Source organism: Eucalyptus grandis, chromosome 6 (assembly GCF_016545825.1).
Source record: "Eucalyptus grandis isolate ANBG69807.140 chromosome 6, ASM1654582v1, whole genome shotgun sequence".
Classification (NCBI taxonomy): domain Eukaryota; kingdom Viridiplantae; phylum Streptophyta; class Magnoliopsida; order Myrtales; family Myrtaceae; genus Eucalyptus; species Eucalyptus grandis.
This window is the reverse complement of record NC_052617.1, coordinates 908,400-971,874: the sequence shown is the minus strand read 5'-3', so window position 1 is coordinate 971,874 and position 63,475 is coordinate 908,400. Positions and strand designations below refer to the sequence as shown.

The following is a 63,475-nucleotide window of genomic DNA, read 5'->3' as shown; positions in this document are numbered from 1 at the left end:
CAAAGTTGTCATATCATATCGAAAATTTACGCAATTTTGGGATTGATGTGACCACAATTTTTGGATCTATCCTATTTAGGGTCATTTTCCAGGAAAAATTTTCCTAAAAGTCATTTTGAAAAGGAAAATGACTCTATTTTCCGTGTTCACTTTACCAAAACCTAAAATTTAGTGGAAAATATTTTCCACCGTTCGTTAACTCATTTAATTGTTTGGGAAAAATTATTAAAAATTGAATTTTAATATTTTTAATTGACCAAAAAATTAATTTTATTTTTTTTATATTTAAAAACGAATTTTTAATTATTTATATTTTTAAAAATCGAAACTTTAATTAATTATTTTTTTCTTTCTTTTTCTTTTCCTTCTTCTTTCCTCCTCCTTCTTCCTCCTCCTTCCACCGCCGCGCCGCCGCCTCCTTCTTGCTGACGATGGCCCGGCGCGGTGGCCGACCAAACCAGGTCGGCGAGAGCTCTACCTCGCCTTCCTAGGGGGAGGCCGGCGTGGTTGCTAGTCGCTGGCTTGTGGCCGATCGCCGGCCACCGCCAAAGAATAAGATGAAAAGGAAAGAAAAAAATGAAAAGAAAAGAAATTAAAAACTTGATTTAAAAAAGAAAAGAAAAAGAAAGCATAAAATTAAAACGAAAATGTATTAATAAAAAGAAGTAAGAGGGAAGAAGTCATGGAAAACGTTTTCCTCACTTTAAAGGTTGTTTTTTCCAATGATGGAAAACATTTTCCTTGACTAGTTCATTTTCCGTTAAACGAACATCGGAAAATCCGGAAAATATTTTCCGGAAATCATTTTCCGCGAAACGAACGGGCCCCGAGTCGAAAATATTTTCCACCGTTCGTTAACTCATTTAATTGTTTGGGAAAAATTATTAAAAATTGAATTTTAATATTTTTAATTGACCAAAAAATTAATTTTTTTATATTTAAAAACGAGTTTTTAATTATTTATATTTTTAAAAATCGAAAATTTTATTATTTATTATTTTTCTTTCGTTTTCTTTTCCTTCCTCCTTCCTCCTTCCTCCTCCTTCTTCCTCCTCCTTCCCTGCCGCCTCCTTCTTGCCTAACAATGGCCGCCGGTGGCCGACCAAACCAGTGGCCGGATCTCGGCGAGCTCGAGGCTCGGCTGATCTCGCCCAAGCTTGCCGCGAGCTTCGCTGGGCTCTGGCGAGCCGCAAGCTCACCAGATCTGGCGGCGGAGCTTGGGCTCGCCTAGATCAGGAGCCCAAGCTTCGCCGCTAGATTCGGCAAGCTCACGGTTTGCCGAGCCCGGCGGCTCGCAGCAAGCTCGGGCGAGGCTCGAGCCCCACCTAGCTCATCGGATGCGGCGAGCCGCGAGCTCGCCCAGTCGGCGAGCTCTACCTCGCCTTCCTAGGGGGAGGCCGGTGTGGTTGCCGATCCGCCGGCTTGTGGCCGCCGCCGGCCACCGCCAAAGAATAAGATGAAAAAGAAAAAAAAAAAAAAAGAAAGCATAAAATTAAAACGAAAATGTATTCATAAAAAGAAGTAAGAGGGAAGAAGTCATGGAAAACGTTTTCCTCACTTTAAAGGTTGTTTTTTCCAATGATGGAAAATATTTTCCTTGACTAGTTTATTTTCCGTTAAACGAACATCGAAAAATCGGGAAAATATTTTCCCGGAAATCATTTTCCGCGAAACGAACGGACCCTTAGTCTCTTTTTTCTAGTCCCCACGCGTCCTTTCCTTTCAATTAACTAAACGTTACATTTGGGTTGCAGTCAAGGTCGATGCAACTGCAATTTTTGGGTCTATCATCTTTTTCTCTTTAGGTGGACCCCACGCGATTTTCTTGCACCCCACCGAACATTTGCAGCTGTGTTATCTTCTTAATTGGTCCCACGACGGATCAACAAAAAATTTCCATTCCCAACTTGGTAGATTCGGTCTCAAGAGTTAATAAACAAAAAGTGTGTTATGAAAGTTGTCATATCATATCTAAAATTTATGCAATTTTGGGATTGATGTGACCACAATTTTTGGATCTATCCTATTTAGGGTCATTTTCCAGGAAAATATTTTCCTAAAAGTCATTTTCTAGGAAAATGACTTTTTTCCTCCGGTGATTAGCCAAAACCTAAAATTTGAGTGGAAAATATTTTCCACCGTTCGTTAACTCATTTAATTTTTGGGAAAAATTATTAAAAATTGAATTTTAATATTTTTAATTGACCAAAAATTTATTTTATTTTTTTATATTTAAAAAGTGAATTTTTGGTTATTTACATTTTTAAAAATCTAATTTTTATTATTTATTATTTTTCTTTCTTTTCTTTTCCTTCCTCTTTCCTCCTCCTTCCGCCGCCACCGCCGCCGCCTCCCTTCTTGCCCGACGATGGCGATGATGGCCAATTGCCCCGGCCGACCAACTAAACCAGTGGCGGATCCGGTGAGCTCGAGGCTCGGCCGATCTCGCTCGAGCTTGCCGCGAGCTTCGCCGGGATCGCGGCGAAAGCTCGGGCTCGCCGGATCGTGGCGGAGCTCGGGCTCGCTGGATCGGAGCCGTGGCCGCCCAAATCCGGCAAGCTCGCGGCGAGCTCGGGCGAGGCTCGAGCCCCACCTAGCTCATCGAATTTGGCGAGCCGCGAGCTCCGCCAGCCGGCAAGGTCGCGGTCACGGCTTGCGGCCGGTCGCCGGGCATCGCCAAAGAATAATATGAAAAGGAAAGAAACAAAAGAAAAGAAAAGAAATTAAAAACTTGATTTAAAAAAGAAAAAGAAAAAGAAAGCATAAAATTAAAATGAAAATGTATTAATAAAAAGAAGTAATAGGGAAGAAGTCATGGAAAACGTTTTCCTCACTTTAAAGGTTGTTTTTTCCAATGATGGAAAACACTTTCTTGACTAGTTCATTTTCCGTTAAACGAACATCGGAAAATCCGGAAAATATTTTCCGGAAATCATTTTCCGCGAAACGAACGGACCCCGGAAAGTCTCTTTTTCTAGTCCCCACGCGTCCTTTCCTTTCAATTAACCAAACGTTACATTTGGGTTACAGTCAAGGCCGATGCCACTGCAATTTTTGGGTCTATCATCTTTTTCTCTTTAGGTGGACCCCACGCGTTTTTCTTGCACCCCACCGAACATTTGCACCTGTGTTATCTTCTTAATTGGTCAATTCCATTCCCACGACGGATCAACAAAAAATTTCCATTCCCAACTTGGCAGATTCGGTCTCAAGAGAAAATGAACAAAAAGCGCCACACCACCCCCCCCGGCCCCCAAAAAAAAAAACCCCGTGCCCATCTTCTCTCCTTTATTGTTTTTCAATCTTTTTCCAATATGGCGGTGTGGTGCTGCATTAACATTGTTTGTCAAACATAAGAGAAAACGTTAGTCATATTAAGAGAGGAAATCATAATCAACATTACAATAAAAAACCAAAAGTAATTGTACACAGCCGTTCTATTTGCACAAAAGTCGAAATCTTGCCCTCATTCGTTGTTGTGTTGATGGGAGGAAATCAAAATTATGGCAAGCGCGAGTAGAATTGACCCAATAAGAAGATAAAGCTGGTGCAAAAGTTAGGTTATATGAAAGAAGAGACGCATGGGTTCTTGCAAATGTTGGGTGTCGACCTCCACGACACAGCAATCTCAAAGTTGTCGGGAGTTCACTTCAATCAACCTCCACATCAATAAGCCTATTCATGCACAATGGTGGTTTTGGAGGCAAAAAAATGGGAACACTCTCTCTTGCTTGGGCTAAGTGGCCATGTTACATCGAATTCCTCGTTGCATTCCATGGAAATTAAAGCGGTAGCATTTCATTCCTTATGCATATATTGATTACAAAATATTTATATTAAACTATTACTCCCGACAAGTAGCTTATGATCAAATCTCTAGTACTTTGACTTGTTTACATTTGGAATATTTCCATATTGATTACAAAACTCATGTGGTTAACCTAATCATGTTGCGTGGTTTTATAGTTTGAAATTTACAATTAACAGGATGGTAATGATAGGAGTCCTTGTGCCATTTACGTATTTGAGTTCTTGAATTTTTATTTCGTTCATTTAAGAATTAAAACTTGCATTAATTTTTTTTTTTTGAGAGATTCGGTTCGCTCCATCAATTTCTAGGGGACAGAAACCATAGCTGCCTTCTTTAATTTCCTATAGACATAATAACATATTGCATGAGAATATGTCTAAATGATCATGAATTCCCATGTGCAAAAGAGAAACATAATTTATTAAATATCCTTTTTTGCTAATATGAGTGATTGAAACATGTGATATCATTCATTAAATTCTCTCTTTGTTTTCATTGTCACAAAGATGTATGATCCCAGAATTAATTACTTTAATAAGTCTTCCAACTCTAATTTTTATGTGTATTCTTACATATAAAGGCAATTATGAATTTATTTTCTCATTGATCAAAATAAGGATCCTCAAATAATATCGTTTAAAATTTACTTCCAAAAGATATTTGTATGAATTGATATCTATAACATATTTTGAAATTGAAAAAAAAAAAACGGACTAAGCAAGGTGCAATATCAATTTTTTAGAGAAACAAAAAGATTGAGAATGTTTTAATTGTTAAATCCTAATATTCTCTTATTTCTCTTATTCTTTGGATTAGAATTTTCATTTCTACACAAGAAAGCTATTACAAGTTTTCATTATTTGAGGGCATTTGGGTTTTCGTTCGGGAACTGCTCTCAATACGAGACCAAAGGCATTTTTATTTTCATGTTCAAATGGAAATGAAAACAAAAAAACGAGAAAATTTTCTCTAAACAATGCAGGGGCGACCAGCTTTTTTGACCCATAGGCTTTTGGTTTTTCCTCTTTCTTTCTACAGTCCCCTCATTGTGGACTCCACACGTCTTTCACACGCCACCCAACATTTGCACGCGCTAGTCACTGGTCGACTGACTTTTAGAATGAGATGCCGTTGGCCTTGCTATATGAGTTCGCGCATGAAGTAGATCACGAGACACCACCAAACCGTTGTTACCCAACAAAAGCATCGACTCTGCAGCCTCCTCTCCAGCTCTCCTTAACCCCTGCTTTTGCCTTTCGGAAATGGCAGAAGCTGTGCTCTTCAACCTCGCCACCGAAATACTGAAACTCGCCGGTTCCATCACCTATTCGAAAAGCGGACTTGTATGTGGTGTGAGGGATGAACTAGACAATCTTAAGGACACGGTCGAGACCATCCGAGATGTGCTATTGGATGCCGAGAAGAAACGATGGCACAGCAATCAGGTCGAGAACTGGCTCAGGAAGCTCAAGGACGTGCTGTACGACGTACAAGACTTGCTGGACGATGTCGCAACCGAAGATCTAAGGCGGGAGGTCACTCCCGGCAACAAGATATGGAAAGCGGTACGCATTTTCTTCTCTAAATCGAATCAGCTTGCATACCGCCTCAAAGTGGCTAATGAAATTCAAGAACTTTGGAGGAGACTAGATAAGATTAAGAAAGATAGGGAGTTCCATTCATATGAGCATCAGAGAGAGGAATCAATGGCCATTGCTAGAGGAAAGAAAGAAATTTTATTACCCGACACAAAAATAATTGGTAGGGAAGAGGACAAGAAAAAGATCAAACAACTTTTGTTTGCTTCCTCCCCTAGCCAGAGCGTGTCATTTGTTGCCATAGTTGGTAAAGGAGGTCTTGGAAAAACCGCACTCGCACGACTTGTGTACAACGATGGGGAAGTAAAAGAACATTTTGAGCCTAAGACGTGGGTGTGTGTCTGATGTCTTTGATGTGAATTTGATTATCAAAGAAATTCTTAAATCAACAAACTCTCCAGATCTTGAGAATCAGCCTCTAGACCGATTGCCGAGTCTTCTTCATGAGACTCTAGATGGGAAGAAATACTTGCTTGTTTTGGATGACTTGTGGAATATAGATCGGGATAAATGGGTTATGCTTGGAGATTGGCTAGAGGGTGGTTTGCAGGGAAGCAAGATACTTATGACCACTCGCAATCGTAGAGTTGCAGAGATCACAAGTGCGAAATCAGTTATATATGAACCACATGGCTTATCTGATGATAAGTCATGGGACTTATTTAGGAAAATGGCTTTTGGAGATGGGGTAGAATTGTTAGACCCAAAACTGGAGGAGATGGGTCGAGATATAGTTAAAAAATGCATCGGAGTTCCCCTTGCCATTAGAACTATAGGAGGCCTTTTGTGCGGCAAAAACAAAGATGAATGGCTTCGTTACAAAGTGCATGAACTTCCAGAAATACCAGAAATTGATGCGGATGGAGGAATTATGCAAGTCCTCAAGTTCAGTTATGATCATCTCCCGTCATGCTTGAAAAATTGTTTTGCCTATTGCTCATTGTTTCCGAAAGATTATGTCTATGAGAAAGATACAATGATCCATCTTTGGATAGCACAAGGCTTTATTGAGTCATGCAACGGGGAGGATAACCTTGAAAAGGTCGCTAACAATTACTTGTCAGAACTACTATGTGGGTCATTCCTCGATGCTGAATTAATACTCAAATATAGCTATGATCGCGAGGTTGAACGATTCAAGATGCATGATCTCATGCATGATCTTGCCCAGAAAGTTGCTGGAGGTGAATGCAAAATTGTTAATTTTAAAGGAGGAGATAATGATAGAGGAATTCGACATGTGTCGCTTATTTCAAAGACTTTCTCTGAAGAGAAAGTGCTATCCCTACTCAAAACATCCAAATTGCGGACGTTTCTCTCTTTAAAAGGTGAATTCTCTGTACGTAACTATCACAAAGTGTTCTCTAGTTGTGGACATTGTCGGGCATTATATTTGGACCGTACAAATATCCCTCTCCCTCCTTCCTCCTTAGGAAAGTTGAAGAAGTTGAGATTTCTTCATATTTTTGAGAATCCTATTCATAGTTTGCCAGATTCAATCACTAATTTGGTGAACTTGGAGACCCTTAAACTCTCGCTTTGTAGGTGCCTTCAAACATTTCCTAGAGATTTGAGGAAATTGGTCAAACTTAGACAACTCTTAATTGATCAATGTAACTCACTAAGCCAGATACCACCCCTGAGTGAACTCCCTTCCCTAAGAAGGTTGAGTCTCGACTTCTTGGATGCATTAAAGTTCGTTCAACAGACAAGTGACCCAAAGCCATCTAATACCACACTCCCCTTCTTTCAATCTCTTGAGAGACTGAACCTCTCCCGCTGCAAAGAGCTAAAAGGTTGGTGGGGAAGAATGCGAGAAATGGGAGCACATCAAAAACATCGGTTAGACATCTCACTATCATCCTTCCCAAAACTTCAGTTTGTGCAAATATACGATTGTCCCCACTTGAATTCTATACCATCATTCCCCCAGGTGGAATGCTTGAAGATAGATAGCACAAAAATGTTGGAACAACAATTGATGGCCAATCCAAATTGCCCATCAAAAGGAACAATGGAAGCCACATTCATTCCTTTCCCTGAACTAAAATATCTACATCTTGATAATGCTGATATGAATCTAGAGCCCTTCATGCTTAAGACTCTATTCCGATCGGCCAATAACCTCAAGTATATGAGCATTTGCGATTTTGACCTAAGGAGTCTCTCTCGTGAGATGTTGGACCTTTCCTTGCTCAAGGAACTCAACATTTGGAATTGTCAAGGACTCGATTTATCACGCCAAGAAGATGAGCATGGCACCCAATGGCGATTCCTTACAAATCTCCGTGTTCTTACCATCATAGGCTGTTCAAATTTGGTGGCATTACCCGAGGGAATTCAACATGTGACAACTCTGCAATCTCTCTACATTTCACATTGTTGGAGGCTAAGGCATTTGCCAGAATGGATTGGAAATCTTTCTTTGCTCGAAGAGCTTGAATTATCTTATTGTCAAAGATTGAAGCATATACCATATGAGATATGCAATCTCACACGTTTGAAAAAATTGATAATCTGTTATTGTCCCTTATTAGATCGAAGGTGCCTAGCTGATGTGCACATCCCAATCAATAATTGGGAGAATGGTAATTAATACGTGCCCAACCCACTCATTGCTTCGGACGATGACTCGTCCGATTGGGATTAGCATTAGAGGTACGTGGAAAGACTTATATCACCTATCAACAGTGTTCCTTTTTCAACTATTTTACCTTCTTTATTATTTAACTAATTTCTCTCCTCTACACTGTACGTTCGCAGGTCGCATTGCAAATATTTATGAAAAAGAAGGATAGCGTCTCTCCACTCACGCTCCAGCTCGCCACCATCTTCCGTCGTCATGTCGCGCGTGTAGAACAAACGCCTCCTTTGCCTCCTCGTCTTGCTCGTACAACCTCCTCACTCCCCTCCCTCCCCTCCCCTCCCCTCCTTCAATCTCCTCCATCACTGCCGCCTGAAGCTGAGATTCTCGGATCCGCCGCTTGATTTGGAGCTGCCTGCCTTCGGATGTCTCCTACGGTCGGATGACAAAATTCTAGGGATTTCGGTGATCGTGACGTCGACGAGGCCTTTGACGCCGGCTTTCGAGTCGTCGCCCGCTCTGTCGTAGCTTTCTGCTCGCCGGAGTCGGAGGCCAAATCGATGGTAGGCATTGTTCCTCTCTCTCTACTGCAATTCAATTTTCACTGTGAATGTGTAATGAGTTTGGATTTTGAGTCGAATGATATGGAGACATTTGGATTATGATTTGAGTGTTAGGGAGACATTACAATGTCAATGCATGATATGAGCATCTTTTTTATAGCTGATTGATTGGTTGAGAGAAGAGAAGTGAAGAGAACGATGACATCCATTGCGAGGTTCCGCTTGACTTTAGAATTATGAGGTTCATAAAAAATGGAAGGAAAAAGTCATAGCTTATGAGCTACCCCTAGCTGAGAAAAATGACAATGCTGTTTGATAATGGCTGATTCTTCGGGGGATTGGGCGGCTAGTACACAAAGGTTTGCAATTTATGAAAACGAAATCTGTTAGGACAGAATTGAACAATGATAGATGACCGGACGATTCAATGTTGTCTTAGCCCTTGACTGCTTCGCAATTACAGAAATCTATATGTAGAGGAATCTTTGGTTTGTAGCCCTCTCTTTGTCATCACTTTAGGAGAGTTTCTGGACTTCTCAGGTAAACATAACTATTATCTACGAGCTGGGTCCATATGATCTAGTAAGCATATAGAAATCTCAAGGTTCATCTGAGTGAAACAGACAATAGGTTGGTGAATCTTGGACAACCTTGATTGATGCCGAGGCTTGCTATAGTTTTATAAATCATTTAAAATTGGACCCTTTTAAAACTAAGGTACTGATCTCTGTGAGCAGCTAATTTAACAATTATATGCCTCTGGACATGAGAAGTTGAACTGCGAAAAGATGTGGTTCTGATGTTACTGATTAGAGGAAAAACCCTTCTTGCTTTCTTTCTGAATTCCATGCGTTGAAAAGTCGTGTTAGGATGGGGACTTGCCTTTGCATTGTTTCATAAGGTGCGACCATCCTCTCAAGCGATACTCGAGATATTGTGATGCATTAGAAAACTGAACTAGAGCTGTTGTAAAAAGTATGGTGGAGGCCTAAGGCTTCTGATAAGTGCTCAAACAGACAAGAGTCCAGTCTCATCACATGCTTTGAGTACTCCAGCATTTCTCTGCTAGAGATGTTGCGATGCATTAGAAAACTGAACTAGAGCTATTGTAAAAGTATGGTTGGACGGATTCCTAGAGAGTACAACAAAGGGTGTTGATATTTTATATCAACTCAGGTGCAAAAGTTTGCTACTGCTACCACTAGAATGTGAATAAATTCAACCGTCAAGGAACATCTTTTTTTTTTTTTTTTCCATTTGAAAGGAACGGAACGACCACCTTCGAGGTTCCCATCAGTGAAAATGATCAGTCATTGAGGATCATCTTACTAATCCGTATCATTATTAAGACTAGATGCAAGATTATATGCTATGACAGGTAGTGGAATTTAGGTGAGAAACTTTGTACAGATTCATCGGTGGCAGTTGTCTTCGCTGGCTGAACGAATTAACTGGGCACTTTCATTTCATGAGTGTTCAACATCTATTCTGGCCGATTCAATGGAAAAGTAAGCGAATAACTCAAGTTTCTTACGCTTACTAGTTTAGCCCTTGATTTGTTGAAGAAAATAGAAAAGGCCATCAAGTATCATGCCGTGAAAACCATTTACTCTACAATTGTATGAACTACTGCATTTTTTTTGCGAATTGTCTTTTATCATTGCACTTCGTGAACTTTCTCTTGAGTTTTCCCTTTTCGAAAGGTGAAAAATACGCAACGGAAAGTCATGAAGCAAAATATGATGTTCCTCCAATCAGCAGCGACTGAGTTATGAAGTCCCATATTGCTGTTTTTTATGACCCTCTTTGTAAATTTTGTTTTCTTAGCATCCGTCTCCTGCTCGAAGAACTTGCGCAATCCGTTGATCGCCTCCTCCAAGAGGCTCTCAGGGACCCGATGGTTGCGCAATATTTTGCAACTAGGTCGTTGTGGTGGGGTGGGGCTCATAAATGTTTGCTTAACCATCACGTCATGTGTCCGACAATTGCATAGAATAGACTTCGACGATCACGCCACGTGTTTGAATCCTGTGCATTCTCGTTTTTATATGAACAAGCATGATTGATTAAACTATAGGATATGTAACTAGTTGTAAATGGTTGCTTAACTATGGAAACATTGTATTTAATATAATGAAGCATGATGACATATAAAAAACAGATAAATTAGTTATTTACATATATCTATTGAAAATCCTAAGTAATAAATTAGTTTCTTAACAAGAGAAAAATCCAAATTCATTTCATTCTTTTTTTGCTCGAGAGTTGTTTTTTTCACTTACGTCAATGCACGCAACATCGGAAGAGCTCACGAATCAATAATTAATAATATGGTCACTATTTGAAATTAAAAACAATCCAAACTTTGAAAATCCAAAATTAAGAAAGTTCATGCAACATGCATTCCTATTCTTCCACACACAGAGGTTCCCCTTGAGAAAAATACTAAAACCTAAATAATCCAATTAGCATTTCAATAAGTGTACTCTCGTGAGCATCCTTATATTGGATATTATGACATCAAAACAACCGTAAAAATTAAACCAAAATACAAGTTTCCATTTTATTTTCGTCCATGTCGACGTCATAAATATATAGTTTTGTTAAACTTGTATACTTTTTTTCAAAATTCCCACTAAATTATATCGCAAAACTATATATAAACCCAGACAAAGGCACAAGAGTTCGACTACGTGTAGTGCTTAAGCCCTCGTTCGTTCGCGATTCAAGAAGAACCGTCGCACTCGCCGGGGCATCGTCGGCTTCCGTTTCAGTTAGCCAGTCACTTCTCTTTCGCTTTGAGAGAGCGCGAGAGACGCTCGGACGAGAAGCTCCTCGACCTCGCTTCCCTTCGCCATGGCGATCATCTCTCTCTCTCTCTCTCTCTCCATGACTACTCGAGTCGTCGGGCTTCTTCACTGAATATCTCGCAATTCCCTATGTATGTTTCTTATTGCAAGGGCTTATTTGAAGACGGCTATTCCTTCACAGCTCATCTCGGAGAGAGAGGGTCCAAACTCGTCGTCATCAACCCTGGAACTCCTCCCACCTGCTCGACCTTTATAGGTTCTGCCAACATCGGAGTGGGTCTTGCTCAGCAGGACGCGCCTTTCGTCGTCTCTCATTGCATCGCCCGCTACATCAGCCAGCTCCCCAAGCGAAACATGCAAGATCAGGTCCCACGATGTTGATGACTCTTTTGTTTGGTTTTCGGGCCGTTTGGGTTTTTTGTTTGGTTTTTTCGCGGTATTCGTTGGGTTTGTGCCTTATCTCTATCAGGTGGTTCTACCTTACACTTCCCGTGTGGGATATTAATTGCAGCTATTCACCAATGTTATTGCAGATCAGATTATCCATGTCTACATTCAATTTGTATGGTTCACTCTGTAATCACTCACTCTCTCTGGGAGCTCTCTTCTGGATGCTCTTATTTAAAACTTCTCCTGATCTAAATTTGCCTCACAAATGATTTTCTTTATCTTGTTTATCGACATTGTGAATTACTTGGCCACAAATTTCCTCAATCCTCCCACATGGATGCTTCAATGGCTTTCCAAAACTTCTCAAGCGGTGCCAACTTCTCCTCAGGAAGCTGGCATCGACAAACCTTCAAACTATATCTGCAAGAATCATGAATATGGGAATTTGGATGATGTGGATGATGATTAAGATATTTTTGTCACCTTTTTTACGCCTACTCTTTGATTGAGATGGTATGCTGTTGTTTCCTTTGGCAGGTTGTATGATGTTAAGAGCTGTGTATATGTTAGCTGATGTTGAATTTGAGGATAAACAGTTCTGAAGACCTGGCGCAGGAATTCTTGCTTCCTGCACGGGATGTATGGATATAGATGATGCTCCATGTAATAAAAAGTTTTTGATCATGCCATCAGCAAGTCTTACTCACCCCCCTCCTTCATTCATGATCTAAACATCATAGATCAGTTGAACAAGATAATCCTCTAGACAGTTTCGCTTTGGATCAGTAAACTCAGCAACTCAGGCAACTCACAGATTGGAGGGATCAACAAGAACAAGTATGGTAAACCTAACCATGATTCCATTTCTTATTTTTATTTCGAAAGCAGAAAGCCTCTTATAAATGCACAATAGTTTCATAAGTACGAGCTTGCCAGGCACTACAAATATATACTCTGTTAAAATTTAACCACATCTGAATGCTTTGCCGGGAAGCTAATGCTCTGAAAAACTACACAGATCAAATGTGTCCACCTGTCATTCAAGAGAGAACATCCTTGAATTGTCGTATACAATATATTTCATAGCTTGAAATGTTCCAGTGCAGATACGCCATTAAGTCCTTTTGCATAGTAGTGAGTGACGAGGTCCTTCACCGTAGTTTCCTGATAAATTGGGGGATTTTCTTCTGATAGCAGCTCCTCGATAGGGCCATACAACCTTGAAGAATTCTCTGGAGGGAGATGCTGCCTCATTAAACACGCCACTGAAATCCTTGGCCCGATTCTCTGGGCTAGAACTCTGTGACTCACGCTAATGAACTTATCATTCGAGATCAGCTGCAAGATGGAGGAGGACATGGCAAAGTGAAGACCAAATACTCTGGAATATCGATCACACATAAATATAGCATACGTAAACAAACTTGTTTAAAAGGGCGAAATTTTATCAAGTCATTCTCACATGTACCCCTAGCACAGTTGTCAAAATAATTAGGTAAGACCAAAAGATTGTGAAGAAAAACAACATTCACATAGAAATATCATGAAAACGGAATTGACTTAGCTCAGTTAATGTTGCAAGAGCTAACTGGAAGTTCCACAGTTGTAAACAGGATACTCTACAATCCATCTGTTAGACCTCTACACTGACTTAGGGAAGTATTTGGCATCTCTAACACACTACAAAACAGTTAGGATAGAAGAACATAGACGAAAGAGCTATCTTCCATTTCACTTGTTCAGATTGTAACACCAGATGTGTGTCCATGGACTATGATAACAAATTGACTGAAGGACCTACTCGTTAGATCAGCCACACAAAAAAGCACAGATTGGGCTAGAAATGCATTGGCTAATGTGAGAACATTGAAACAAGAAACTAACTGATAGAAATGTAAACTGCAAAACTCTGATAAACGGACCTGCATCAAGTCTCCCAAGTTTATTACAAGGGCTCCAGGAATTGGGGAAACGTCGATCCATTGGTTCTGATGGTGGACCTGGAGGCCACCAATTTGGTCTTGGAGAAGAATGGTGAGAAAGCCACTATCAGTATGATCACCAGTCCCAAGGGTTAAGTCCGGTTCTGGGCATGCTGGATAGTAATGGCCGACAAAGAAGAGTCCCTCCCCACAGTGGATAGTTTTCAGGTAGCTACTCTCGAGGCCAAGAGCTTCCGACAGTAATTCAAATATGGTATCTGCCAATTCCAGAATTCTGTCCTTGTACTCAATTATTACGTCTCTGCAAGTCGATTGGTTACGGAGAACAGGTGATTAGTCAAATGCCGTGGAACATCAGAAGATCAATCTTTATCTCACTCTCTCAAAGACCAGGTCTATTTACTCTGCATAAAAAAATCAAGCTTCTAAAATACAAGTCCATAATTCGTGTAACAGAGCAGCCATTCTTGCAGACCAAAGAGGAAGAACAGAAAAAGGAATTAGTATTTCCATTTAAACTGAATCTATCGGCACTCCGACTCCAAATCCCCCAAAGATCTACGCCCCACATGATCGTTTGCTTCAACTGATCTATGACCCCAAAGCCCCTTGAGAAAATGGCAAGAACTCCGGCCACACCGGGCACTTGTTTCGCCAGGGCCAAGCAGCAGCTCCATCTATTCCCAAAGCCCCATTTTTTACTTAATTATCAGATCTTAAATCTACCCTTTCTTTCTTTTCTTCCACTGAATTGCTATGCGTCAAAAAAAAAAAAAAAACTATCACGGAACTTTCAATTCGTCTCACACAACACAAGTGGGTATCGCAAAGCTAAATTTGAAAGCTTTTGTATCGAATGTCCCAAAACTAGAATTAGTTTCAGCCCTTCAAGCACGCACACCCAGAGATTACCGACAGACAGCAGGCAATTCCTGAGGATCCGGACTACGGGGAGCCAAGACGCAGCTCAGCGTGTCCCTCCAGTTCGCCGCCGGGGCCCGGTACAGGTCGAAGTTGCTGTTGTACAGCACCTTCCTCCCGCCGTAATCCCGCGAGTACCACTCCCGCTTCGCCTCAAGGTCCTGCTCGTGGAACCTCCGGATCCCTTCCACCATCTCCTCCGTGAGAGCCGCCGGCACGCCGTGGTTCACCACCTGGAAGAAACCCCACGTCTCGCAGGCCTCCCGGACCAGGCCGACCGTCCGCTTCCTCTCACCGGGGCTCCAGCCCCGGCCCGCACCTCCCAAGTCCACGACCGGAACGCTCGGGCTCGGTCCTAGCGACTCCGAGGCGCGGTCGAGCTCGAGGTCGAGGTGGTCGTGGACGAAGAATCTTGGTATCTTGGTCAGCCCGGCGTCGGCGAGGCCCTTGACGCCGGCCTTCGAGTCGTCGAAGGACTTCAGCTCGGCTTGCCGGTCGTAACCACCGTCGGGGGCGAGTATCAGCTCCGGTGCCATCTCTCTTTTCTTCCGGCACAGGAGTCAGCGGCAGCGCAAGCGAAGCGAGGCAAAGAGAATGAGAGAAATCTCAAGAAGACGATATTAGAAGATAATTTCCGACGGCGGAGTGCTCGGAAATGCGTCCGCATCGAGGATCTTGTCGTTTCTGGCGAATATCTGTGGATCCATAGAACTCCATTGTCAACACAAGCCTGCGTAGGCCAGCCAGCCATAGCGATATGCAGTAAAGGGAGGGAAAATGATACGTATAGTTTCTAATTTTTTGACTTAATACGTAAGATTTTTAAATAATTCAATATAATCCCTAAATTTTTAAATTATTCAATATGATCTGAATTTTAATATATGTTCAATTTAATTCATCGATTAAATATGAAAATATTTAATATTTTCCTTCCATCAATTCAATATTCAATATTTTCATTATACTTTAAGACTATTAAATTGAATAAATTAAAAATTCAATGACCGCATTATAAATTAAGTTAAAATTTGAGACTATTTATGTCGTTATCTTGTAATCGTAACCATACATTCCGTAGTGGATGTTTCTAGTGCAATGATTATGAGATTTTTTTATGTAACGTGAGTCACTAACACCAATCACCCCTTATCATCTTTTTTATTAATCAAACTGCTGTTGTCGTCTTGCGATATTGAGCACAACAAGATATGCAAAAATTGAGAAATATTAGAAAAGTAAAAACACTATTTGAGAAGCCACCACTGCTGGGTAGAAGAGAAAGCGCTCTTCAATATTCTATTTTTGTAATGATTTGAGAGCATTTGTCACGTTGTTAATTGTAATTCTCAAATTATCTAAGTTGAAATAAGTGACACGTCTTACTTCCTAATATGAATTTTATGATATATCGAGCAAAGTCTCATAAAATACTTGTGTTGAGCGACTTCATCAAATGACATCATCTTTGTATTGGAAACACTTAAATATACCTATCTTGAGGTGAAAAAAAAAAAGAAAAAAAGAAATGTGAGATATAATTTGTAACATCTAATTTGCATGTTAACTGAAATTATGCACACGATTTAGCTATTGTCTCTACAAGTTTGCGTCAAGTTCCCTGTGCCACTTAAGTTTCGTGAAGAACCATGCACTCAAACAACATTGCCGGGAACTTTTTAAAACTTTTCTAATTCTTATCATCGTCCTATACTCCATTTACTTTGGAAAACAAAAGACACATTGTTTAACTAATGGATTAGTATCACCCAATAACTCAAATTAGTACACATGAACCAAATTTATTGTCACGAGAACTCTTGAACTGGTAGTCTTGTGCCACAAAAGATATACATATGCCACATTTATTCTAAATCAATGCATCTTGCCATACTTACCAAGAAACTCAAATTTATCAAATATACCAATTTTGGGTAAATATGACATGGGTGAACCGGTTTGGAATTTTTGATGGCACAAGTGTATTAATTTGGAAGTTTCTACTAGGCACGGGTGTATCAGTTCAAGATTTTTTGTAACATAAAAATTAATTTGGAATAAATGTGACGCATATCTATCAATTTGAGATTTTTAGTAGTATTATATGTAATACCCGGTTTCTCAATTTTTATTTTATTTTTTTCTTTGATATTTATGCATGGCTAATCTAGTTCAAAGTCTTAAGAGAGGCTGATTCTTTTTTTTTTTGCCATCAATGACAACAAAGACACGCTAAGTCAGGTAAGAATATAACGAAGACGATGCTAGGAATTGTGCAGAAAGGCACCGTTGGGAGAGGGAAGGAGGGCAGGAAAGTTCGAGCAAGCCGTAAACCCCTTAAAAGACCTTCAAGGCCACTTCTGTCACTTAAGCAAAAGAAACCTGCGCCCGAAGCTAACTAAGCCGCCGAAATGGCTCTTCCTCAGGGTTAAATCTGCACCCATCTTTCTGCAGTGCGTGAGTACGCATTGCCAGTCCCGTCTATAATCTCTCGGTCGGTCTTGCGGACTTGCATAACGAGAAGAGGCCTCTGCTGCTTAGAGCTTATGACACCAGAACGTAGCGGTAAAAACATAGCTCGCTTTGCGCATCTGATGTCTCTTTTCCGGCTATTGAATTTGTAATTGTGCTTTTTACCCACAAAAGTTGGACCTTAGGACACCAAAGCATTGCGGCAATGGAAGCACACTCTTTCTATTTGAGGTCGTTTTCTGCTTTAACTCTTTATTTTGTTTTCACCTGAAAAGGTTGGAGCTTATGACACCAGAGCATAAAAATAGCAGCAAAACTGAAACAAGCTCTTTTTGTAATAGAATCGAAGTACTCCCCTACTCCCCCTCCCTCAGCCAGCCTACGTCACCGTTTTTGGTGAAATTCTTGTTTGTTCATTCATGTAACGTTTTCCCACCTTTTAACTATAGTTTTGGAGATGATAAGAGAGACCGCTTCCTGCATTATAAGAGATTTTTGCTACTTCTGTGACAAACTCATTGTTTTTACTTAATCCATTGATCTACTCATGCTAGATAACCGTGATCACTCCATGAGATGAAGAAGAAAAAGTAGGGTAACAAAAAAAAAACATTGTCTGGGCGAAAAACTGATATTTTTGGAAGAACAAGTTCACGAGAATATAGGACTTTCAGGCACTGATGGATGGCTAGGATTCAATATTAGGATTTGGATTTAGTTTTCTACTTAAGTACACATCAGGTAGAAATTTAAAATATTGTAGATCGAATTGTTGTTCCAACACATTTCTTTAGTTTAATAGTGCAGGCACAAATCTGTCCATGGTAACATGGGATTCACAAGATCATCAGTAGAGATGGACTTGACATTGGAGCTTCATGCTCTGATCATATCGTAGTCAATTGATGAAGTATTTTGCATATGAAAGCCGAGACATAATATGAATATGAAAAGTTACAAACTAGCCAGCAAACTTGTATCACGCTCGGGTTTATTTTCTGCTAATGTAGGCATCCCCTTTCCAATTTGTAGCACCAGTTGTTTGCCACTGCCAAGCTCACAGCTTGAACTGCTGCAGAGCCGAAGTCTCATCACTTTTCGTGCTAAAGTGGGAACTATACTCCATGATGGTGGTTTCTCCGTCTTCACCGGATCACCCACAGAAATCAACTCCTTGATCGGACCATACAGTTTTGGCAATGGCAGCATCGCCATGTAAAAGAAGCACACTGCAGACACTCTCGGCCCCATGTTTGTCACAACTCTGTGCTCAGAGCTCTTGAATATGTCATTCAAGATAAGCTGAAAAAAAATGGTCTGACTTTGTGATTAGAAGTGCACACTCATCTGCTGGATAAAGAGCTGAGGCATAAAATGCTTTGTTCAGTGATTCATTCATGTGCCTAACAGGGTCTCTGGTGATAAGACGTAGGGAGGGAGAGTGAGTAAGGTGAGACTTGCCTGAAGCAGATCTCCAATGTTAACTCCCAGCACTCCTGGCACAGGGCCCATGTCGATCCACTGATTCTGATAAAGAACTTGGAGACCTCCTACATGGTCTTGCAGGAGGACGGTGAAGAAGTCGCTGTCAATGTGCTTTCTGGCTCCTAGAGTGAGCTCTGGTTGTGGGCATTTGGGGTAGTACTGGCTCAGAAGGATGAGTCAGTCGGTGCATTCCATGTCCTTCAAATGGTTCGGCTTCAACCCAAGTGCATCCAACAGGACCTCAAACGAGGTAATTCCCAAATTTGTCACAACTTCGAGAATTCCAGCATTATGTCACTGGGGTGTTCAAGAAAATTTAGCGGGTCAAATCATTACAAATTCCTAATGCGTTAGAAGCAAAGACTACAAAAAGTTATCGCAAGAGATTGCAGTTGAATATTCTGCAGAATCACTTACCAGCATACGGCTGGCAAGTCCTCTGCCTCAGGAGCATTAGGTGCCATAACACAGAATAGGGTGTCCCTCCAATTAGCCACCTCTGCTCTATACAGGTTGAAATTGCTATGGTACACAACGCTTCTCGTGAAATCTCACGAATAGAACCCGTCTCTTCTCTCCAGCGCCTTGCTCATGGAAGTGGCACACTCCGTCTAGCATCTCCTCCAGAACAGCCATGGGGATCACTGAAAGCCTTTAGCTTGCATTGACAAGGCCCTTGATACCTTTCTTTGATTCATTGAAAATCTTTAGCTCATATATCCAATCGTACTTCTGTTTATTTTTATTTGCTTCATCTCTGCTGAACATTTCCATTTTTCTTCCTTAGTGAAAACACTTGAGTTCCAAGTTCTGATCTTATATTAAACGTTGAAGAATTTGAAAGACAACGGTCCTGTGGTGTCCCATGACTGGATCAAGAACAGTGAGAAGAAAGAACAATTACATACGTTGCATCACCATGAAAGCGATTGGCATTCAAGAGCAAGGCCAAGAAGCGACAGGCTATTATTGTGCAGCCAGTTCGTCTGACTTTCCAGATTTTAGTTTGGCTTTTTCTAAGTAGTTCTGGTCAAACGCAGGTATATCGGAAAAGTATTTGGGAAACGAATGGCTTCAATTAACAGAAGTGATGAAATTGAAGAAGCAGTCAGAAAATTGTAAACAGGCTCATCATCTTTGACTGCACAAAGTCATGAGAAAATTATCAGTTAGCCAACTCATCTTCTGTAATTGAGTACTTCGAAAACTCAATGAGCATCATCTATATCTATGTCCGACGGCCGTGACCAGTTCCAAAACTGATGTCCAAGTGCAATCCCCATTTGCAAATTATTATCGAATCAAGTTCTGCAGATTAAAGTATGGTATGTCGGTACAATAGTAGCATGAAAAGGAATTTTATTTTATAGACAATCAATACAAAGCTACAGCGACATGGCTAATACACTGCAAGCAAATCGAAATTCTAAAATTTGTAGCGATGCCATTAATTGTTCAAGAAGGATTGTGCATCTCTTCCTTAGAAGAAAAATGTAAAGTTTACAGCTTGAAGTGTCTCAGAGGGGAAGTTCCATCAAGGCCATGTTCCTTGAAGTAGGCAAGGTAGTCCCTCACTGTGGTCTCTCTGTAGATCGGAGGATTGTCCTCAGACAACAGTTCCCTAATCGGCCCGAAAAGCTTCGACGACGGTTGGAAGCTTGTGCTGAAAAAGCAGGCCACCGAGATCCTCGGCCCCATCGGGTTTGCTAACACTCTGTGCTCCACGCTTTTGAATTTGTCGTTCGTTATGAGCTGAAAGGAAGAAAATAAGAGGGACAAACATCATTAGCATCCACCCCGTTACCAAAATGCTCGCCAAGAGCAAGAAATCCCTTGGCAAAGAGTATCTCCCAGGATCCCCAAGACATCACCCATGTTGTTCACATAAATTTCGGGTGTTTTGATAATTGACCCGGTACTTTGTACTCGGCAATATCAAACCGTGTCAATGCCCTTCGAAATTAACGTCCGGCACTATTTCCCCTAAAGACAATTGACATGGTAACATCGTTTTCATTGATCCGATGGGTTACTTGCAAGTGGTTAAATGTTACGTCTAATATTGTTAGATATAAAAATACGGTCGAATCAAATTAGACGGCAAGAGAAACTTGCCTGTAGGAGGTCACCAACATTGACCACTAGAGCTCCAGGGACCGGAGGAACATCGACCCAACGGTTGTCGTGGAGGACTTGGAGGCCTCCGATGTGGTCCTGCAGGAGCACCGTGAGGAAGTCGTTGTCGGAGTGCTTGCTCGTCCCCATCGTCAACTCGGGCCTTGGGCACGTCGGGTAGTAGTGGCATATGACCACAAGGCCCTCCGCACAGTCCATCTCCCGAAGGCGGCCCAATCTCAACCCAAGAGACTCGGACAAGAGCTCAAACAGCAACCCACCTAAGCTCATCACTTGCTTGGAGTAGTCTATCAGTATCTCCCTACAAATTTAGTCATGAAACTCAATTAAATTAAATCCACTTATAAAATTATGGAATAAATGTATTGGAAGGCATAAAACTTATTGCAAAAGTACTTTAAAAAATTACTATTAAGTGATAAAACTTGTCAAAATTTTTAATCAAGTCTTTTTATTAATTTCACTTTTTTGAAAGTTTAAGATTCAATTGTACTTTTATGATAAGTTTTAGGACTTTATGCATTTTTACATTTTCTTAATTTTTTTTAAGTTTTAGGATTAAATTACACTTTTCATGAAAAATGTTAGGATTTTTAATATATTTATCCCTGAATTTACTTTTTATATTAAGATTTTTAGGTATTTCAGTGAAATAGAATTAGATTTAAAAAAGAAAGTCATCCCAAAGGTAAAAAGGCGGCTTTGTGACTTTAGGCGGCTTTGTGACTTTATGTCTCTGTGAAAAACAACATATTTTGTAACGTCGCAGGTGAAAATGGCATCGGCGACTCCGGGATGGACGGCACGTTACCTGCAAACCTCCGGCAGCTCCTCCGGCGACGGCGGGCTCGGCGCCATGTAGCAGAAGAAGGTGTCCCTCCAGTTAGCCACCGCCGCCGTGTACAGGTCGAAATTGCTGTTGTACACCACCTTCCTCGTTACGTCCCGCGTGTAGAACGCCTTCTTCGCCTCGTCGTCTTGCTCGTAGAACCGCCTCACCCCCTCCTTCATCTCCTCCATCGCGGCCGCCGAGACCCCGTGGTTCACCTCCTGGAAGAACCCCAACGTCTCCGACGCGCGCCGCATCCCCTCGATCGCCTCCTTCCTCTTGGCCAGGTCGCGGTCGATCCCGTCGAGATCGATGACCGGGACGCTAAGATTCTCGGTGCCGCCGCTCGATCTGGAGCTGTCTTCAGATGTCTCGTCCGGTCGGATGAGAAGATTCTGGGGACTTCGGTGATCCCGGCGTCGACGAGGCCTTTGACGCCGGCTTTCGAGTCGTCGAACGCTTGCAGCTCGCTCGCTCTGTCATAGCTCTGCTCTCCCGAGGCCAAATCGATGGTAGACATTGTTCCTCTCTCTCTCTCTCTCTCTGTGCTGCAATTCAATATCAATGTGAATGTGAATTTGTTGGATATGAGCTTGAATTATGAATTGAATGTTGGGGAGACATTGCAATGCGTGATATGAGCAGCTCTTCTTTTATAGCTGAGAGATGGAGATAAGAGAAGAGTGCAATCACATTGGGAGGATCCATTTGACTTCAGAATAATGAGGTCCACAAAAATGGAAGGAGAAAGTCATAGCTTATGAGCTACCACTTGCTTAGAAAAATGACAATACTGTTTAATAATGGCTGATTCTTTGGGGGACCAGGTAGCTAGTACACAAGTTTTGCAATTTATGGATAAGATATCTGTTAGGACAGAGTTGACCATTCATAGATGACAGGACAATTAATTGTCGTCTAAGCGTACGTAGATTTTTGCCTTGCGGTTGATTCTGGTTGTCGTTGAGCAAGTTGAAGGCTGGCAAGAATTCCACTTTTAAACCTTGCCGTCAATATACATAGTGTAAGTCGAATCTGAACCAAACATAAATGTTCCCAAAAGTGCAGATTTTTCTTGTGGTAGATTAGTGTTTTAACTGACATACAAGCATTCAACATAGGTTTATCTAAAGCTAGCATCTTTCTTTCCATTTGAGAGGGGTATGTGTTAATCTTCCTCTCCCCCCATTTCGTTTCTTTTTCAGGTCCAGCTTTTGTTTGAAAGGGATCTTTGTTTTTGAGAGTTGCGTAGGTGCTATCAAATGAAGCAATATAAGCATTAGTGACTGAGCAGTGAAGAAAGGCAATCCTGTTCTTTGGTAGTTTTACGTAGATGAACATATGGATGGACTTTTATTTTCAAATACACACATGAAGAAGACCCCATAAAAAAGTTGCCCCTCCACTAATAGAGCTAATGAAGGGAAATCCCACCTAATACCATGAATATCCTCCGCCTGTTATCTTCTCATCTTCCTGTTTACAGAGTCTACAGCTTGAAATGAGGAAGGGCAGAAGTTCCATATACGCCCTTGGAAATGTAATGGGCAGTGTAGTTTGGAGGTGTAGTCTCCTTGTAGATTGGTGCGTTGTCTGCTGATGTTAATTCCTGATGGGTCCATACAGCCTCGAAGATGGCTGGGGAGTGTGGCCGAAAAAGCACGCCACCGACACTCTCAGGCCTCTCTTGTTTGCCACAACTCGGTGCTTGACACTCTTAAACTGGTCGCTCATTATGAGCTGCGAATGTAACAATTAGTGAATCATTTTTAGTCAGGAATGAATAGATGTAGTTTCTAGATACTGCAATGATTTCAATCTTCATGTTGATGAATACAGAAAACTGCAGAATTTCTAGGACCCACATAGACCGCTCCTGTGAAAAGTGCTCTACACACATCCCTCTCATTTAGACAATTTTGAACCTGTCAAAGAGAGGCTAGCATGATACAACTAAGTTAGAATCAAGTTTGGATTAGTCAAGTTCAGATTATGAAGACATTATGTTATTGCTACAGGGAAGATGCCATGGTAAATTGTTGGGCTCTTTAACTGGCTTAGCATATGAGAAAGTACAGAAGAAGGACGAGAAGAGGATTGCAGTTTGTCGACCAATCAAAACAAGGTTTCAGAGAAGCTCAGAGATGAACGATGATATCTGGCTAAATCTACTTACTTGCAATAGATCTCTGATGTTGATCACTAGTGCTCCAGGAATTGGAGGAACGTTGATCCACTGGTTCTCATGAAGCCCTTGAAGTCCTCCAATTTGATCTTGGAGGAGAATTGTGAGGAAGTCATTGTCCGAATTCTTTGTCACACCCAGGGTCAACTCAGGTTGGGGGCATGGCGGATAGTAGTGGCACATGATCGAGTGTCCTTTTCCACACTTGCTTTGAGTACAACATTAGCATTTCTCTGCCAGAGAATTTTTTATGCATCAGAAAACCGATGCCGTAAAAGTATGGTTGGACAGATTCCCAGAGAACACCAGAAAGTGTAATGGTCTGTATCAATTTGGGAACAAAAGCTTGGTATCGCTATCGCTAGAATGCAAATAAAATCAACCACCGAGGAACATCCTATTTCTGCCCAAAAAGAATGAAACAACCACCTCCAAGGTTCTCGTCAGTGAAAATGATCAATCATTGAGGGTCATCTGACTGATCCGTCTCATTGATTGAGACTCGATGCAAGCTTATATGCTATGACATGTGCAGCAGAACTCAGGTGGGAAATGTCATACAAATTCAGCGGTAGCATTTTTTCTAGCCAGCCGAACGAAGGACTGGACACTTTCATTTCCTCAGTGTTCATCCCCTATTCCCACAGTTATAATGGAAACGTATGCGAATCACTCAAGTATCATGTACTTGCTAGTTTAGCCCTTGATTAAAGCAGTTGCCTTGCAAAGTATTGTACAGTGAAAAGCGGTTGCCTTGCACCTGTATGAACTACTGCAATTCTTTCGCAAACTATCTTTGTCAATTCAATTTGCGAATTTGTTCATGAATTTTCCCTTTTCTGAAAGGTGAAAAATGCAAGAGAGGCCATCGGCTCACCTGCAAGCTTCGGTCAACTCCTCAGGCTGGGGAGGCTCTGGTCCCATGGTGCAAAATATGCTGTCCCTCGAATCAGCAGCTACCGAATTATAAAGGGCCATGTTGCTGTTGTGTAGGACCCTCTATGTAAAATCTCTGGTGTAGAATCCTTTCTTGGCCTCCGTCTCCTGCTCAAAGAACCTGCGCGACCCCACCCCATCACCTCCTCCAAGAGGGTCTCAGGGACCCCATGGTTGATCACCTGGAAGAAACCCCATTTTTCCAATGCTTGCCCGATATTCTGCGCCGTCTCCTTGTGACAGGCGGGGCCTGCATTCGCGCATCCTAGATTAATCACTGGGTTGTCCACGCGATCCTCACTGCAGGCCATGCTGTCAGGCGGCCGGACAAATATGTGGGGGACTTGCGTGATCCCGGCATCCACAAGGCCTTTGACTCCATCCTTAGTCTCATCGAATGCTCTCAATTCGCTCACTCGGTCATGTTCGGTGTCTCCGGTGGTGACCATTGTGTGTTCTGTCACGAGGCCTTATCGTATTTGGGCAAGTTGGGTCTTGATGAAGTTCACTTTACGTGGTTATATAGTGGTCATATAGTGGTCATATTGGATATCCACCATTTTTTATTTAGAGAAGAAGCTAAACACAAGGGACATGAAGGTTGTCGAGAGTTTTCTTTTAAATAAAATTTGGCCCAAGAAGATGTCAAACGCTAGGAGTTGGCAACTTAAGAATTCCTTGCTTCTTGACTAAGAAAGTGTTTGTCGCCACGTCCATTATAGCACATGTTAACGGTATCTTCAAGAAGATTAGGAGGGAAAACGTTTTCCAATTGGGATTATTACATGGTTGGATAGATAGACTTTGATAGTTGCTTGTCCAAATCTTGTGCATTCTCTCTTTATATATATATAAAACATGATTAATTGACCTGGGGGCTATGTAAAGAGCTCACAAATGTTTACTTAACTATTGAAACATTATTTTTAATAAAATGAAGAAATGAGGAGAAATAAGAAGAGATAAACTAATTACTTAAATACATTAATTAAAAATCATAAGTAATTAATTAATTTCCTAACAAGAGGAAATCCAATATTATTTCATTCATTCCTTACTCGAGAGTTCTTTTTTCGCATTTATGCATAAACACGATAGATGCAAACAATACGGAAGAGCTTGTAAATTTTTACTAAACTATTGAAACATTATATTTAATAAAATGAGCTATCGTGAACAATAAAAGGAGATTAATTGATTATTAAACACATGAATTATAAGCCATAAGTAATTAATCGATTTCCTAGCAAATAAAATTTATTTTCATTCATTCCTTCTTTTTTCAAATATATGAGAGAACGTGATTGATGCAAACAATATCGGAAAGGCTCATGAATTAATGACTAATTATATGGTGACTGGTCACTATTTAAAACTCTAAACAAAGCCAAACATGGAAATAATAAATTGCGAAAGATCAGGTAACACGTATGCTATTTTCCCCACATAAGTTACCCTGACAAAAGAATTAGAAGCAAAATAATGTAATTAGTATTCAAATTTTGATACTCTTTGTCAGCGGCCCTATATTAGATATTATGACATAAAAACATATAAAAAAATCCAATTAATGTACGACCGCAAAAAAAAAATTAAAATAATCACAATGTTGCAATACTATATATGCAGTGTACAAAAATGTCTCAAATTATAAGAATATGTACACTGGAAACTACTTAGAGATTCATTACTTAAAAATGAGCATTGTAATATTTTCACCTTTGTTGATGTCATAAATATAAAAGCTTCATTAAACTTAAATAATTTTACAAAATACCAACTAAATTACACCAAATATACTTCAACTGGTTCTAAAATATTGAGACTCAAAAAAAAAAAATAGTACAATATAATATAGATAACGCCCCCAAAATTTGATAAAGACCTCGGCTTCTCTTTACCTATGGGTTGGGCTGGACTGACCCAAATAATATTTTGTTTCCACCACCCTTCACCTCATCGCCATTTTCACGCCACCATCCATAACCCTACTCTCAAAGCCAACTCGGGCCCTCTCATTGTCTCAGCAAGCCAATCCACAAAGTCGCCCATTCTTCGAAAGCAACAATTTAAGAAGAAAAAGTGCTAGGAATTGGAGACTAAATCAGGTCTAGTCTGGGTTGAGTCTGAGTCGGGTCGGCTATGTTTGAGGGCCTATGTTTAAGCCTCATTCGTCAGCAATTAAAGGGAAATCGTCGTCGCCCGGACATTAGCTTCTGTCTCAGTTGTCAGTTCTTTGAATGAGAGTAACAGACGCTCAGGCGAAAAGAATTGTGATGTGTTTTCTTCCCATGGTTCTTTATTTTCTCCAATGGTTCATTGGCTCGTTTTACTTCATTTATCGTTAGGAAGAGGTTTCCTTTTTATCCTCTGTAATTGAGAGAGGCAGTATACCATTGCTGTAGCTAAAGATTACTCCAAGAAAGGACCTTTAAGGTCTTTAGTTAACCTAATATTTTTTAGGTTGACAAGAGGAAACCTAAATTTGCCGGGATTAATGTTTTTGGCGGACTCATTGAGCAATTGGTGGCCTTTTCTTAAGCTCTAAAACAGGGAAAATAACCAAAAATGTTCTAAATCTATTGCATTAATACCAATTCAGTCATAAATTTTTCAATTTAACCAATTTAGTCCTAAACATTTTAATATTAGTACCAATTCAGCCCATCCTGTCAATTTAGGCTGAAGTCACTGATGTCGATGCTGACCTCCTACTTGGCATGGTTGGCGCTAGATTTAGGACTAAAATAGTCTAATTAAAAGGTTTATGACTAAATTGGTACTAATGTAATAAGTTTATGACTTTTTTGATATTGTTCCTCTCTAAAGTTTGGATCAATAGTAAATATATTGGTCATTTTTGCTTCAGGAGTTTATTATAAGAGGCGCAGTTTGTACGTGGACTATAAAGAAATTTCAATTTATGCGGGGTGCTTGATAGGGTCATTAACTTCTCTGTTTACTTGTGATGGGCTTGAGGGTTAGAAGATCCTATAGTCAAGGTTAAAGAACTGCCAAAAAATGAGATGAGAGGCTGACATTGAACTTTGGATATGAGGTTGATCTGCACGTATCAAAAACATGTAGTCATCTTCTTCCCACCTAATTTTGGAAGTACTTTATATACTTCAGTTGGCAGAGCGTCAGAGTAATATTGCAATATGACACTTTCTATTGGAAAGAACAAGATAGATTACTTGTGAAAAAGTTATTAAAGGTCGCCACCCCTGCGAAAAATGATTTTCAATAAATGACCTCTCTAAAAAATTCAATGAGTTCTGAAGTAAACGCTGTGTCTTGCTCCTTCTATAGGCATCTAACATTCTTTTCTTTAAATCAGCAATAATATTACTGGAGGAATGGAATCTTTCAATCTCTTCTTCTCCTTGCTTTTGCTAGCATGCATTCTTATCCATGCCTGGAGTTCATTTGAAACTTAAGGAATGATTGGAATCTTAAGAAGGACCTTAACTAGCTAGGATCTTTACATGGTCCCAATCCTAAGCTAAGAAAATTCATCGGATTGATGCAATCCTATTGATCCCATTGACCCAACTTTGACATACTTTGACCTTCAAATATGTATATTCGATATTCAAGTGACAAAAATATTAATATTTCTTGTACATGTGGTAAATAAACTATAAATTCACGCCATTTTTGAAGTTTTAATGTCGTGCGACATTCATAATTAACAAACTTCCTAGGACTATCCAAGATATTTGTATCGTTGGTGTGATTTCTGGGATCTTACGGTCCACCATTTGATGTTACAATCCAATCCTTTAGACGCCTTCATTGATAATAAGTTGGATCTCACTCCTAACAACCTTGTTCTTGACTGCAAAAAACTCAGCCAAGAAAGTACCAACAGTTAATGATTGTTCGTAACATCCTTGTGCCTAACAACCGTAGGGCAGAATGACAAAAGTGCCTAGGACCAGAATCAAAGCCGTTCAGCTTGTTACTGATTGTCAAAATGCTATTCCAAACAGCCTTCTTGTTCTAGGGAAAGAAAGCCACTCTTTGAGGTACTTCCTTTACTAGATTGCCTCCATGGAAAATTAGCCTTCTCACTCATATTTGTCTCGGAAATGACAGATCGGTACAATTGAAAATACCTATCAATAGACAAAGACCAAATGATGCTTATCTTCCGTGTGATCCACACTCTCAATATTGTAAAGAAAAATGAAGGAATACCACATTGTTCCCATTCCCAATCTTGGATTAGCTATCCTTTTTTTTAACAACTTCTACTCTAGGAGTGCTCCTGCTCACTTCCATCATCCACGTTATGCAAGAACTTGTGTTTTCTTAGATAGTCAAACTTGTAGAATGTGGTTTAGCTTTAGTAGTTAAATAGTTCTGGGCTTATCCCATTTATTGAGCTGAAATTCTGTAGGCATAGTCATGTTGCTGATGGAAGAGGTAATTATCTAGATTCTCTGATGGATTCTTCATCCTTAGTTATGCTTTTTGAAAAATACTTCTATAGCATGAAATTGTGATTGCAACATCAATGGATGAAGGATGAGTTTCATTTTATTGAGGTTGTTTCACATCAATTATGGAAAAGGCTAGTGGTTGGTTTATAAATGTGAGAGAAAACCTCCCTCCTTTGAGCTAGTATATGAGGTGAGAGAGGCTCAAGACCAACCAACACTGGTATCAAAATCCAATTGCCAATAAATCTAGACTCAACAATCTCATGGGAGAGTTACGGGTTGTCCCTACACCAATTCAAGATCTAATGTGTGAGGGGGAGATTGTTAAGACTGTTTCACATCAATTTATGTGCTCTAAATACATCTTTTGTCAGGTACAGCATAAAGGTCTTCTATGGCAACATTTCTGCAAACAGCTTCCCTTGTTTTCTTGTAAGTTGAGCTTTATTGCATTAATGCATGTGTCCAGAATCGACAATCAAATAAAAAAAAAAAATTGTGAACAAGTAAATAAGCTTGTGATTTTAAGCTAAGTCCATTCCGTGATATGATACCGTCTTCAGTGGATGATTACGTTCAAAAAGCCATGTCCACTCAATTAATGGAGCAAAAAGTTGATATATAAAGAATATACAGCCACCATCTTTTTTTAATCTAAGGCGTCGGCCTTTCCCTAAAACTAAATAATCATTTTACATGAATCAGATGCTCTTCGATCAACCCTTGATGAATAGGCCTAAATAGTATAAGATGAACATGCGTCATTATGTTATTAGGTTAACTCCCTTTTTCCTTTTTTTAGTCATATGATGCTATTATTATTGGCATCAGAAATGTTGCCCAGAAATGTTATTTGGGGACCTCCTTTCCTTTTGGTTCTATGCACTTTATATGAGGAATCCAATGTACCCTGAAATGCTCCAATTTATGATAAACATGCAGTCATCTCAAGGATCGAACGCTCATGCTGTTTATGGTGAAAACGATAGGCAATCGAGACCACCATAAACCGGATTAGGATTTAATGGGCAAGACTCATTCAATTTCACGTTTGGTTCATGTTTAAATTAACCTTTCAGAAACATGCTACGTGCAATGTAAGATCATTAAATACCAAACAAAACCCTTTGAACAAGTTAAGATGCAAGCCCAAACAAGGATGATTGAACCAAACATGAGTTGGTCACCATTCATCTTGTGCTTGGAAGAGTTCGTCATAAAGGTTTAGATGTGCAAAATTCTTAAGCTATGACTTATGAACAGTGCATGTGAGATAGAGAATTCCATTAGGACTAAAATTTGTGCACTTCTGGATTGAGCAAAATGAGTTTAGTTTTTTGTTTAACGCTGCATATGAACTATGTGCATGTCTTCAATGTGTTTTGCAATCAAGAACGCACCCTTCTTTTGTGTCATGGAAAGGTGGAACAATAAGATAAGCATTGTATAACATTTTCTCACTTTTTCTCTATAAGAAGATGAATTTTGTCTAAGATTTTATACATTTAGTGAGTTGAATATGACTCATTTCCATGCGTAATGGAAAATTGAGAGCTGTTTGAGTGAGAAATTCTGTTGTTTTTTTTATTTATTTATTAAACTATGCGAAACATATTCACCACCATCTCTTTTTATTGGTGAATTTTAATGTCAGTGAAAGCAGTTAGTAAAAGTAGACATTGCATTTTCAAAAAGTATGTGCCTTTTTGAAATGTGACATCTTAAAGACACGGAAAAACTTTTTTAAATAGAGACATGCCATGTTTCCAAGTTAATGTGAACTCTTCACACGGTGGTGATTCTTTCCTTAAGTCAAACCTTGTCATGGTCTCTTAAATAGTGTATCGAAGCACTGGCTAATTTAAATTTTTTCCCCAATGTTGATGTCCATCATTCAAATTTGCAACTTCTTATTGACGAGCTTGCTTGTTTCAGGAAGTTGTAGCCTTTCTTAAGTGGTCATCACGCTATTAATTTTGAGTACAATCCATGAAAATTGTTTGGTCAAATCTGGTATAACACTAGCTTTTGAAAGAATATTGTTGGGAGCGTTTTGACTGGCTAAGTATTCCTTTTTTTCTGTGACATGCTTTGTTCTTAAGAGAAATTAGCAGTTCTTGATATTGGTTGAGACGCTTGGATACATTGCATGGACTGGTTTCAGAATGGAATCCATGTTGGGAGTAGCGGAAAGTACGAGGACTCTTCCCAGATTTTCCTTAATAAGAACTGAACTTAAATTCTTGAAAGGTAAAACAACTGAGGCTTATGGCTACTTCCATTAAATTGGTCAGCTGATATGCTCTCATTATGACTTGCAGGATATTCTAAGTTTATATTAGCATCTCGCTGCTGGATGTTGGAAACTGCGTTTGAAGACGTCGGTTGCTGATCTTCGTGGGTCTAAATACACTTCTGTGTCTACCAGGCCACATCAAATGTTGAAGTTTTAGATCATTTTCACTTGCACGGAGGTTGCAGCAGGTGGCTTCCCCTTCTACGTGATTTACGAGTCAGGTCATAAACCTGCTGTTTTTGGGTCTATCCTCTTTTTTCTCTTTAGGCCCTTTTTTGTGGACCCCCGTCTTCGACACCACCAAACGTTTGTATGCGCTTGTCCTATCCTCTTTTACTTTTTAGTCAATTCCATTTCCACCTGCTAGAACTCAATCACGAGAGAAAATGAACAAAAAATGTGTTCTCCATCCCCGTTTTTCGATATGATGATCACGTGATGCTACATCAGCATTACATATCTGCAAAAAAAAAAAAAAATTGTCAAATTTGCAGAGGAAATCATAATCAACCTTACAAGAAAAAAAAATAGTGTAATGGTCCTCAGCGATTCCATATTATGGGAGGAAGTGGGATCGGAATTGACCCAATAAAAAGATAAAGCAGGTGCAATTATTTAGTGACGTGAAAGAAAGAGGCGTGGGGTCCCTGTAAATGTTGGGTGGCGTGAAAGACCTCTCAAAGTCATCAGGAGTTCATTTCAATCAACCTCCACGGCAGTAAGCCTATTCATGCACAATGATGGTTTTGAAGAAAAGAAATGGGAACACTCACTCCTGCTTGGGCTAAGTGGCCTTGTTATGTACAACTTCTCTTTCCATTCCATGGAAATTAAAACAGCAATATTTTGTTACGTGTGCATATATTGATGAAAAAATATTCATGTTCTTTGACATGTTAAGCTACTCCTATTTCTTCTTTTTTGTTTATGTTTTTTTCCCTTTGAAAAGAGTGAGTACTTAACGGGGCATAAGTAATTGATTTTTTTTTTTAAATGAAGGGGAACACTCATTTGCATTGTTTAGAATACAAAGATCAAACCGACAAGTAGCCTATAATCACATCTCCAATTTGGAATATTTCCGTATCGATGACAACTTCCACGGTTAATCTAATTATGTTGCATTTTTATGTAGTTCGAAATTTACAATAAATTTGTTACTGTTATTGTCGTCCTACCACTTCCTAAATTTCATTTTATTGGTAAATTATTATAGCGGTAAAGGCCAACAAAACTTTTTCAAAAAATATGTGCCTTTATGAAATATGGCATCTCAAGACATGGAATAGCTTCTAAGACATGACATTTCCATATTGATGCAAATTTGTCACATAATGATGATTCTATCTTCAAATTGAACCTTTTCATGGTCTCTTAGATAGTGTGTTTGAACACTAGCTAACTTAATTTTTACCAATATTGATGTCCATCATTTAAAATTGCAACTTCTTGTTGATGAGCTTGCTCATTTCATGAAGTTGTTGCCTTTCTTGAGTGGTCATCACGCTATTAATTTGCAGTGCAATCCATGACAATTGTTTGGTCAAAATCTGTTATAACACTAGCTTTTTAGAGAATATTGCTAGAGTGTTAAGCATTCCTCTTTTACTGTGGCGTGCTTTGTTCTTAACAAATATTAGGAATTCTTCATATTGGCTGAGATGCTTGGATACATAATATGAAATGGTTTCAGAATGGAATTCATGATGGGAGCAACAAAAAGTACAAAGACTCTTACTATGTCCCAGCACAAGCAACATGCTAAATAAATTCTTGAAAGGGAAAACAATAAAGGTTCATGGCTACTCCCATTAAACTGGTCGGCTGACATGCTCTCTTTATGACTTGCGGGATATTCTAAGTTTATATGAGCATCTCGCTGCTGGATGTTGGAAACTGCGTTTGAAGACATCGATTGTTGATCTCGATAGGTCTAAACACACTTTTTGTGTCTACTAGGCAGCATCAGATGTTGAAGTTTCAGATCATTTTCACTTGCACAGGGCCTGCAGCAGGTGGCTTCCCCTTTCTACGTGATCCACGGGCCAAGTCGTAAGCATGCTGTTTTTGGGTCTATCATCTTTTTCTCTTTAGCCCCATTTTTGTGGACCCCACGCGTCTTTAACACCACCAAACATTTGCACACGTTTGTCCTATCCTCTTTTTCTTTTTAGTCGATTCCATTTCCACTTGCCAGAATTCGATCACAAGAGACAATGAACAAAAAGTGTGTTCTCCATCCCTGTTTTCTGATATGTCGGTCATGCAGTGCTACATCAACATTACATATCTGAAAAGAAAAAAAACATTAGTCAAATTAGGGAGGAAATCATAATCAACATTACAAGAAAAAATCAGTGTAATGGTCCTCAGCAATTCCATATCATGGGAGGAAATCAAATTATCGCAAGTGTGATTGGGCTTGACCCGGTGAGAAGATAAAGCAGGTGCAATTGTTTGGTGATATGAAAGAAATACGCTTGGGTCCTTACAAATATTGGCTAGCATGAAAGACCTCCACGGCCCGGCAATCTCAAAGTTGTGGGGAGTTCACTTCAATCAACCTCCACAGCAGTAAGCCTATTCATGCACAATGACGGTTTTGAAGAAAAGAAATGGGAACACTCACTCCTACTTAGGCTAGGTGGTCATGTTTCGTTGAACTTCTCTTTGTATTCCATGGAAATTAAAGCAGCAACATTTCGTTCCTTGTGCATATATTGAAGAAAAAATATTCTTGCTCTTGACGTATTAAGCTACTCTTATTACTTCTTCTTTTTTGTTTCTACTTTTTTTGGGCATAAGTAATTGATTTTTTTTTCCTAAATGAAGGGGAGCAACCCTGTTTGCATCAACCTATTTGGAATACAAAGATGGAGATCTCCAGTAATTTGACTTTTTTTACATCTGGAATATTTATGTATCAATGACAGCTTACGCGGTTAACCTAACCATGTTTCATTGTTATGTAATTTCAAATTTACAATAAAACTTCTTACTATCGTCGCCGTCGTTATTATTTCCTAAATGATTATGGCAGTAAAGGTAGACATAGCGTTTTCAAAAAATGTGTGCCTTCTGAAATATGGCATCTCAAAGATAGAGAATAGCTTCTAAGACATGACATGTTTCCATGTTAATGCAAACTCGTCACATAATGGTAATTCAATCCTCAAATCAAACCTTGTCATGGTCTCTTAGATAGTGTGTTTGAACACTAGTTAACTTAAATTTTTTCACCAATCTTGATGTCCATCATTTAAACTTGCAACTTCTTGTTTCGTGAAGTTGTAGCCTTGAGTGGTCATCACACTATTAATTTGCAGTGCAATTCATGACAATTGTTTGGTCAAAATCTGATGTAACGCTAGCTTTTGAAAGAATATTGCCAGGAATGTTAAGTACTCCTCTTTTATTGTAGCATGCTTTGTTCTTAACAGATATTAGGAATTCTTTATATTAGTTAAGATGCTTGGATACGTCATATGAAATGGTTTTAGAATGGAATCCATGTTGGGAGCAACATAAAGTACAAAGACTCTTAGGCCTTGTTTGGTAAAAAGTGTTTATGTTCCTTTAACAGATTTGGAACAAAAAAAAAGTAGAAAAAAAGTTACTTCTTGTTCCCAAAAACAATTCGAGAAACAATGTTTCTCTCTCTCTCTCTCTCTCTCCTTTTTCTTTTCTTCTCTTTCTTTTCTTTTTCTTTTGGCCGGTCGCCAGACCTTGGCCATGGTGGTGCGGTATTTGGCCGACGAGGCCGGCAACCTTTGCCGGAGGGTCGCCGGACCTAGAGACGCCACGCCATGGCGAGGCTCGTCGGCCAAGCCTCTCCGTGGCTGGGCTAGGCACAGCAAGGCTCGACCTCGCTTGGGCTGGGCGAGCTCGAGCTCGCCAAGACCAGCGAGGCGAGGCCGAGCCTCGCCGGTGGCTCGCTAAGGCTTGGCCTACCAATGGTCGGGCGAGGCTCAACGAGCTCACCAAACCTCGCCCACCAGGTCGGCCACAGAGAGGAAGAAGGAGAGAAAAGAAAGAAGAAAAAAAAGAAAAATATAATAAAATATTAAAAAAACTAAAAGAAATAACAAAATTATATAATTTTATGAAACGCATTTCTTTCCAGGAATATAAATTTTGTGTAGTTACTAAGCACATTATTATACTCATAAATTATTCTCGGGAACAGAAACAAAAACAAAAAACTATTTATGTTCAAAAATTGTTCATTGGAACGGAAACGTTATCATAAGCGCCGTTCGTGTCCAAGCACAAGTAACATGTTAAATAAAATCTTGAAAGGTAAAATAGTGAGGCTCATGACACTCTTATTAAACTGATCAGGTATCTTATCAGAGTTTGAACATCTGTATTCCCCTTCCAATTTTGCCTTCAAGTTTCCTTGGCGCCCTTGGCAAGAGTATATCTTCATCTATGTTTGTCACTTCATTTGCTTGGTGTCAGAAAGCAAAATGTTAGAGCATAACAGTGGTTTGTGGATCTCAGTGGTTGGCCTTTACCTTTCTTATTTGAATTACATATCAAAGTTTCCACAAAAATCGACCAGCTCGTCATCAAGTAATTTCTTCGCCCTGTCCTTCTTTTTAAGTTGACAGAAGTAGAGCAGGTGTAAAATCTTTCGGGTGCGGTGAAATTGAACTTCAGCTTTTCTATCAAGTTACAGTCAGTATGGACAATTCTTGCTTTTCCTTCGTATTTTGCCACAGCGATGAAGCATTTCATATGCATTCATGGAAACCCCATTAATGTGTACATTTTCATGGTTATTAGGTAAACTTGTAATAGCAAAACCTGAAACTCAATGTTTGGAAAAATACTTTGCCAAAAATGAATGTTTGTATAATTTACATCAACAAAACGAATGAAAAGTATATTCTTCTTTGATGAAAATATTACGAATAAAATGTTAATAATAATAATATTTTAAATAAAATCAATAATTTGAAAAACACTTTCGTGAAAAATGATTACTTATATTATTTACGAAAGTAACTTTACGGATAGAAGGTTATTGATTATGAAAATATTCTTTATTGATTAATTATTCTAAGCAATGTAGATAATTATTTGTCAATAAATCATTTATTATTTAGACATAGATAAATAATTAATATGAAAATAATTACCGATCAAATTTGTCACATCATATTCGAAATTTACGCAGTTTTGGGATTGATGCGACCGCAATTTTTGGATCTATCCTCTTTTTTCCTCATTTAGTCTCTTTTTTTGGGTCCCCACGCGTCTTTTCCTTTCACACTACCAAACGTTTGGGTTGCGATCAAGGCCGATGCGACTGCAATTTTTGGGTCTATCATCTTTTTCTCTTTAGGTGGACCCCACGTGTTTTTCTTGCACCCCACCAAACATTTGCACCTGTGTTATCTTTTTATTGGGTCGATTCCATCCCCACAACGGATCAAGAAAACATTTCCATTTTCAACTTGGCAGATTCGGTCTCAAGAGAAAAAGAACAAAAAGTGTGTTGGCACACCCTCTCCCCCGGCCTTCCCCCTCTCCCCCAACCCCGTGCCCCCTCCTCTCCCTCCCCCTCCTTCTTCCTCTCCCTTATTGTTTTTCAATCTTGTTCCATTATGGCGGTGTGGTGCTGCATTAACATTGTTTGTCAAACATAAGAGAAAACGTCAGTCATATTAAGAGAGGAAATCATAATCAACATTACAATGAAAAACCAAGAGTAATAATAGTCTACAGCGGTTCCATTTACACAAAAGTCGAAATCTTGACTCTCATTCGTTGTTATGTTGATGAGAGGAAATCAAAATTGTGGCAAGTGCAAGTAGAATTGACCCAATAAGAAGATAACACTGGTGCAAAAATTAGGTTATATGAAAGAAGAGATGCGTGGGTTCTTGCAAATGTTGGGTGTCGACCTCCACGACATGGCAATATCAAAATTGTTGGGAGTTCACTTCAGTCGACCTCCACATCAGTAAACTTATTCATGCACATTGGTGATTTTGGAGAAAAAAATGGGAACACTCACACCTGCTTGGGCTGAGTGGCCATGTTACATTGAACTTAAAGTTACATTCCATGGAGATTAAAGCAGCAACATTTTGTTCTTTGTGCATATATTGATTACAAAATATTTATGTTAGGCTACTACTTCTAACAAGTAGCTTATGATCGAATCTCCAATACTTTGACTCGTTTACATTTGGAATATTTCCGTATTGATTACACAACTTGCGTGGTTTTGTAGTTTGAAATTTACAATTAATAGGATAGTAACGATAGGGTCCTTGTGCCATTTACATAGTTCTCAAACTTTTATTTTGTTCATTTAAGAATTAAAACTTGCTTTAAAAAACATTTGAGAGATTCCGTTTGCTCCATCAATTTCCAAGGGACAGAAACCATAACTGCCTTCTTTAATTCCCTATAGACATAATAACAGATTGCATGAGAATATGTCTAAATGATCATGAATTCCCATGTGCAAAAGAGATACGTAATTTATTAATTATCCTTTTTTAACTAATATAAGTGATCGAAAAATTTAGAATTAACATGTGATATCATTCATTAAATTATCTCTTTTATTTTGTTGTCACTGACGTGAATGATACTAGAATTAATCATTTCGATAAGTCTCCCAACTCTAAATTTTACGTGTACTCTTACATATAAAGGCAATTATGAAGTTATTTTCTTATTGATCAAAATAAGGATCCTCAAATAATATCGTGTAAAATTTACTTCCAAAAGGTATTTTTATGAATTGATAACTATAGAGAGTGCTACATATTTTGAACTCTTTTTTTAAAAGACTAAGAGAGGTGCAATATCAATTTTTTGGAGAAACAAAAAGATTGAGAATGTTTTAGTTGTTAAATATCAGTATTCTCTTCGGCCGAAAAAAATATTAGTATTCTCTTACTTCTCTTATTCTTTGGATAAGAATTTTCATTTCTACACAAGAAAGAAAGATATTGCAAGTTTTCATTATTTGAGGGCATTTGGGTTTTCGTTCGGAAACTGCTCTTAATACGTGACCAAAGGCTTTTTCAGTACTTTTTCGCGTTCAAATGAAAACGAAAACGAAAACGAAAACGAAAACAAAAGAAGCAGGAAAATTTTCTCCAAACAATACAGAATATTGTGGACCCCACACGTCTTTCACACACCACCCAACATTTGCACGCGCTTCTCTTCTTATTGGCAAATTCCATTCCCACTGGTTGACTGAAATTTATAATGAGGTAGATCACGAGGCACCACCAAACCATTGTTAACCAGCAAAAGCATCAACTCTGCAACCTCCTCTTTCTAGCAAGAAAAAAGAAAAAACTCTGCAACCTCCTCTCTAGCACTCCTTAACCCCTGCTTTTGCCTTTTGGAAATGGCGGAAGCAGTGCTCTTCACCCTCACCAACGACATACTGAAACTCGCCGGTTCCAACATCTTTTCGAAGATCCAACTTGTACGAGGTGCGAGCGATGATCTCAAGGGTCTCAAGTACACCGTCAAGACCATCCAAACTATGCTTTTGGATGCCGAGAAGAAACAATGGGATAGCGAGCAGGTCAAGCTCTGGCTCATGAGGCTGAAGGACGTGTTGTACGACGCACAGGACTTGCTGGACGATGTCGCAACCGAAGATCTGAGGCGGAAGGTCACTCCCGGAAACAAGATGTCAAAAGCGGTACGCTTTTTCTTCTCCAAATCAAATCAGCTAGCACAGCCCTACAAAGTGGCTAAAAGGATTCAGGAAATTAGGAAGAAACTGGATTTGATTGCAAAAGATAGGGAGTTCCGTTTAGAGGAGCATCGGAGTGAGGCAACTGTTGCTATTGTGAGGAGGAGGACAACTGACTCTTTTGTGCGGAAGGAAGAAATAATTGGTAGACAATCTGTTGAGAGGGAGATCATCAAATCTTTGCTTGATTCCTCCTCCGAAAAAAGTGTTTCGGTTGTTCCCATAGTCGGTATGGGAGGACTTGGAAAAACCACACTTGCTCGGCTGGCGTACAATGATGACAAAGTGAGAAACTACTTCGAGCTTAAGATGTGGGTGTGTGTATCCGATGTCTTTGATCGGGATTTTCTTATTAAAGAAATACTGAAATCTGCCCGAGAAGACATTGATAAGAAGCCTGAGGGCGAATTGCCAGAACTTCTTCGTAAGGTACTACACGGGAAAAAATATTTGCTTGTTTTGGATGACTTGTGGAATGAAGATCGCGGGAAGTGGTTGGAGCTTCAAAGTTTGCTAATGGATGGTTCATTGGGGAGCAAGATACTCGTAACAACCCGCAATCAGTCGGTGTTGGAGGCTATAGGTACAAAATCAGGTATCTTTGATCTAAAGGTCTTACCTGAAGATAAGTCATGGGACTTATTCAAGAAAACGGTTTTGGGAGATGGGGAAGAACCATTAAACGAGAAACTGGAGGAGATAGGTCGAGATATAGTTAAAAAATGCGAGGGTGTTCCCCTTGCCATCAAAACTATAGGCAACCTTTTGTATGCCAAAAAGGAAAAGGAGTGGCTCTATTTCAAAGACCATGAATTCTCAAAAATAGATACGTTGAACCCTGAAATAATGGAAGTTCTCAAAATCAGCTACGATCATCTTCAGCCAGGGCTAAAACATTGTTTTGCATATTGTGCGTTGTTTCCAAAAGATTATGTCTTCGATAAAGAAACAATGATACAGTTGTGGATGGCACAAGGTTTTATTGAGTCATTGGATGAGAATGAAGAGCTAGAAGAGACCGGGGATGATTATGTCTCAGACCTACTACGTGGGTCATTTCTTGAAGTTGAGGAGGTCAATCCTTGCACTGGTAAGGTGGAAAAGTTCAAGATGCATGATCTCATGCACGATCTTGCCTTGAAAGTCGTAGGAAATGAGTGCAAGATGGTTAATCTCAACAAAGGCAGTCTCGATGAAGATACTCGACATGCTTCATTTGCTTTAGAATCGTTCTCGTCGCTACAAGAAGTGACTTCTCTGCTAGAAGCAGCCAATCTACGGACATTTGTCTCTTTGGAAGAACAGTCATATGTAGAAAAGTTTTCCTCAAATGAATGTCATCGGATTTTCTCCAAGTTCAGGCATTGCCGTATGTTGAAATTGAACTATAAAAATTTTTGCATCCCTTCTTCGTTGGGAAGTCAGTTGAAGCAGTTAAGATTTCTTGAAATTTGTGAGAATGACTCCATCAAGAGTTTGCCGGATTCAATCGCGGATTTGCTGAACTTGCAAACCCTTAAAATCTCTAGATGTGAGGAACTTAAAGCATTGCCCAAAGATTTGAGGAAATTGATCAACCTTAGACACCTCGGTATTAACAACTGTGAGTCACTTGGCTCACTGAGCTGCCTAAGTGAACTCTCTTCTCTAAGGACTTTGAGTCTCAGGTCGTTGAATGCATTGGATTTTGACCCTCTTCAACAATCTAGTACTACACGGCCCTTCTTCCCATCTCTTGAGAGTTTGACCCTTTGCTATTGCAGAAAGTTGAAAGGATGGTGGAGAAGAAGGCTAGTGATGATAGCATATCAAAAGCATCAATCAAACAATTCACGGCTATTCTTCCCAAAATTACGGTTTGTGAAAATCATACACTGTCCCAGCTTGAATTTCGTGCCACCATTCCCCCAGGTGGAATACTTGGAGATAGATAACATAACAATGTTGGAGCAACAATTCTTGGCCAATCCAAATCATCCATCAGCCCCTTTCTCTAAACTAAAGCATCTACATCTTTGGTGTGGAAGTTTGGAGCCGATACTTGAGACTCTACTTCGATTGGCCAATAATCTCGAGTCCATGAGACTCTTAATATGCAACCTAAAGGGTCTCTTTCATGGCATGCGGAACCTTTCCTCGCTCCAGGAGCTCGACATTGGGGGATGTGAAGGACTCAACTTAGTGTGCCAAGAAGACGAGCAAGGCATCCAATGGCAATTTCTTACAAAACTTCGTGTTCTTAAAATCACCAATTTTTTTGATTTGGAAGCATTGCCTGAATGGATTCGACATGCCACGAATTTGCAATCTCTTGAGATTTTTGATTGTCCGAATCTAAGGAGTTTGCTGGAATGGATTAAAAATTTATCATTGCTGGAAGAGCCTGTAATATATGGTTGTCCAAGATTAACAGATGAGCACAGTAGAGGAGATGAATTGGAACGATTAGCACAGTAGAGGTACGAGAAAAGACTTATGTCACCTATCAATAGTGTTCCTTTTTCAACCATTTTACCTTCTTTATTACTTAACTAATTTCTCTTCTCTTCACTGTACATTGGCAGCGCATATATTTATCAAAAAGAAGGATAGCGTCCCTCCACTCCGCTCCAGCTCGCCACCATCTTCCTCGTTATGTCGCGCGTGTAGAACAAACACCACCCTTTGCCTCCTCGTCTTGCTCGTACAACCTCCTCACTCCCCCTCCCCTCCTTCACCTCCTTCATCTCCTCCATCACCGCCGCCGGAGGAACCCCGCATCCTCTCGATCGCCTCCTTCCTCTTTGGCCGTGTCCGCCGAGGTCGATGATCGGGAAGCTAAGATTCTCGGATCCGCCGCTCGATTCGGATGTCTGGTGCGGTCGGATGAAGAAATCCTGGGGATTTCGGTGATCCCGGCGTTGACGAGGCCTTGACGCCGGGTTTCGAGTCGTCGCTCGCTCTGTTGTAGCTCTCTGCTCGCCGGAGTCGGAGGCCAAATCGATGGTAGGCACTGTTCCTCTCTCTCTCTCTCTCTCTCTCTCTCTACTGCAATTCAATTTTCACTGTGAATGTGTAATAAGTTTGGATTATGAATCGAATGTTGTGGAGACATTTGGATTATGAATTGAGTGTTATGTAGACATTACAATGTCAATGCATGATATGAGCATCTTCTTTATAGTTGATTGATTGATTGAGAGAATAGAAGTGCAGAGAACAACGACATCCATTGCGAGGCTCCGCTTGACTTTAGAATTATGAGGTTCATAAAAATGGAAGGATAGCTTATGAGCTACCCCTTGCTGAGAAAATTACAATGCTGTTTGATAATGGCTGATTCTTTGGGGGATTGGGCGGCTAGTACACAAAGTTTTGCAATTTATGAAAACAAGATCTGTTAGGACAGAGTTGAACAATGATAGACGGCAGGAGGATTCGATGTTGTCTTAGGCCTTGACTTCTTCGCAATTACTGAAATCTATATGTAGAGGAATCTTTGGTTTTTAGTCCTCTCTTTGTCATCACTTTAAGAGAGTTTCTGGACTTCTCGAGTAAACATAACTATTATTTACGAGCTGGGTCCATATGTTCTAGTAAGCATATAGAAATCTCAATGTTCATCTTAGTGAAACAGACAACAACTTGGTGAATCTTGGACAACCTTGATTGATGCAGAGGCTTGCAATAGTTTTATAAATCATTTAAAATTGGACCCTCTGAATGTATATTTGGTGTAGTGAGTTTGGATTATGAATTGAATGTGATGGAGACATTTGGATTATGAATTGAGTGTTATGGAGACATTACAATGCCAATTAGGGGTGTAAATGGGTCGGGTCGGGTCGGGTCTTGATGTTACCCGACCCGACCCGAAACATACGGGTCACATACTGTGACCCGACCCGACCCGAAACACATTAAACTCGCATAGAAAATTCGGGTCGGGTCGGGTCGGGTCGGGTCGGGTCGGGTTTCCAGGTCGTTACTTAAAAAAAAAAAACTTTTTTTTTTTTTTTTTGAGCAAGAGTCGAACTGGCCATTCATCTTCATTGTTGTTCGTGACTTCTCGCAATTGTTATACGTTATTACGAAACATTCCAAGCCTCGGCTTGGCTCTTTATTTTTTAGCATTGGATTGAGCACAAGCATATGCATGTGGGGAAAAGAAATAAGTTACAATTGGGCATTCATAAGGTACGGTGAGCTCGGTAAATATGCTGAAAAGGGTTTTACTTTCTAGAGTAAAATATGCAATCTTCTCCTTTCTTGTAATCTGCTAGGATGATTAAAAACCCGATAGGCAACAAGCTATTATTCAACTAGGAAGATTTTATGACTTTGTATCATTGATAGCAGCAGATGTTCCTTTTGGCTAATATAGCAACAGACAGAGGTTCCTCCTTGTGGCGGTGCCTACTACTCTCTGATCAAATTACAGAGCAGCAGCTCCCACTATCGCTAAAAGTAGAACACAGACAGAATGATATCTTGGATCACATCTTGTTCTCCTAAAAGATGAGCTTCATAGTAGGACTATGCCAGTTTACCAATTGATTGGCCTCAGAAGGTTTGACTTGATGTCCCCGAGACTTCCCTGTAGAAAAATGAAAAAGAAAAAGAGATGATGATATGAGAAGCTAAAGGCAAAATCATACTCTTTAGTACAATCATCTTTAGTGTATGCAGAAATCTTCAGTTCACAATAGATAACAGGTCTCTCTTATCATCACCTCAAAAAGTTTCTTATGGTCACATAATCTGTCTAAAAGAAGCAAATTATTTGAACAGTCTGACAAATCTAATACATCACAAGGAAACCCAAATCCACAAACTAGCTTAGCAGCATATACCGCATGTTTTGAATTGCATTCGTTGGCTTTAAATAGTTATTGCCAAAATCTGATACATAAAACATGAAGCAGTGAATTGAAAAGCTAAGTGAGCACTTGTATATTTGTAAGCTGATATAACTAAAAGGATGCTGATCTTGTCAGGTTTTATCCCTGCATTGTGTAAGTTTGACCAGACAGTGAGGGCATCATCTCCCCGTCTGTGAATAATGAACCCCGAAATCAAGCCATTCCATGAAACTATTTCATGTGCAGGCATAATGTTAAAGACTTTTTTAGCAGCATCCATATTCCAACACTTTGAGTACCCATCCTATCAGACCCTATAGTTCCACAAACACCAAGTATTGAAATTGATGCAATTTCATCAAGAATTGTGCTCCCTTCTACTTTACAACGGCAAAATAGTGATATTGCCTCATCCGGCAGGCCATTTACGTGCATACCCACATATCATAGAAGTACAAATAATAGACCTATCCCACTCAAAAGGCCATCGTTTGAACATTTTTCCAGCAGCCACCATCCTCCCACAATGAGTGCACATATCAAGCAAAGCTGCTTCCACACAAGCATTGGCCAGGAGACCAAACTTGATAATAAACCCTTGCAACTGCTCACTAAGTTTCCCTTCCCCGAGCAACCTGTAGTCAGTCAACTCCAATCCCTCCTCCACCATACTAATAAATAAATCTAGCACTTCAAAAGCTTTGCCATTTTCACAAAGTCCTGCCAAAAAAGGGCATTGTGTGAAACACAATTCTTCTACGGCATTATATGAAAAATCTCCATAGCCGATCAATCAACCCAAACTCTGCATATGCTCGATCATCTCTGTCCAAGTGATAACATCCCTCGTGGCCATCTTCTCAAACAAGGCCTCCACATCGACTCTAAAACCAATTCTAATGGCATGAGAATGTCTTTTCCTCTAATTAAACTACCAGTGTCAGAGGGCAGCCAAAAGCACGAAATGGTCATATGATCGACTCTAAAACCATCCCGAAACTACGGTATTCCAGGAAGCACAATCTTCCCTCTCCCCATCACCCTGAACCTTTTCGCCGAAGCCTATCCACAGAATTCCCCATTCACACTCCAACCAACCATTCATTTTAACAAGATAAGCTCGAACAAGAAAGACCCATCAATCAATTTTAAAGAACTTTACCTCCTGTTCATGATGTTGTTGAAAGCAAATACTGCTCGGCTAGCCGCTTCAACTTAACTTTTAACCTGAACCCAAAGAATTTCATAGACAACTAAATGCATCAGACAAGCAATTTCCTTAATACAAGAATCTAAAAATTCAAGCTCACAGAAACACAATAGCCGAATCAAATCGCCCGCAACGAAGAGCAACGAGACAATCATCAACAATCGCCCGAGCGGAAGCGGTGACTTTGCGAAACGCAAAATTCCCAATCTCCACAGAAAAGAAGACTCAAATTTCAAACAGTAATTCTCTCCTACAACTGCTCAAACTCAAAACTAAGAACCACGCATCTAGCAGCCCACTTTTTTCTCTGTCAAATACAACAAAGAAAGGATAGAGAAGATCCCTCACATCTTAATACATTTACCTCGTTATTTTGAAGTAGTAGGTACATATCTACTTAAGACGCACCTTTGATGTCAGTACGCTGGGCAAAAATACATGAACAAGACCCTTTGAAGTTTTTGATAAGAGCAACTCCTTAGATACTTTAGCCTCCGCCATGACAATTTTCTTCGTCAGCAAATTCACAAATGAAACTAAGCTTGCTTCAAAACTATTCATGCCCGCTACTCCTCCTCCACACCACAGAACAGAACAAGTATGACAAACAAATTCGGGAGAAAAAAATCAGAATGGCACCTTTCAAGAATGGCACCTTCCGCATGGAGCTGGACCAAGGAAGACTTCAACCTCCGAACCCATCATGTCCCGTGGATGATCCTCACTTGAGTATGGTTTCACGGAGATGCGAGCAAGCTTTGTGAGATATGCCACGGTTCACTCGGGAATTGAAGCAAACACAGAGTCTCGCACACAAAGCGAAAGAACAATCACCCTCGCAACTCGAAAAGAAAAGGAACAATATCCGGTTTCTTAGCTCAAGCCTCAAGCAAATATACATCTAAACTTGGAAACGAGGCGAAGCGAGCGCCATGATCGCGAGCGAACCCGAGTCCCCAAGCGTCGACGATGGTTGGCCACACGCGACAGCAAGGGTTTCGGCGTCGGCGAGGCGGAGGCGAGGGGTGGCGAAGGCGACGGCGAGGCGGAGGCGCGTCGATCGGAGGGCGGCAGCGGACTCCACGAGAAGGCGCACTCGTCGGAGAAGAAGGCGGAGCCGACGAGGTTATGTTAGACTGTTCGTGTTTTTGGGGCTAAAGCCTAAAGCGTTTGTGTTTTTGTGTTTTGGCGTGTTTGTACTTTAGAAAACTTGTTTGGTCGAACAATGTTCGAACCCGACCCAACCCGAAACATATTTTGTTTGCTTGTTTTATATTTGTTACCCGAACACGGCCCGAACACAAAACACGTTAATACATGTTTTGTGTTCGGTCGTGTTCGGGTCGGGTCGGGTCGGGTCGGGTCGGGTCGGGCCTTTTTGACACCCCTAATGCCAATGCATGATATGAGCAGCTTCTTTATAGCTAGTTGATTGAGAGAAGAGAACAATGACATCCATTGTGGGGTTCCATTTGACTTTAGAATTATGAGGTTCATAAAAAAAGAAGGAGAAAGTCATAGCTTATGAGCTACCACTAGCTGAGAAAATGACAATGCTGTTTAATAATGGCTGATTCTTTGGGGTTTTGGGTGGCTACTACACAAGTTCTGCAATTCATGAAAACAAAATCTGTTAGGACAGAGTTGAACAATGATAGATGACAGGACGATTCGATGTTGTCTTAGCCCTTGGATCAATGCTTGCGTCATCTTAATGCGATGCTAACTCGATTAGATCAATTAGGTTTCAGACATGTCGCGTCTTAATGCAAACCTACTGTTTCTTAGAAAATCTAGGGAGTGTACATAAATTTTTGCCTTGCGGTTGATTCTGGTTATTGTTGTTGAGCGAGTTGGAAGCTGGCAAAAATTCCACTTTTTATCCTACCTGCTAATATACAAAGTGGAATTCAAAGTTGAACCAAACAGAAATGTTCCTGAAACCGCAAATTTTCCCATGGTAGATTAATGCTGTAACTGTCATACAAGTATTCAACACCGTTTCATCTAAAGATAACGTATTTCTTTTGATCTTAGAGCGGTATGTATTAATCTTCCTCTCCCTCTATTTTGTGCTCTCTTTTTGGTTCTGCTTTAGTTTAGAGAATGGCTTTGTCTTTTGGAGTTGTGTTGGTGCTCATCGATCTATCATTTGAAGCGATATAAGCGTTAGAGACTGAGCACTGAAGAAGCGCAATCTTGTTCTGTGGTAGTTTTACCTAGTTGAACATATGGACAGACTTTTATCTTTAAGTACAAACATCAATAAGACCACATAAAAAGGTTCACACGGTCTACAGCTTGAAATCAGGAAGTGCAGAAGCTCCGTACAGGCCTTTGGAAATGTAATGGGCAGTGTAGTTTGGGAGCGTAGTCTCCTCGTAGATTGGTGGGTTGTCTGCTGATGTTAATTCCTTCATGGGCCCATACAATCGTGAAGATGGTCGGGGAGTGTCGCCGAAGAAGCACGCCACCAACACTGTTGGGTCTCTCTTGTTTGCCATGATTCGGTTCTCAACACTCTCAAACCGGTCGTTTGTTATGAGCTGCAAATGCAACAATTAGCGAACCATTCTTCAGTGAGGAACGTAATTTCTATCTACTACTATGATTGCAATCTTGATGTTGATAGATACAAAACTGCAGAATATCTAGAACCGACATTGACCCCTCCTGTGAAAAGCAAAGTGTTCAAACAAACATCTGTCTCATTTAGACAATTCCGAACTTGTCAATGCGAGGCTAGCATGATCTAATGGAGTTAGAATCAAGTTTGGATTAGTCAAACAGCTCTGTTAGAATACAAAAGAAAAGTGCAGATTGTGAAGACATAATGTTATTGCTACAGGGAAGATTTCATGGTAATTTACTTCCCGAGTTCTCAAGAGCTCTTTAACTAACTTAGCATATGAGAAAGTACAGTAATGAGAATGAGAAGAGGATCGCAGTATGTCGACCGATCAAAATACGGTTTCAGAAAAATTCAGAGATGGAACAATGATATCTGGCCAAAGCTACTTGCCTGAGAAAGATCTCCGATGTCAATCACTAGTGCTCCAAGGAGCGGGGGAACGTCGATCACTGGTTCTCATGAAGCACTTGAAGTCCTCCAATTTGATCTTGGATGAGAATAGTGGCACATCATTGTGTGTCCCTCTCCACACTCCATCTCGTTCAAGTGATTTGGGTGGAGTTCTAGGGCTTCGGATAAGAGCTCGAGCAGACGAGAGTAAAGTCTCCATCCGCATTTCTCTGCCAGAGATGTTGCAACGCATCAGAAAACTGAACTAGAGCTGCCGTAAAAGTATGGTCGGATGGATTCCCAAAGAATACAACCAAGGGTATTGGCATTTTGTATCAACTTGGGTGCAATATTTTGGTTCCACTACCGATAGAGCACGAATAAAGTCAATTATCGAGGAACATCCTTTTTTTCTACCCAAAAAGAATGGAATGAGCACTTCTGAGGTTCCCGTCAGTGAAAATGAACAATCACTGAGGATCATCTTACTGATTTGTCTCCTTGATTGAGAATAAATGCAAGATTATATGCTATGACGTGTAGTGAAATTAGGCAAGAGAATATGTACGCGGTGAAAATTGCCTTGGCCGACTGAACGAAGTACTGGGCACTTTCATTTCCTGAGTGTTCAACACCTGTTCCGGCCGATTCAATCAAAAAGTATGCAAATAATTCAAGATCCATATACTTGCTAGTGTAGCCCCTGATTTGTTGAAGATAACGGAAAAGGCTGTCAAGTATCACACAGTGAAAAACCATGTACTTTGCATCTACTACAATTCTTTCGCAAAATATTTTCGTTGATTCACTTTGTGAACTTGTTCTTAAATTTTCCCATTTCGAAAGGTGAAAAACGCAACAGAAGCTCATTGGCTCACCTGCAAGCTTCGGGCAACTCCTCGTGCTGGGGAGGCTCCAGTCCCACGAAGCAAAAACATATATCTGAACAATCAGCGGTGACTGAATTATGTAAGTCCCATGTTGCTGTTGTATATGACCCTCTAAATGTAAAAATTTCTTGGCCTCCGTCTCCAGCTCGAAGAACCTGCGCTACTCGTTCATCACCTCCTCCAAGAGGCTCTCAGGGACCTCATGGTTGATCACCTGGAAGAAACCCCTTTTTTCCAATGCTTGCGCATCTTTCGCAACGTCTTGTCGTGACTGGTGGGCTTTGCATTCACGCATCCGAGGTCGATGAGCGGGATCTCTCCGCAATCTTCGCGGCAAGCCAATTTGTCAGGTGGCTGAACGAATATGCGTGGGACTTGGGCAATCCCGGTGCCCACGAGGCTTTTAACTCCGGCTTTCGTCCCGTCGAATACTCTCAATTCGTTAGCTCAGTCGTTTTCATCGTCGACGGCAGTGACCATTGTGTTCTCTGTAACAAGGGATTACGTGTATGAGCGAGTTTAAGTCTCGATGAAGTTCTTTTCGTGGTTATTTAGTGATGATATTGGATATTCATCATTGTTGATCTAGAGAAGAGCTAAGCACGAGAGACATAATGGCCATCGAGAACTGACTGAAAATAATACGGCGTTTTCTTTTTAGTGAAAGTTAACCCAGGAAGACATCAAATAAACGATAGGAGTTGGTAACGAAAAGAGTTTCACGTTTCTCAAGTATAACTTTATTTGTTGCCGAGTCCTTGAAAGCACGTATGAAAGGAAGGATAATGACATAATTAGTTCCTAAATTTTGGTCTAATTTATAATATAGCCCCAAAACTTGTAATTTATTCAATGTGATTCCTGAACTTTAACTCAATGTATAATATAGTCCTTAAACCTTTAATTTGTTAAATGAAATTTTTGAATTTTTATACGTGTTTAACTTAATCCATGAATTATATAAGCAGCCCTATATTGGATATTAACAATATATTATGACATCAAGACAAATACAAAATCTTCATAAAGTCCAACCGCAAAATTAAATTAAAATAATCACAATTTTGGGATACTTCTATTTCACGTAATTTGCAAAAAAAAAAAAATCTCAAATCATAAGAAAATGTACGCTAACGTATTTGAAGCTACCTAGAGATGCATCACTAACAAAATTTCATTTTATCTTTGTTTGCATTGATATCATTAATATGTAGTTTTGTTAAATTTGTATACTCTTTCAAAATTTTAACAAAATCATAAAGAAAACTGTACATAAAACCCGTACAAAGCACCAAAGTTCAACTAGTAGTATGATATGCATAACACCCTGAAATTAATGGTGAAATATCTAATTTTGTGGCTAGTAAATTCAAATTTTGAATCACAGTCATCACCCAAGTTGCGTCTACCATCCCTGTGCGTGGATGGAACCTTAAACATTACAAGTCGATGTGTGTGATTCACAAATACCCATGAAGATTAGTCCTATCCGAAGTGGTCATTTTAACATTGGGCCATGCTATTTCCACCCCGGTTTTTGCTTTAAAACTCCTTTTTACAGTGTTTTCCTATATGGCCCTGCTGTCCCTCTTTGGTTTGACTGCTTCCTTTTCTTTCCTTGCTGGTCCCACCTTCTTCTTTCTTCTTCTCTTTGTTCTCTTTCTTTTCAACTCATGGTGATGTTGATCTAAAGGAACCTATGCCCGACTGCAGTTACCGGCTTCACTACATTATCTTCCTTCTTTCAAAAGGATCCAATGCTCTGTAATTGATATCCTGTTAAGGTGGTGCTTCTTTGTAATGCTTAGATATGCACCTGCAGATGCAATTTTCTTACCAAAGAAACTTGTGTGAGTCCTCAACCGGCTTGCCAGCGAGATCTCACGGACTTTGTCGGAGGATCCCGAATTCTCCTTCAAAGAGTTCGCTGGCAAGCCGGAGTCATGTGTCTGATGAACCGGGACGAGAAGTCGTTCAACGGGAACCGAACCTCTTTTTCAGGAATTTTAAATGTGCGCATTTTGAACAGATGTTGTTGTTAGGGAAATCCCTTATGATGTTTTGAAGATGACAAAATAAATCAAAGGCTACTAACATGTTTGATGGTTGAGTAATAGACCATGCAGATAATAGAACATGTAAAGGATATTATCAAAGTCCGAAGACGCGGACTCGAGACTCAAAGTCCGAAGACTGTCGGACTCAAGACTCAAAGTCCGAAGACCGTCGAGACTCAAGACTCAAAGTCGAAGACTACTAGACTTTAGTATCAAAGTCTGTTCTACATCAAGTCCTGTTCACTCGACTAATTCCAGATTGAACGTGAATCTTTGAACCGGAAGACAGACTCTATCTTGAAGTTTCGAACCTGGGCTGAGACCCAGATTGTAAAGTCTCAAGACTCATATCGTAAAGTCTCAAGACTCAGACTTTACATCCAGATTCGATGAATCGTAACTCAAGCCCAATCATACAACGGCTAGTGATCTGGTTTGGATTCCACATCAAGATTGATTTGATTGATTCAATCTAATTGATTGACAATTGGATGATGAAGACAAGAACTTTCTATATGAAGAAGCTTTACTTATGGAAACCAAGATTTCGTTTGTATGGGCGATCGGAATCAATTTGGGATTTTACCTTTGTCACTCAACGGCTACCAAATCTTCTAAGATACTGAGCTGTCCAATGGGTATATTGGAAGACGATTCTCCGGATACTGTCCAACGGTAGTTTGGAAGTGGAGGAGTATTTAAGGAGATCATGGACCGATGAGCAAGTAAGAGATGGAGCGTAGAATTTATAATTCCAAAGTCTAAGCGACTTTAGATCATATACTTGTCTCTTGAGAGCTTAAACGTTTGTAATCGTGAGAGAAATACCAAGAGAGTGACTTAGTGAGATAGTGTGATCTACTAAGTGTTTGCACTCGGAGTTGTAATCTCTTGTTGATTGCATAGTGGAATCCAGCCAAGAAGGCTGTTATCGTGGGAGAGTGGACGTAGGCTTGGATTAAGCCGAACCACTATAAATCTCGTGTTCTTATTCTCTTCCTTAACTCCTTTATTTTGTTCATACTAGCACTCTCAATTGGTATCAGAGCCAAGTGCTCGGTTTATAAAAGTGTTTTTACTTTTGAGCTAAAGATCTTTTATGGCTAGTATGTTGGCACCAAGACTTATGGAAGGGCAAAGCAACACAAGGCCACCATATTTTGATGGAAAGGAATATGACGTATGGAAGAACAAGATGAAAGCATTCCTAAGATCCAGAGATCTCTTACAATGGGATGTTGTGGAAAGAGGAATCAACCCCATCGCTCCTATGTCTCGGATGGAGATATCCAAAAGAGAAGCGCTTGATGCAAAAGCTATTTATTCTTTATATTGCGCTTTATCTCTTACTGAATATAACAGAATCTCTTCATGTGAAACAGCAAAAGAAGTTTGGGATAAACTTCATGTTACATATGAAGGAACCGATCGTGTAAAAGAGACAAAAGTAAACTTCTTGCTTGGCCAATATGAATCCTTCAAGATGAAGCAAGGAGAATCAATTGGAGATATGTTTAGCCGTTTTACAGAAATTGTAAATGGTTTAGCATATCAAGGTCAGCAAATTTCTACCCCAATGAAGGTCAACAAACTCTTGCGAGGTCTCTCAAAAGATTGGAACCATGTTAAGATCTCAATCCGGGAGACTCAAAGGATTATGCCACTCACCGTTGATGAATTGATCGGCACTCTTCAATCCTATGAAGTGGAGCAACTCAACGATGAAGATCCCGAAGGTAAGAAGTCCATTGCTTTAATATCTAATGCTGTTTTTGATGAAACAGACTCAGAAAATGACATGGACGATGAAGAATTTGCCTTTATGGTCGAGAAATTCAAAAAGCTGAGTAGAAAAGAAAGGAAATTCAGTGGAAGAAGTCAATACAAGCATAATGGCCAGAAAAGAATCATGAAAGAAGATGATGAGCAAAGAAATCTATGCTTGATGGCACATTCAGAATCTGAGTCTAACTCAGACAGAGACTCAGAATCAGAGTCTGATTCAGAACCAGACTCAGAATTCGATGAGGAAATCAAGGGGGAGAAATCAAATCCAAGAAAAAGGAAAAGAATCGTGATCACCTCAAAAAGGCAACAAATTGAGGGGGAGCTTTGATCAATTATGGAAAAATCTTTTTTGATTGATCGTGATCTTATTATGGATGGAAGGAAAGGTAAATGTGTCAGAATTTATTCTAAAAATCCGGTTAATGCATCTCTTATTACCTTTTGTCATTAACAAATCTCATATTGATATTATCATTTTATTATGACAAAAATGGTACGTGAATTTTATGATGCATCCGTGATTTTTATTGGATATTTGCTGATATAATCGAAGTGAGCTATATTGCATATCTTTAATATTCGATAAAAGCTGATTTTTCGAAATTGTGATTCATGCAAGATATTTGTTATCATTCTCTACGTGAATCCATCATTATAGACTTTTTGATTATGACAAAAAGGGGGAGAAGATATGAATATGCATATGTGCTGATTGGTTTGATATTATTGCATAATATTGAGCTGCGATTATTTTCTAAATATTATTATGCTCAATATATTTGTTATCTTCTGATATCCTTTGATTTAAATTTTTAAAAGCATGTTTACAAATCTGCATATTCAGAGATTGTTTTGTCATCATCAAAAAGGGGGAGATTGTTAGGGAAATCCCTTATGATGTTTTGAAGATGACAAAATAAATCAAAGGCTACTAACATGTTTGATGGTTGAGTAATAGACCATGCAGATAATAGAACATGTAAAGGATATTATCAAAGTCTGAAGACTGCCAGACTCGAGACTCAAAGTCTGAAGACTGTCAGACTCAAGACTCAAAGTCTGAAGACTGTCAGACTCAAGACTCAAAGTCTGAAGACTACTAGACTTTAGTATCAAAGTCTGTTCTACATCAGAAGTCTGTTCACTCTGACTAATTCCAGATTGAACGTGAATGCTGAACCAGAAGACAGACTCTATGCTGAAGCTGAACTGGGTACAGACCCAGATTGTAAAGTCTCAAGACTCATATCGTAAAGTCTCAAGACTCAGACTTTACATCCAGATTCGATGAATCGTAACTCAAGCCCAATCATACAACGGCTAGTGATCTGGTTTGGATTCCACATCAAGATTGATTTGATTGATTCAATCTAATTGATTGACAATTGGATGATGAAGACAAGAACTTTCTATATGAAGAAGCTTTACTTATGGAAACCAAGATTTCGTTTGTATGGGCGATCGGAATCAATTTGGGATTTTACCTTTGTCACTCAACGGCTACCAAATCTTCTAAGATACGAGCTGTCCAATGGGTATATTGGAAGACGATTCTCGGGATACTGTCCAACGGTAGTTTGGAAGTGGAGGAGTATTTAAGGAGATCATGGACCGATGAGCAAGTAAGAGACGGAGCGTAGAATTTATAATTCCAAAGTCTAAGCGACTTTAGATCATATACTTGTCTCTTGAGAGCTTAAACGTTTGTAATCGTGAGAGAAATACCAAGAGAGTGACTTAGTGAGATAGTGTGATCTACTAAGTGTTTGCACTCGGAGTTGTAATCTCTTGTTGATTGCATAGTGGAATCCAGCCAAGAAGGCTGTTATCGTGGGAGAGTGGACGTAGGCTTGGATTAAGCCGAACCACTATAAATCTCGTGTTCTTATTCTCTTCCTTAACTCCTTTATTTTGTTCATACTAGCACTCTCAGTTGTAAGAAACCTTAAAATGAAAGAAACAGATGATTGGATTTTCAACAAAATCTAGCCTTGGATTATGCACAGAGAATCAAGACGGTTGATTTGATCACATCTAAACTAACTTGTGAAACAATTGAGAAATATTGTGGTCCATTTAGTACAGCCTCAAATTGACTTCAAATGGCATCTTCCTTTTTCCTATGAAATTACTAACATAAGCACGAATCATATTGTTTTCTAATGATATAAAATTTTCTGGTGAAAAAAACTTTAGCTACATAAATTATATTGGTCATTCCTCGGATGTGAGAGAGAGAGAGAGAGACATTCCATAAGTACACTGCATCCCATGGCTCGTCTGCGTTCTGCGAGTCTTTGAGTGACCTTGCAATGGCCCGCCCTTATTCAGGGTTTGGCAAACTTAGAATATCTATGTTATCTCGTTAAAGGGGAAGAGCGGGGGCGTGCTAATTTTGCTTCGATCCTGCATTCCAAGAAATGATGATACCAAGTCATGTTGATCAAGAACGCCACATTATATTCTTAAATATGATAAATTCTATGAAATTAAAGAATGCTTCATGACTATTTCAATGGATTTGCCACACTTCCTCTTCATCATTTAAGGTATCATAGGTCGAGACATCCAATGTTTCGCAATAAAAGTAGGAATTGGACAGTCATTTTCGTCTTATTTAATCCTAAAACATACGTCAACCATAGATTTAGATGGACAATAAGAATGCAATAGGTATCGAGTGATAACCAAGAACAAGCTCTATGAAAGGTAAGCACTTTCCACATGATGCGACAAATGCATAATAGTCTCGAAAGATATCTTTAGCGAACTTGATTATGTCTTGGTGATTCCGCCTATGGCTTTGCCAAGATTTGCTAGGATCGAGACTTGTTTAAGGTAGTCGACCGGATCAACCTCAATCCAAGGCTGCGATGGCTCAGCAGCAGCCTCCATTTCCAATCACTTGGAGGTGCCGGCAATGAGGAGATATGGAGAGAGAGAGAGAGAGAGTGGCGTGCGCTATGGCCTTCGCGCCTCGGCTCCGCTCTCGCCATTCTCAATCAACTCACTCCCGGCTTCAAGAGTCGAGACCTTTCCGACTCTTTGATGCTCGTCGTGACCTTTTCCAACTTGACGGGTACACTTTGTTAACCCCTCGAATAATTGGGCGGAGCGTCGCCGGCATCATCCTCGTCATGTTCTTTGGCATCATCCTCTCAACCGACCACCGTGGCCAGATGTTGTTCATTGAAATTTCCCAGCTGCGCAGCCGCATCCACCGCGTCGACCTCACATCTCCATGTCTCGCTTTTCGTCTTCAAACTCATCCGAGCAATTACAGCAGCGTGGGCTTAGAGGTTGTGCGGACGAGAGGCGCACACCCGAGGGGCGGGAGAGAATTGTGCTAAACCGCGAGCTTCCTGTAATTCCAAGTGGAGTAGTACTCGGGATTGATCACAAGGAGCTTCGCTCTCGTGTCGAGAGCCTCCTTCGTGTATCCGAGAGCAACATCACATCACAATCAGTTCGAAAAAACCTGATCAAAAGAAATCGTTCCACGCTTGTATGACGCTTCCGATCTTGCGAGGAGGCCGGGACGAAGTGAAATGGGCTTCGGAGCTGTCCGAGTTTGACCATGCATTTTTTACCCGGCGGAGAGGGAGAGAGGAAGTGTGAACTTGGAACCAAAGAGAGGCTTAAGGATTAAGGAAGCTGCTGAACTTGAAACTGAGCCTTCTGATCAGACAAAATTGAGAGAGAAACGTGGTGATATAGCTAGTATAAACACCTAGAGGGGGGTGAATAGGCGCACAAACAATTTTTCTTGAATACGGAAGCAATTCTTAACAGATTGAAATACGTTTGAAGTAAAGAGAGTAAGGAAGAGAAAATTAAACACAGGATTTATAGTGGTTCGGCTTATTTCAAGCCTACGTCCACTCTTCCGCACCGATGACCCACCGCTGGATTTCACTATAATCAAAAAGAAGTTACAGCACGGCTTTGCCTTGATTCCACAAGTGTAGATGTTCTACCACACCTCCTCAAGGTCTCTCACAAATATAGACTCTCTTTTGTATACAAGTATTCGCTCAAGAGATTTATCTAAACAAATGGGAGCTTCAGACTTTGGAATTCTTCTATCGCGCACACCTCGAACAACTAAGAACGACTTCCTTATATACTCCTTTATGCCATCATATCCGTTGGCACTTACCAAAGGAATTCCTCCAATCTAACCGTTGGACAGAATCAATTAGGAATATTGTTCGAGTTATTAAAGGAACATGTTGATAGCCCATCAATCATGTTCGCCCATACAATCAGGATCTCGGTTTCCATAAGTAGAACCTTCCAATAATATATAGACAATCATCGAATCTTCAGTCATTGAATCAATCTTGATCAATCCAAGGATTACGATACGTCTTCTCCACCACGAGATCTTCTCCGGATGATAAGATTAAATCCCGAACAAACCACTTAGTTCGGATAACCTTTCTTCAACGGATTCGAGACTGTCAATGAGGATAGACTTTGAGTCTTGAGTCGGCTGTCCAGGAAGTCTTCGGACTTTAAACCGACGAGTCCCAGACTTTCAGACTAGACTGAAGGATACGTTTTGTCAACTTCAAAACTCTTCATGAGGATTTCTCCAACAATCTCCCCCTTTTTGATGGTGACAAAACCTTCCTGCAGATTTGGATAACTTTGACTTGCAAAACATTTCTCAAACACATATGCATATCTTATTAAAATAAATGGCTAATAGAATAACACTAGATTAAAATAAGTTAGTCCAATATATGATTAAGCCATTCATAAGATATCAATATTGATAAATAGAAGCAGTCAAGTTAAATCCAAGTCTAGGCAGTTCTTATCCAGACACAAAAACACAGTCAAACCGGTTCAAACCATAAACCTCAAATTTGTCCAAAAAGTTTAATGAATGAAAAGAGTTTTTGAATCATCAAAATATTGCATCTCTCCCCATTTTTGTCATCATTGAAAAGGATGAGATGAAGTTGAAGAAAACTTGGGAACACGGACAAGGATATCTTCCATAGACCGAACGATGCCTTCCCACCTCTTAAAGTCTTCCTTCACCGAACAACCTCCTCACTCTTGGCATTGGCCTGATTCGAATAGAGAGGGCTTGCATCTTATCATTCAATGAATAGGAAGAAGCTTGACTTTCATTCTTCAAGCTTTGAACTTCGCATCCCAAGGCATAAATATGTCCTTTCAACTCCAAGAGAATGTCCATGATTCTGCGAAAATCTGCTCCATTATCAGTCTGAGTACTTGCTTCTGCTCGTTCTGATGGAGTAAAAGCAAACGATGGAGGATCAGCATAATCTCGCAGATTTGGTGATGAAGCTTCATGACCTTCCTCTGGAAATTGAGATGCATAAACATCTTCGGGTCTGGGCGAGCGGCGACTCCTTCACTTTCATCTCGATATGAAGATGTCACTCCTTTCTCCTGATCTCCCCCTGTTTCAATGCCTACGGGTGGAGAAGAGATTCCTTCAGGATCTCCTTCTCTTCTTTCTTCTTCGAGGTCTTGCTTGATCCGCTTCTTGCACCTTTGTTTCTCTTTCTTCATCTTTCTTCTCATTTGCTTCTTTTTCTTCTTCTTCCTTCTCCTCTGCTTCTTTCTCTTCTTCTTCCTCCTCCTCTGCTTCTTTCGTCATTTGTTCCGAATCTTTCTCTGGAACAGGACGACTTAAGTTCTTCAATGCCATTGCAGAGATGGTAATGTCATCGTCATCATCTTCATCCTCAACGAGGAGAGCTCTTCTTTTCTTTGATGGAGCAGCCATGGGCTCCTTCCCTTTTCTCTTAGCGGCAGAAGTGAGTTGATGAGACTTTGCGGAGTCTTCTCCTTGAATTTCTCCAATTCCTTGCTCAATTCCTTCAGACGCATTTTGGTCACCATTTTCAGTCCTACCACCATTTGATCGCATGATCGAACACAAATGATTTGTGGAGGCTGAATATTCAGATGTCTGAATAACTTCGTAACAAGGCTTGGATAAGGGAGTTGACCTCTGTCCTTCATCACTGCTCTATACATGTGAAACATGATAGTATGAGGGAGAGAAAACTTCTTTCCACAGAGGATGGCATACATCAGCTTAGCCTCAGGGCTTGAAACATCAGTTTTGGAAGTTGATTTCGGCCGAAGGCAATTAATCACAATTTTGTGAAGCAGGATGTTGAATGCATTCATCCTTGAGTAGGTGATCTTCTCTTCTGTTCTCCTGCCCTTCACCAGTTCAAGAGTGGCCCGAGCAATGGAAACCTTAATCGGTTGATATCTCCCTCTCTCAACTTCTAACACATCAGCCAGCATATCCATATCGACAACATAGTCTTGATCTTTGACACTGAAGGAAAATCTATTCGCATCTAAAAAGCTAAGATTTGAATAGAAATATGCGGTCGGTTCAAAGATAAGCCTCTGTTGAGTCGTAATGTAACTTTTCCAGTTGAAGATAACCGAACTTTTCCCTCAAGTTCACTTTCACAAAGCATCCAGAAAATCAAAGTCCACACTTCTAGGTTTATTACCCCACGCTTCAGCAATTTCGAGTACAGATCCTTTTGTTCCTTTGATCTCGAACAAATCTCCCATTTTTCCTTGAATTTCAGCCGCAATACCCATTTTCGGTTGAAATAAACTGAACATATTGTCATCATCATTCCCATCTACGAGGATTTGGCCCCCAAATCACGAGGATCACTTGGGATATTCGCAAGGGTTTCCCTCACCACCCCTTTACGAGCAATTCCCAAACTTTCCATTCTTTTCGAGAAAGATATATTCGTTCCTATATCCTTTTTCTTTAACAAAATCATCAACATATTTCAAAGGAGTACGAATTCCTTTTAAAGCACGATATAGCTTATAGATAAAAGCAGGCTTTTGAGTTCTTACGGGTTACGCTTCCTCGATGATTTCTTCTGTTGAACAACGCCTTGAGGACTAGATGGTGGAGAATGACGCGCGAGAATGTTGTGGGCTCGGATGCGATCCGGAGAAACTTCATCTTCCGTAAGATCAAAGTGAGTAGGCCCTTCACTCATTCTCTCGTGGTCCCCCTTTGCGATTCTTGAGGACTTTCTTGAAAACGACATCTTTCTCGTCAATGGAAGATTTCTTGCTTGACTTTCACGAGAAAAGATGACAACTTTTAAGATTGAACGAAGGAGACAAACGAAGTGGAGGATCGATGTTTTCTAGGGTTTTGAGAGTAAAGTGAATAGAAAAGTGAAGAGTAATCGATAGTGCTCGTTCGGTTAAAAAGAGAAGTAAACGAATCGTCACAAAGGAAATAAAATATGCCTTTTCAAAATAACCGCCTTTATCCGGAAAAATAGCTATTTCAAAAGTAACTTCCTTTTGAAAATGAATCGTTGCAAAATTTACGGTTAATAAATATAGCAACAATTTAAACAGAGTCTGATGATCGTACCTTTTCAAGATAAGATTGGAGAGAGAAAGACTTACAGTCTGAAGGTTGAGACAAGACTGTAGATAAAGTCTTATAAGCCTGAGTCTGAAGGTCTTTAGACTTTGATATCCTCATACCTCAAAATGTTGAGTCTGGTCCATATAGACTCAAATTGATTTTTGTCCAAAGGCTTTGTGAGTATATCACCGGTTGATTCTTTGAGTCAACAAATTGAATTGAGACATCTCCATTTTGAACATGATCTCTAGTGAAGTGATGTCGAATCTCTATATGCTTTGCTCTTGAGTGGAGAATTGGATTTTTGGTGAGGTTGATAGCGCTGGTGTTGTCGCAATTAATCTCCGTGCATGAGTCTTCAATTTCAAAATCTCTTAGCTGTTGTTTTATCCATAGAATTTGCGAACAGACTTCCAAGAGCTACATACTCGCTTTCGTTGTTGAAAGAGACACGTACTTTGTTTCCTTGAAAACCAAGACACGTTTCGCTTCCAAGCAACCGGCAAGTTCGAAGTGCTCTTTCTATCAACCCTGCAACCGGCCAGATCTGCGTTTGAATAACCCAGAAGATTAAAGTCTCCCTTCTTAGGATACCAAAGACCGATGCTTGATGATGAAGCGACGTATTTGATGATGTGTTTCGCAGCACCGAGATGAGATTCTCTAGGATCTTATTGAAACCTTGCAATGAGATGCAAACACTCAACAAAATATCGTGTCTAGAAGCGTAAGATAAAGAAGTGATCCGATAATGCTCATGTACAGCTTTTGATCAACTTTCTTCCCTTCTTCATCTTTGTCTATCTTTAAAGAACTTGACATTGGTATGTCGACCTTTTTGCAATTTTCCAGTCCAAACCTTTTGACAAGATCATTAACATATTTTTCTTGAAAAATAAAAGTTCCTTTCTTCAATTGCTTTATTTGAAGACCAAGAAAGAATGTTAATTCTCCCATCATACTCATTTCAAACTCATCCCGCATAGACTTTGAAAATTTCTTGCCTGAGACTTTCATTAGAGGATCCAAAAATGATATCATCCACATATATTTGTACAAGTAAGAAACTTTTGTTTTCCTTCTTGATAAATAAAGTCGTATCTACTTTACCTTTGACAAAACCATTTTGTAAAAGGAAATTACTTAACCTGTCGTACCAAGCTCGAGGTGCTTGCTTTAAACCATACAAAGCCTTTTTCAGTCAAGACCGAGTCCGGCTTCTTTGGGTCTTCAAACCCGGCGGTTGTTCCACATAAACTTCCTCATGGATGAATCCATTTAGAAATGCGCTTTTGACGTCCATTTGGAATAAACTGTAATTCTTATAACAAGCAAACGCAAGTAATAGTCGAATAGCTTCTAACCTTGCCCTTTGGAGCGTAAGTCTCATCATAGTCTATTCCTTCTTCTTGCATATATCCCTTGGCCACGAGTCTTGCTTTATTTCGTACGACTTTCCTTTTCTCGTTCATCTTGTTTCTGAACACCCATTTGGCTCCAACAATGTTTTACCTTTTGGTTTCGATGTCAATTTCAGACATCATTTATGCTTTGAACTGTCGAGCTCTTCTTGCATAGCTTCAATCCAGCTTTCATCGATAAAGCTTCTTCTATGCTCTTTGGTTCAATTTGAAACAAGAGCCACAGCACTAGACTCTTCTCTCTTTTTGGATCTGGTGCGAATTCCTTCATTCATTTCGCCAATAATAAGATCTTTGGGATGACTGGACTTATGCTTCCAGTTACTTGTTGATTTGTCTGTTTGATGATCTCTTTCTTTATTTGGATCTTCATTAACAACCTGATGCTCGTGTTCCAGAGTCTGAGATGTTTCTTGAGTTGTAGACTTTGGAGGGTGGAGCCGGTTCGAGACTCTTCTTGATGAGTCTCGACTTGATTCATCTTGCGTTGAGTCTTGAAATTTGACATTCATTGACTCCTCTACAGATCGACTCTTCTTGTTATAGACTCGTAAGCTTTGCTTGAAGTAGAATATCCAAGGAAGATACCTTCATCGATCTTTCTTCAAACTTACCAACTCGATCTTTTGCATTTTTCAATATGAAACATTTGCAACCAAATACATGAAAGTATGAAACAATAGGCTTCTTTTCTTTGAATAACTCATAAGGGGTTTTCGAAGAATAGATCTTAAGAAGACTCTATTGATGATATAGCAAGCTGTTGAAACAGCTTCAACCCAAAATCGAGAAGAAATTTTACTCTCAATTAGAAGAGTTCTAGCCATTTCTTGAAGAGATCTGTTCTTTCTTTCCACAACTCCATTTTGCTGAGGAGTATATGGAGAAGAAAACATATGTTTACAGCCAGATTCATCACAGAATTTTGTAAAATCTTGATTTTCAAATTCTCCTCCGTGATCTATTTTTATACAAGAGTTTACACAAACTTTTTCATTTTGAACCTTTTTAGCAAATTTTTCAAAATACGAAAAGGTTTCGGACTTACTTGAGAGGAAATATACCCAAGTAAAACGGGAGTAATCATCAACAATTACTAAGCAATACTTCTTACCCCCAATACTCTGAGTCCTGGTTGGTCCGAAGAGATCCATATGCAACAACTGTAGTACATGTTTAGTAGAGACATAATTTATTGGTTTGAATGAATTTCTTACCTGCTTTCCCAGAATACATGGAGTGCATGAATCAGTCTTTTGGTATGGCAATTTGGGTAGACCTCGAACAAGCTGCTTTGATGAGATTTTGGCTAATTGTTTCATGTTGACATGACCAAGCTTTTTGTGCCATAAGCTTGCTTCGTCTTGAATTGAGATAAGACATTGCGATTCATTTGGTTTCACATCCAGAAAATAGATGTTTCCATGTCTTCGACCCAAAAAAGATTGAGTAGAGTCTTTACCGACTCCAGAACATGTTCCTTCTTGAAAGAAGATCTTGAAACCAAAAGTATCACACAATTGACTAATGCTGAGAAGATTGTAATTGAGTCCTTCCACCAAGGAAACATTACTTATTGTGAGAGTCCCAATTTTCACGGTTCCAAATCCCACAATACTTCCTTTGTTGTTTCCTCCAAATGAAACTTTTCCACCATTTACTTGAGCAAGCTTTA

General features: G+C 39.9%; 6 protein-coding genes, 3 long non-coding RNA genes and 1 pseudogene across 9 annotated transcripts; 4 read left to right on the top strand and 6 right to left on the bottom strand.

Moving 5' to 3' along the window:
- Positions 1–5,073: 5,073 nt before the first annotated feature.
- On the top strand, positions 5,074–12,225 carry LOC120294892 (putative disease resistance protein RGA4). The gene is made up of 4 exons (XM_039315764.1): positions 5,074–5,665; positions 5,784–6,593; positions 11,623–11,732; positions 12,145–12,225. The coding sequence occupies exons 1-4, from the start codon at positions 5,074–5,076 to the stop codon at positions 12,223–12,225; spliced, it is 1,593 nt and encodes a 530-aa protein (XP_039171698.1).
- A 548-nt stretch (positions 12,226–12,773) lies between these two features.
- On the bottom strand, positions 12,774–15,356 carry LOC120294885 (1-aminocyclopropane-1-carboxylate oxidase homolog 3-like). Its single transcript, XM_039315742.1, has 3 exons — positions 14,612–15,356; positions 13,679–14,000; positions 12,774–13,094 (listed from the first exon to the last, which is right to left on the bottom strand). The coding sequence occupies exons 1-3, from the start codon at positions 15,154–15,156 to the stop codon at positions 12,837–12,839; spliced, it is 1,125 nt and encodes a 374-aa protein (XP_039171676.1). The 5' UTR covers positions 15,157–15,356; the 3' UTR covers positions 12,774–12,836.
- A 2,690-nt stretch (positions 15,357–18,046) lies between these two features.
- LOC120294890 (1-aminocyclopropane-1-carboxylate oxidase homolog 1-like) lies at positions 18,047–19,213 on the bottom strand. The gene is made up of 3 exons (XM_039315761.1): positions 19,133–19,213; positions 18,554–18,736; positions 18,047–18,394 (listed from the first exon to the last, which is right to left on the bottom strand). Exons 1-3 carry the CDS (start codon positions 19,211–19,213, stop codon positions 18,047–18,049), a joined length of 612 nt encoding a protein of 203 aa, XP_039171695.1.
- Positions 19,214–19,919: 706 nt separating this feature from the next.
- LOC120294886 lies at positions 19,920–22,287 on the bottom strand (annotated as a pseudogene).
- LOC120294887 lies at positions 21,446–24,535 on the top strand. Its single transcript, XR_005552225.1, has 2 exons — positions 21,446–21,619; positions 23,561–24,535. It is a non-coding gene; the product is annotated as an uncharacterized LOC120294887 (long non-coding RNA).
- Positions 24,536–24,600: 65 nt separating this feature from the next.
- Positions 24,601–25,112, bottom strand: LOC120294889 (1-aminocyclopropane-1-carboxylate oxidase homolog). The gene is made up of 2 exons (XM_039315760.1): positions 24,785–25,112; positions 24,601–24,683 (listed from the first exon to the last, which is right to left on the bottom strand). Exons 1-2 carry the CDS (start codon positions 25,110–25,112, stop codon positions 24,601–24,603), a joined length of 411 nt encoding a protein of 136 aa, XP_039171694.1.
- A 13,679-nt stretch (positions 25,113–38,791) lies between these two features.
- On the top strand, positions 38,792–41,082 carry LOC104417188 (putative disease resistance protein RGA3). The gene is made up of 2 exons (XM_039315757.1): positions 38,792–40,459; positions 40,912–41,082. The coding sequence occupies exons 1-2, from the start codon at positions 38,792–38,794 to the stop codon at positions 41,080–41,082; spliced, it is 1,839 nt and encodes a 612-aa protein (XP_039171691.1).
- A 226-nt stretch (positions 41,083–41,308) lies between these two features.
- LOC108954679 lies at positions 41,309–42,321 on the top strand. The gene is made up of 2 exons (XR_005552320.1): positions 41,309–41,607; positions 41,713–42,321. It is a non-coding gene; the product is annotated as an uncharacterized LOC108954679 (long non-coding RNA).
- A 1,091-nt stretch (positions 42,322–43,412) lies between these two features.
- LOC104436048 lies at positions 43,413–45,209 on the bottom strand. The gene is made up of 2 exons (XR_005552321.1): positions 45,152–45,209; positions 43,413–43,724 (listed from the first exon to the last, which is right to left on the bottom strand). It is a non-coding gene; the product is annotated as an uncharacterized LOC104436048 (long non-coding RNA).
- A 2,284-nt stretch (positions 45,210–47,493) lies between these two features.
- Positions 47,494–49,406, bottom strand: LOC120294888 (1-aminocyclopropane-1-carboxylate oxidase homolog 11-like). Its single transcript, XM_039315743.1, has 4 exons — positions 49,287–49,406; positions 49,100–49,163; positions 48,804–48,856; positions 47,494–47,745 (listed from the first exon to the last, which is right to left on the bottom strand). The coding sequence occupies exons 1-4, from the start codon at positions 49,404–49,406 to the stop codon at positions 47,494–47,496; spliced, it is 489 nt and encodes a 162-aa protein (XP_039171677.1).
- Between the last annotated feature and the right edge of the window lie 14,069 nt (positions 49,407–63,475).

Bases quoted from the DNA above. Each gene is read 5' to 3' on its own strand.
- LOC120294892 (XM_039315764.1), top strand. From the start codon at position 5,074: ATGGCAGAAGCTGTGCTCTTCAACCTCGCCACCGAAATACTGAAACTC. The intron at 5,666-5,783 runs GTCTTGGAAAAA...TGATTATCAAAG, and splicing joins TGCCATAGTTGGTAAAGGAG to AAATTCTTAAATCAACAAAC. The intron at 11,733-12,144 runs GTCCCACGATGT...ACTTCTCCTCAG, and splicing joins AGCGAAACATGCAAGATCAG to GAAGCTGGCATCGACAAACC.
- LOC120294885 (XM_039315742.1), bottom strand. From the start codon at position 15,156: ATGGCACCGGAGCTGATACTCGCCCCCGACGGTGGTTACGACCGGCAA. The intron at 14,001-14,611 runs GTAATCTCTGGG...ATCGACTTGCAG, and splicing joins GAATTGCCTGCTGTCTGTCG to AGACGTAATAATTGAGTACA. The intron at 13,095-13,678 runs GTCCGTTTATCA...TCCATCTTGCAG, and splicing joins ACTTGGGAGACTTGATGCAG to CTGATCTCGAATGATAAGTT.
- LOC120294890 (XM_039315761.1), bottom strand. From the start codon at position 19,213: ATGGCTGTTCTGGAGGAGATGCTAGACGGAGTGTGCCACTTCCATGAG. The intron at 18,737-19,132 runs GTGAGATTTCAC...CTTCTGAGCCAG, and splicing joins AGAAGAGACGGGTTCTATTC to TACTACCCCAAATGCCCACA. The intron at 18,395-18,553 runs GCAAGTCTCACC...ATTTTTTTTCAG, and splicing joins ACATTGGAGATCTGCTTCAG to CTTATCTTGAATGACATATT.
- LOC120294889 (XM_039315760.1), bottom strand. From the start codon at position 25,112: ATGGTCACCACCGGAGACACCGAACATGACCGAGTGAGCGAATTGAGA. The intron at 24,684-24,784 runs GTTCTTTGAGCA...ATAATTCGGTAG, and splicing joins GATGGGGTGGGGTCGCGCAG to CTGCTGATTCGAGGGACAGC.
- LOC104417188 (XM_039315757.1), top strand. From the start codon at position 38,792: ATGGCGGAAGCAGTGCTCTTCACCCTCACCAACGACATACTGAAACTC. The intron at 40,460-40,911 runs GTAGAAAAGTTT...TTGCTATTGCAG, and splicing joins CTTTGGAAGAACAGTCATAT to AAAGTTGAAAGGATGGTGGA.
- LOC120294888 (XM_039315743.1), bottom strand. From the start codon at position 49,406: ATGCGTGAATGCAAAGCCCACCAGTCACGACAAGACGTTGCGAAAGAT. The intron at 49,164-49,286 runs GTGATGAACGAG...CTGATTGTTCAG, and splicing joins CTGAGAGCCTCTTGGAGGAG to ATATATGTTTTTGCTTCGTG. The intron at 47,746-48,803 runs GCAATTTTCACC...TTGCATTTGCAG, and splicing joins ACTTCGTTCAGTCGGCCAAG to CTCATAACAAACGACCGGTT.